Genomic DNA, 72,089 nt, shown 5'->3' on the forward strand with positions numbered 1-72,089 from the left:
CAATTGATTTACACTTATTAGAAAGTAATGATGATAGCATCATAGATAAGCAAGCTATAAATTTAATCAAGGAAAGTAGAGGAATTTGATGCAAATTTCTCCATGAACCACTAAATTATATATAAAGATATCAAATAAGGTTTTCAGGAAGGAAATAAGAAGCTATTATCATATTTAAGAAGAATTTATCTGAAATAGAATGCTTATTCACCCTTTTGCTTCAATGTTTCAAATGGAGTATTTGGAAATTATATGCTAATCAGCAGGTGAACTATTTTAGCCCCACTCTGTGGATGATAAGCAAATCAGAGGAAGTCCATAGCACTAAGATCACTTGGAGAATACGTCAAATAAATAAAGATCCAAGCCTAGGGCATCTCAACCTCTTCCCAATCCCTAGACCTTTTCTCTGTTTCTACAACTTCTCAAAATCAGTTTCTTGAACTGCACCCTGGAGTCAGAGAGACAGAGATCAGAGCCTCACTGAAGATTCAAATTCTACTACTTTTTAAAGAAACAGTATGGCTCAGGTGAGGCCCAAGTTAAAGTGGTAAGGGCTGATGAAGTATTTAGAAACTAATCACTGGATAGTGTAGTCTCAGTGGCTAGAGTGATTGGATTCACAGATCTTTGTTGCAACCCTAAGCTGAAGTTGTCTCTGAGCAGGGTAATAAGGTCATTGTATTAAGATGGTTGTATGACAGTCTGGATGAAATCCTCTGTTTGGGCTTTCTGGCAATTGTGTTCCAAACCCTATGTATGACCAGGGGACTTAGTCTATGTAAAATTAAGCATGGAAAAATGAGGGAAGAGAAGAGAGCTAAAAGTCATTAAAACATCAGACACCAGGTTAGGAAGTGTACATTTATTTCATCTTATCTTTATTTTTCAGCTAAGAAAACATAAGGTCACACGGAGAGAAAAAGCAACAATATTCATACTTAGACATCTCTGACTTCAAAACCTATGCCCTCTTCCCACTGCACTACACTGTATTTCCTTATCTATCTTAGATAATCCTTATCTGTTTCCAAAAATATGTGGTTTTATATCTAGATTCTACCTACTTCTGTAGATTATGGCAGAATTTGCCTGGGAATCTGCTTGGGTGGCGTAGGGGGAACTTGCCTAGGACTGACATTCCCAGTTGGACACAGGGATGGGGGCAGCATTCTTTGCCGGGTTATTTGCCTCTAGGTGGTCTTGCTCATGGCTCTATCTCCAGTTTCTAGAGAATTACCTGATAGAATGTTCAATCTATTCCTTGAAAGGATAGATTACTCTTTTTCTCCCATTTCTTTACAGGTCTCAGAGGTGCCAAGTTTATCTGCTTTCAAGACCGCCAGTGGCATAGTGAATGCTTTAACTGTGGGAAGTGCTCTGTCTCCTTGGTGGGCAAAGGCTTCCTGACCCAGAACAATGAAATCTTCTGCCGCAAATGTGGCTCCGAGGCGGCCACTGACATCTAGAAGGAGACGGTGTTTCTTCACCTGTAATCCACTTGGCCTTTATTGTCACTAAATCTAGAACCCAGTTGATGTCGTATTTTTGACTTAAATTTTAGGAAACATTAATGTAAAGTTTATAGTAGAAGAGTTTTGCACACATTCTGATAGAACTGTATTCTAAGGGCACAAAAAAGCACAGTCCAACAGAAATTAATATATGTTAAATCACAAAGGGACCTCTCCTTGCAAAATACTGCACTCTGCTGTTAGAAACATAGAAAATTATCTCTTCATAATCAAGTATATGACTTATACCTAGGAGTCTGGATGTAATTACTGAAAATGATGTTTTTCAAACCTGCAGAGTAAAAGAAAAACTAGGAGACCAAATTGAGATTTATACATGAGACTAATGTTTGGATTCTTAGCTAGCTAGTTATATATAATGCAATAGATTGGCTAAATGGTAGAAGTGAATTGATCAGGGAAGTGATTAGCAATCATCACATTTAAGAATTGTGTCACCTTTTAATCATTCTTTTGTTGTTCACACATACTGACTTTAGAATTGAAAAACAAAGCTGCAATTTGCCTGCATACACATTGTTTCCACAGCTGGTTGGTTCCTGTGTTTAATCAATGGAATTCGAAAATTGTGGAGCCTATGGCTCTCATACTCTGCATAAGTATAAGGGGATCATTTCTACCTATGGGTAGCCAAAGCATGGGTTTCAACACATTTTGTATTAAATGTATTTTCAAAGCCCACAATGATTTTTCTAAATGCTTACAGATTCCATGAAATAAAAGTTTATTCATTCAAGTGGAGCTAACCAGGATAATCCTTGTCCCCAAAGGCAAACCTTTAAAGTAAATAGATCATTAAATCATCACTTGTGGAAATGAGTTTTAGGGAAGGGATTGAGTATTGGAACATGACTTTCATCCTGATATCTAAAGACATAATAGAATGCATAATTAGCTCTGTGCCTCAAGCATTTTGCCTTCTAAAATTACATAGATGATTAATGGGCAGACATAAAAGTGGGCTTTAAAGAAATCTAATAAGAAGAAGAACTGAAAAAGAATAATTCACTGCTGATAATTCAGGGCCTGCAAAGCAGCACAATAGAGGAATGTGGCCCTCCCCACTGCTCCCCCACACCTGTGCCACCCACCTTACCCCCAGCCAACCATGCCCCCAGCTGCAATCTGCTGCAACACCCATTCAACCAATCCATCAGTGCTTATTGGTCACAAAGGAAGTAACAACCTTAGTGAAAAGTCTGTCACCCTATCTTTATCTAATTTAGACCAGACTTCAACTGGTGATGACCCTACCTAGCTGCCCCTGGACGATATTTTCCACATAATTTGGGACAAATGGAAAGCAACCTCTGGCCTCCATGGTCAGTTATTACACTTGGTTATAACGTCTCTTAGGTGGGGTAGAGGGAGGTCAGGAGAAGAAACCCACATAGATATAACGTAGTTATAAGTGTCTACTCCCAGATTACTGCAAAACGTAAAGGTTTTGATTGAAATTGAATTATAGGCTATGGTTGATTACAATGACGAAAATAGCATCACAGGAGATTCAATTAAAATTTTTATGGAAAAGATTTTTGAAGTAGTTTAAAAGCAAAGGTATTCATGGATGTTAACAATTTAGAGATACTAATAAAAGTTTGGGCTACATAGACTTTTTGAAGACTAAAATTGTATTTTTGGATTAACAATGCCAAGGTATTTTCCCATAGTCACATTGTGAAATGCAAGCAAAACTATCAACATTTTCCCTGCATTATGTGAAATTGCACAGGTAGAACTAAATATACCAACTGTTTTATGATCTAGAAAATAATAGTGCATTACACATATATCAAACCTAGCCACTTGAAGTCTGGATAGATATATAACATGTAACATTTTCTTTATTAACCAATTATAGATAAAAATGCATACAACATGTTTTGTTTTCTTAAACAATTGGTAATGTTTTGGAATTTTGCTGTGTGTGGGGGTGAGTGAGTGTGCACATGATCAGTCTTGTATTCAATCTTTACAATTAAAATTCACAGAATTATTTCCTAGATAGAGATTTTACTATTTTTTGATAGATATAATTAAGTATATACACTTTCACATATAACTAGTTCTGTGTTTAGAAGGCAGCGTAGACATCCAACATGTATTAAGCATGTGCTATGCCCAAAGTTACAGCTCACACTGTTGTGGTACCAGGTGGTGGGAGGGTGTGTCAGACATGAAAATGTAGAAGTGCCAGGTGCAGAGATCTTTCCCTACAACTTAAACAAAGCACCACTGTAGACATAACCACACATATGCAAAACAACTAAGAAAGAAGATCTCCTTAGACTGACATGCAAACAAAGAGAAAAGTAAAAATCACATAGCTGATTTATATAGTAAAGAGAAAAGCTCTCTTAACGAACCTATCCAAAGATGCAACGGGCTGGCTCAGGAAGCAATGGGCTCACAGTAATTCAAAGGTGACATCTGCACAGGCAGGAAAGTAGTTAAAAGCAAATACCATGGGCTAGTAACAACCAGATGGCTTGGAAGTAGCTGAGAGACTGTGCCAAAGAGCAGGAGGAATGAGATTTCTAAAAGGGAAAGGGTTAGAGGAAGGAAGAATATTAACTGTTAGGATAAAAGTTGTATACACAACATGCCATAGAATGTTACCAACTGTTCTTAAATAAAGGAGAAAAAGAATTATGGCAGTGTTTGAGGAAAATTATGCCAATGATTCTGTGTGGAATAGAACCAAGGAAGACAAGGTTCCCAGGGTTAGGTTTCTTACTACAATAATGTTAGTATGTTTGGTTAATAGCTACAGAAGTGAAAAGAAAGAAGCAGCAAAAGACAATGTAGGCCAAGAACTATATTTGCTGATATAGGTAAGTATACACATTAACAAATATTTTATGTTGTTGTGTTGACAATATGCAAAAAAGGGAAAAAATAAAAAAAGGATTTCTGCTCCAATGATAATGGGTATGATTCCCAAGGGTTCAATTTTTACTTAATAAAATCATTAAAATGTTATATTGGGACAAACTAGCTGCATTGGTTAAGTGAAATGTGATCATGCTTCAATCATGGGTTCAAAACTTACATAATTACTATAACTTTAATAAAAGAAACATTTTGTTGTACATTGTAGTGAAAGATTAGCCAGCCTTTGTGAAATATGCATAATACCAATCACAGATGGTTAAAAATCACTGCAAAATTTAATACCACAAACAAAAAAGTAGCCCAAAAACATGTGTGATGCTAGTAACGCCATTTTTGAACTTAAGAGAAAAAGTACCTTTTAATCTACTTGTCATATTATTAATAGTTCTTTTTTAAATAAGAAAATGATTGTCACAATATGTTTTACATATATTTGAGCACATAAATTGTTCTTCAATATACTTATAAATATGTGTTTATTATTACAATAATACAGTTTTTTGCCTGTTTTACGAAGTGTGGTTTTGAGAAGTCTCTTACAGTGGATAATTTTGCATTTTACTTAGTATATATTAATAGTTCTCAAATTGCTTTAGAGATTTATTTTTTACATTAACTGTGCAGTAAACAGAATAGGTGTGGAATAATTTCTGTACTGTTTCTATTTCTATTACATAAAAGAACATGATAACTTTTACCTCCTTATTCCATCCATTTTGATAATACCCAAATTAACTATATATTCAGATATCCTTTCAGGACATTAATAGAAAAAAAATAATTGAATTCTGTCTGACCCAAAGAGAATCCCTCTCCTGTTAAACTAGAAGAACCATGTCTGTACTCTTTCTTACAGTTATTAAATTTTAAAATGTTCTAAACTAAAAAGAATTATTTTATTTCTAATTATTTCTGTGATTCTGAAAATAATTTATGAGAAATAGTCTACTTTAATTGGATTTTTCTGCTTTGCTTCAGATAGTCTTTTGCTCATTTCTTATTTCTGTGCTCTAGGAATTGTTAAAACTGTTGGTGGTTTTAAACTCTTTTTTTTTTTTTTTTTTTTTGAGACAGAGTCTCACTCTGTTGCCCAGGCTAGAGTGAGTGCCGTGGCGTCAGCCTAGCTCACAGCAACCTCAAACTCCTGGGCTCAAGCGATCCTCCTGCCTCAGTCTCCCCAGTAGCTGGGACTACAGGCATGCACCACCATGTCCGGCTAACTTTTTCAATATATTTTTAGTTGTCCAGCTAATTTCTTTCTATTTTTAGTAGAGACGGGGTCTCGCTCTTGCTCAGGCTGGTCTCAAACTCCTGAGCTCAAATGATCTGCCCGCCTCGGCCTCCCAGAATGCTAGGATTACAGGTGTGAGCCACTGTGCCTGGCCTGCTTTTAAACTACTGTTTACTCTATCTAAAGAAAAATTTGTGTCTATAATGCAAATCTTCATGAAATTTTGGCTAATCCACACTGTAAGCATCCGTTGGTTTCTCACCAAAATTACCTTCGATACTGAATTCCTTTAGTGTCAGAACATGTTCCACAAAGAAGCACCGTCTGGGGGATGGACACGCTTGTAGCTCTGACTCGGGCAGAGCAAAGGTAGTATCTATAACCTAAATATTTGTACCCCTGTAATATTCTGAAATAAAAAAAGAAACAAATTATAATAATAAAATTATTTTTATCAAAAAAAGAAGAGAAATATTTGGAAGAACATCTCTCACCAAATATTTTGGTTCATTTTTTAAAATCACATGATTTGGAAAGGTAATGAAATTCTTGTGGACACTCAAAAATAAACTTTATGTCTTGGAGTAATGTTTCTTCAATGAAAGAGTCAGAATATCACTAGGAATTATAGTTGTTGTGATATTACCTTTATTCTGAACCTCTTCTCCCAGGAGCATTAAATCTTTACATCTTCACTATCCTGCCAGAAACATTCCAAGAGTTAGATGGTATCACCATAAAAAATATATGGGAACTTTGAAGGTCCTCTTTTCAGGGAGAAGTAGAGAAAACCTATCAAGACTTAGGGAAATATGTCACCAGGATCGATTTGGCCTTACCACTTATCAGAAATTACTGAATCTATATCATGTTATTTTAACATAACAAAAGGATGCCAAGGAAAAGAGGATATTAAGGGTCTTCATATGAACCATCCAACTCAAGAAAATTTAGAAATAAGTCTATCCACTCAAGTCATCCATGTGGCTTCTTAGGTGTTCCCCAAAATGCATCATCCAAAGAGAATTAGAGAAGTTCTTTATCAGAATTATAATCATTCTGAATTTTTCTGGCTGGTCAGCTTTAGAACTAAACACTCTATTGAATATAGAGGCAAGGAAGTTATTTCTAAAATTGGAAGTCAAAAAAGAGGGAAAAGAAATAAAAGAGATTCAGGCTAAAAGTTGAAGTCTATAAAAGAAATAACTGTTTATGTATATTTGGAATGATTGGATATTTCTGTGGTTGAGAAAGGGAGCAGCTCACTGTGACAGAATTATGACCCATGTCACAGAGGAGCAAAGAGTATTTGGGTCAAATATTTTCCCACGCATGGTAACAAACTTATGGAGTGGATGTCCATAAAGGGTTCTCTAAATAAGGAACATTAATGAGCTCAACAGACATTCATTCAATGACTCAAATAGTGACATTAAACACTATTCCCACTACACACAAAAACAAAAATCAAGTTTGATATTTATGGAAGTCCACAAGATGAATCCCCAGGGCTTATGCTTTCTTTAAACATATGACAGCCTATCCTTGATTTGTCTCTGTACCATTATTGACAAGACTCTTTATCTAAGAGCTCCAACCCAAGCTCTCAAACAGAAAATGAATGAAGAAGTATGGATAGAGGAGAAATGGAGAAAAAAGAGAGTGATGATAAAAAAAATGCTGTGTCCAAAAAAACAAATAGAAACTTGAATCTTTAAAACTTTTGCTTTCCATATATAATAAAACATTTCCAAAACTACAAGGTATACACAAGAAGCAAAATATATGAACAAATAACAAGTCTGATAAAATCTTGGACTTGAGAAATTCAATTTAGTATCTCCTCCTCTCAGTGGAAATTACTCCATCAGTCATCAACAACTGATATGTAGCCACAAAAGGAAACGATCTCTTCTTATTTTTTAACTTTCTGTGCTGCTATGAGGTATTTGCTAATGTTGACTTCCTCTTGTTCCTTCAAAATCTTTCTTCCAATGGCATCCATGACACTAGTCTCTCCTATGTGTCATAAATCTCTGCCTCCCTCACTGGTACACCCTTCTCTATAAATTTTTTAAAAATAAATATTTCTAAATATTCTTGAGCTTCCTGCTCTATTTTTTCTCTGTTGGTGGACTCATCTAATCTTGATTCTTAACTGCTTGCTCTGTTTAGCTGAGTCTCAAACATATGTCTCCTGCCTTGACTTCTCTTCTGAGTTCCAGACCCAGGTTTCTTAACTGCCTTTTGAACATCTCAGACTCAGTGGTATGCAGACAGCCAACAATAACTTTATTATCCTTCCTGTAAATCCACTTATCTTCCTATATTCCTCATATTAGTTAACACATTATCCAAACAGAACTATTAGAATTCAAGTCTTGGGCACATGAAAATTAGTCATTAGGGGAATGCAAATTAAAACCAAAATGAGATACTATTTCATGCAGGCTAGAAGGGTTATAATAAGTAAGGCAGACAATAGCAAATACTGTTAAGAATTTAAAGAAATAGAACCTTCATATATTGCAAACAGGAATTCACAATGGTACAACAACTTTGGAAAATAGCTTGGCAGTTTCTCAAAAAGCTAAACATAAAACTACCATAAATTGCAGAAATTCCACTTTCAGATATCTACCCAAGAGAAATGAAAATGTTGTCCACACAAATGTTCATAGTATTACTCATAATAGCCAGAAACTGGAACAACTCAAGTACTCAATTGTTATTAATAAATAAAGCATGGTATAGTCATATAATGGAATATTATACAGTCATAAAAGGGAATAAAATACATGGCTATCAATACATGCTACAACATAAATGAACCTCGAAAATATTATGCTAAGTAAAAGAAACCAGACAAAGAAGTCACATATCGTATGATTCCATGTATATGACACATGCTCAGAAAGGGAAAATTTATAGAGAAAGAAAGTAGTGGTTTCCTGGGGCTGGAGGTGTGAATGGCAATTAACGGTAAACGGACATGAAGGATATTTGAGGGGGCAGATACTGATTTATGGTGATGGTTGTACCACTTGGTAAAATTACCAAAAATCATTAAGTTGTATACTTAAAATGAGCCTCTGGTAACCATAATTCTATTCTGTCTCCATAAGATCAATTGTTTTAACTTCCACATATAAGTGAGAACATGTGAGATTTGTCTTTCTGTGCTTGGCATATTTCACTTAACATAATGCTCTTCAGCTCCATCCATGTTGTTGCAAATGGCAGGATTTCATTCTTTTATGTGGCTATAATTAGGCCCTTAAGTATGAAATGTCTGATTTCCTTAAGTACTAAGTTTGACAGTTGATATCTCTGACATTTCACTTGACACTTCTATTATTTTTATTGCGAAGGTACAAGATCATTCTTTCAAACGCATGGTTTGGCTTGTGATTATCTTTTGAAGTTTTTTTAGAGCAATTTTTGTGAAACCAAGGATAAGTCAAGCATTCATGTTATTTTTGAATATGTTTTGTCATGGAACCAATGCTGCACAGACAGCACAAAATATCAACTAAGTGTCTGGGAAGGATATGACTAATGAATGCACAGTATGTTGATGGTTTGAGTTCTACTGTGGTGATTTTAATCTTGAAAATGAGCCACATGGGCAACCTGAGACCAATGTAGATAATGATGAAATGAAAGCTGTAGTGGAAGTGAATTAGCAGCAAGCTTTGACGTTACTATTCCAAAAATATTGGACCATTTGAAACAAATTGGCAAGGTAAAGAAGCTGGATAGATGGTTACCGTATGAATGAAACAAGCATCAGAAGAGAAATAGTCTCGGAGCTTGCCTTTCTTTGCTGTCATGACATAAAGGCAAACCATTTTTACACTGTATTGTTACATGTAATGAAAAATGGATTTTTTTTTTAAATCACAAGCATTCAGCACAATGGTTGGGTAAAGATGAAGTGCTGGAATGCAGTCCAGAACCGAATATTCATCAAAAAAAGCTAATGGTGTCTGTTTGGTGGTCGAGTGTTGGTATTATCCACTACAGCTTCATGAAACCCGGTCAGTTGATTAGAGCAGATGCCTACTGCAACCAGTTGAATGAAATGATGAGGATGCTTGTGATTAAGCAGCCAAGATTGGTCAATAGAGACAGGCCAATTCTCTTTCAAGACAACGCTTGACCACATGTTACACAAACAACGTTGCTCAAACTACAGAGGCTGGACTTGGAAACTCTGTGATCCACCATATTCACCAGACCTTGCACCAACTGACTACCACGTGTTCCAGGCTTTCTCAACAAGGTGTGGAAAATGTCTTTTGCAATTTCATCACCACTCGCTCTTCAGGCATCTTCGCTGCTAGTGTAAACAAGCTACCATTAAGATGACAAAACTGTATTGATAGTTTAGGCACATACTTTGATTAATTGTACTGTTTCTTGTTTGTGATATAATAATCTAAACTTTTGATTTGAAATTGGACATTTCATATTTAATTACCTAGTGATATTCCATTGTGTATATGTACCACAATTTCTTTATCCCTTCATCTATTGATGGACACTTAGGTTGATTCCATATCTTGGCTACTGTGAATAGTGTTCCAATAAACATGGGAGTGCAGATATCTTTTCAATATACTGAATTCCCTTCCTTTTGATATAAACCCAACAGTGGGATTGCTGAATCATATGATAGCTCTATTTTCAGCTTTTTGAGGAACCTCCATACTGTTCTCCATAGTGGTTGCACTAATTTACATTTTCACCAACAATGTATGATGGTTCCCCTTTCTCCATATCCTTGCCAGCATTCATTATTGCCTTTTTGATAAAAGTCATTTTTAACTGGGGTGAGAGGATATCTCATTGTAGTTTTGATTAGCATTTCTCTGATGATTCGTGATGCTGAGCATTTTTTCATATATCTGTTGGCCATTTGTTTGTCCTCTTTTGAAAAATGTTTATTCAGATCCTTTGCCCATCTTTTAATTGGATCATTTGATTTTTTCCTATCAAGTTGTTAGAGTTGGCTGGGCGCGGTGGCTCACGCCTGTAATCCTAGCACTCTGGGAGGCCGAGGCGGGTGGATTGCTCAAGATCAGGAGTTCAAGACCAGCCTGAGCAAGAGTGAGACCCCATCTCTACTAAAAATAGAAAGAAATTATCTGGCCAACTAAAATATATATAGAAAAAACTAGCCAGGCATGGTGGTACATGCCTGTAGTCACAGCTACCCGGGAGGCTGAGGCAGGAGGATGGCTTAAGCCCAGGAGTTTGAGGTTGCTGTGAGCTAGGCTGATGCCACAGCACTCATTCAAGCCCAGGCAACAAAGGGAGACTCTGTCTCAAAAAAAAAAAAAAAGTTGTTAGAGTTCCTTATATATTCCAGTTATAAATCTTTTGTCAGATGGGTAGTTTGCAAATATTTTCTCCCATTCTGTGGGTTGTCTCTTCACTTTGTTGATTGTTTCCTTTGCTGTGCAGAAGTTTTTAGCTTGATGTGATCCCATTTGTCCAATTTTGTTTTGGTTGCCTGTGCTTTGACAGTATTACTCAAGAAATCCTTGCCCAGACCAGTCCTGAAATGTTTCCCCAATGTTTTATTTTAGTAGTTTCGTAGTTTCAGCTCTTAGATTTAAGTCTTTAATCCATTTTGATTTGATTTTTTATGGTGAGAGATAAGGGTCTACTTTCATTCTTCTGCATGTGGCTATCCAGTTTTCTCAGCACCATTTATTGAAGAGACTATCCTTTCTCCCACTGTATGTTCTTCACACCTTTGTCAAAGATAAGTTCACTATAGATGTGTGGATTTATTTCTGAGTTCTCTGTTCTGTTCCATTGGTCTACATATCTATTTTTATGCTAGTACCATGCTGTTTTGGTTACTGCAGCTCTGTAGTGTAACTTGAAGTCAGGTAACATGATTCCTTCAGTTTTGTCCTTTTTGCTCAGGATGACTTTGGCTATTCTGGGTCTTTTGTGGTTCCATATAAATTATAAGACTAGTTTTTTTTTTTATTCTTATGAAGAATGTCATTGGTATTTTGATGGGGATTGCACTGAATCTGTATATTGCTTTGGGTGGTATGGGCATTTTAACAATATTGATTTGTCCAATGCTTGTTGATTTTTAAAATTGAATGGAGTACAAGCCACTTCTGAACTTCTTCCTCCTAATTGTAAATATCGATACACATGTAAACAACAACAATGGTAAGAACATTAACAACATTGAATACTAACTGCTTTGCATGAATTTAATCCTTCTACCAGCCCTATGAGGTAGGTACTATCATTAGATAGGGAAATTGAAGCACAGAGAGGTTAATTTCTCCAAGATCCCACAATTGGTACAAGAAAAAGCCAGAGTTTTAAGTAGGGGGGTTGACTTTAGGGCTCATACTCTTTAACTTAGATATTAATATTTCCAAAATTGGAAAAGAGAAATTTTAGAAAGAACCAAATATAAACACATTTATCTATATCACAGGCTGCTTAGTATGAAAACATTTAGAAATTGGGCATATTGGATTTATATTTTGTGTGTCTACAATTTTTAGCAACATTAAGAGAAGGGGACATAATAAATTCTTTATATGAAAGGAATAAATCAATAAAATCATTGGAAGAATAAATTTGAGGCACAGTTTGTGGAAAAGTAGTTGTTTTACTAACACAAAAACATTTCCTTCCAGTGGCAAGATGCTTAGAAGTCATAGCTATGTGATAATACAGATTTTTTAAAAATAAAGGCATGGTTTATTCTTTAAATTATCCACTAGATGGCAGAAAATTGTTACTGTCCAAAGCACTGTTACTGGATTAGTCCAGGCTCCTTTCTAAGCTTCAGCAGTTATGCAAATTGCTTTCACCTCTACCCCAGGCAACGCTGGCCTTTTCACAAGTGGTATTTTAAAACAAACCACTTTTGAAGATGGGAAAGAAAAATCAGAGGTTTTCACAGTTATAAATATTGGGTATGACCTTGCTAATTATATGTATGTATTGCTCTGCTTTAACATAGTGGGAACAGATGCACAGTCAGGTTGGAGAAGGGCTGAGAGGCACACAGAGAATGATCTATCCAGAGGCCAGATATTAGAGTTAAGCTGAAAAGCCTCCAGCAAGTTTTCTATAACTTTTAAGTCACAACTTTCACCCCCGTTAGCACATCAGACTCACCTGGGGGCCCTACCTCAGGCCCAATTTTCTGATGATGCAACCTGGACGTTGGTATTTGTTAAAGCTTCCTCTGCAATAAAATAAGAGAATTAGACTAACTAAATAAATTCTAGTCTTTTTTCTAGCTCTAACATTCTAGGATTGATATCTAACAGCATATCTATTACTATAAGCTTCATGAGTGCAAGAGCTCATTCTGTTCTAGATCCTTTATGAATATTAATTAATACACAACATGATGAAAGACCTGGGGGGGGGGAATGAGACACCAAAAGGTTTCATAATTTGCCCAAGGCTACCCAGTAAGAGAGAAAGTTGAAATTTTACCCAGCAGAGCCTGAGTATATAACACTATGCCAAAATTCCCTCATACATCGCTGATTAATGAACTATATCCATCTCTCTATCTATATCTAAAGTTGTATCAATTGTATCGATGATAACCATAAGGTCCCTACCTTGTTATTTAAGGTGTAGCTGCGGACCTGCCTGGAAAATTGGCCTTTAACATATCTGGAAACAGAGATGTGGCAAAGGCCAATTCTTTAAAAAGTCAGTTCATTTGGGAGTGCTATCGTTTTTCTGGGTGAAATTGTATTCGAACTCAGTAAACCCTGGTATTTTGCAAAAAAAGAAGAGCATGAGAAATGCACTTACTAGAATGTTTTCACCTACATTTGACTCCAAGACTCATAGAGACTAATAAAACTGAATTCTGTCCATAATCTCTCCCCTCTTTTTAGAGCCTCACTTTTTTTTCTGCCATCTGAACATGCAGACCTTTGATCCAACGGGAAGGGTTTCTGTAGAAACAAGGATGGATATAGTAGGGATTCTTCTACACTCAGCTTAACAAGCTGAATTCACTGTGGCTTCTACTGGAAAAGTCATTAATACTTTTTGCCAACATTGCTTGCTAAAGGAAGACCTAGGGGGCAGAAGTAAGTAGTAAGTATAATGTACAGTTGATATGTCCTTTTGGATGATCTGTCTTTGAGGAGAGTAATAATGGTCACAAGAACTGACCAGCTCTAATGGTGACCATCATGTGATATTATTTTTAAACTTTTTATGATGGAAAATTTCAAACATATTCAAAAGTAGAGTGAATGGTATAATAAACACTCAAGTACCCATCATCCAAATTCCATAATTATTAACTCCCAGACAATCTTTTATCTACACCTCCACCTATTCCCTCCTACACACACATGGATTATTTTGAAGCAAATACCATTCATCATATTATTTCCATCTAAAACTATTTTGGCAAATTAAAAGGCTCTTTTAAAGAAGACATAATCATTATATGATATTTAAAGTAATAACTACATTTTTTTAGAACCCATTTTATTCAGGTCCCATTCATTATTGAATGTCCTGACCGCGGGGAGTGTGGGTTAGCATTGAGGAATTAAATTTCATTTCCAGAAAGTAACTTATCAGGGAAATCTCAATCAAGAAGAGTATAAAGTATAAAGGTCCTCAGTAATGCACCAAAGTTTACCTCATTTTCTCCTAGAACTTTTTCCAAACTTTATGTTTTATTCTTGTCAAATAGCTGTAATCTCCGTAGTTACAGTTTACTTTTAGAAAACAATTATTTCCTCTGATGAAATGTCAGTAGGATACACTGTTTGAAATACTGGAATATGGTGATTTAACAAGCTGCAGAAGTTTACTGTATGTAAACTGTAGACTGTAGATGGGGTGGTAACTTTTAACCTGTGGAGAAACTTCCATTGCAACTAGACAATTCAATGGAGGGAGGCTGACTTTGGAGGAAGGGCACTCAGTAAGACTTTCCCTCTTAAAGATAACTGGATTAACATGGAGGCTATCTCTCTAGACAGAATTTTTTTATGTGCAGCCTCTTGGTCCTTGAAGTCCCAGAGGTATGAGCCACAACAAGGAGTATTTCTTCTGCAGTATATGCAGACTCCCTGAAATCAATGAGAGAGGGGTTTTTTTCTAAACCATTGTCCCAGCTAGGTCTGGCAGCCACCCAGCAATTATCTGGGAAAGCCAGGCAGAAATTCTGGCCTCACCAAGTGCAGGGATGCAGGAAGGAAAGGAAACAATTTAAAATTGAAGATGTTCTATCTTTGAGATTCCCCAAAAGCCATAATGGTTAATTTTAGAGTTAGGATGGGGCTAGGAACTTGGTTATAGCTCTGGTCCCTTGAGTGTACTTTCAACAGCAGAAATTCATTGATTTTGTAACCTAAGACTTTACTGAATTTGTTTATCAATTCCAGTAGTCTCATGGCAGAATCTTTGGGGTTTTCTAGATATAAGATCATATTGTCAGCAAAGAGCAATAGCTTGACCTCTTATTTTGACAGGTGTGTAATGATATCTTATTATGATTTTTATTTGCAATTCTCTAATGGCTAATGATGTTGAATAAATTTTCATGTGTTTATTTTACATCTGAATATTCTCTATGGTAAAATGTTTCTCCATGTCTTTTTCCCATTTTCTACTTGGATTGTTTGTTTTATTTTACAGTTCAGTTTTAAGAGTTTTTTATGTATCTCAGATACTAGTCTTTTGTTGGATACATGGTTTGCAAACATTTTCTTTCAGTCTGTAGCTTCTCTTTTCATCCTCTAACAAGGTCTTTCAAAAAATAAATTTTAAAATTTTGACTAAGTTTAATTTTTCCCACAGTGTGGATTCAAGTCCAGACTTCCTACTTGGTGTAAATTCTCTGACACCACTCTGGCACTAGGGGTGGGGGACCCAGAAGTCCAGTTCCCTACTCAGCCTTTGCTCATATGGTTGGGAGTAGGGCCATAGTTTTTTTCAGTGGTGTTTGGCTAGAGTATTTTCTCTACAAGTTTTCTTTCATCTTAACCTGTCCAATTCTTGGTCCTTTAGCCAAAGAGAACAGAGTTTTGCTGAGTGTTTTTTGTCTGCTTTCATTGGTATTTCCAAGTAACCAGCATATTTAGCAACAAATCTGGGATATATGAGGCAGAAAGAAAACCCAGGGCACTCACTACCATGTGTTTCTTGGGTCTTGAAGTTCCTCGCTGGTCTACCGCCTTCTCTCCACTTTTCAGTCTTCTGACTTTTTTTTGTTTTGGTTTGTTTTTGTCTTTTACATACATAGTGTTCAGGATTTTTATTTGTACTTAGAGGAAGTATGGGGAAAATTACATCTACTTTACCTTCCTAGAAAGTGTACCCTGTCTTTCACTTAAATATTAAAAGCTATCTATGCCAGTGTATAGAGACTGTCTCCTTTTTACAACTGCACAATATTCTATCGCATGGTTGTCCTATAATTCACTTAGTCAGTCTCCTATTTTTGGACATTTAAACATTTACATGCAATTATTAACAATTCTACAATTAATAAGATTATGCATATGTCAGTTTGCCTACATGCAGAATATCCATTGGACAAGTTCCCCAAAAGTGGGTTTACTTGATCAAAAGATGTATGCATTTGTAATTTTGTTAACTGGTGCCAAACTACCCTCCATAGGAATGATAACAATTTATACTTCAACAAGTTAAGTATGAGAGTGCCTGTTTTCCTATGCAATGTGTTTGTTATCAATTATTTTCCCCAAATTTATAAATGAAAAAAGTATCTCATGTTATTTTAATTTGCATTTTCTTCATTTTGAGAGAAATCTAGCATCAGAAGATATTGTTCAGGGCCATTTGTATTTTCTGTGAATTGATCGCACATATTCTTTAAACAATAGTCTATCAGTTAGTTGGGTTTACATTCATTTCTAGGTTTGCTTTATAAATTAAACATAAGGTATAATTTAAATATATTAAAATCCATCCATTTAAAATATGTAGTTTGATGTGTTTTGACAAATGTGTTTACTCATGTGGCCACCAGCACAATCAACATATACGACATTTCTATCACCCAAAAATATCCCTTGGGCCTACTTCTAATAAATTGCCCCTCCCCAAAATATTCTCAAATATCATCTACTTAACAAAAAGCTGACTTAATTAAGAATGACTAGGCAAGAAACTCTTTCACTCACAGCCTAATTGCTCCTCTCCTTTGGGTCCAATTTGCAAGTAAGGCAGCAGGTGAATATATGACTATCTTATCATCTTAGGTTATGAGCTGTTCGAGGACAGGAAACATGGCTTTAATATGTTTTATACTGCATTTAGCATTTTCAAGGATTTAATAAGCATTATTGTGAATCAACATTTGCTTCCAACTTGAAACTAAGTCATTCATTGGTCATAAAAATGAAGAAATAATTGACTCATAGTTTATGATATAAAAACAGTCCCTCCTTACCTGATGCTTTATTTCTGACTAACCAATTGTGAGTAAATACCTATATTCTTCTAAAGAAAAAAAAGGATGACAGCAATAGTACATAGGCCTTATCAACAAAATGGCAGTGAGCAATGCATCTGTATATTAAAACGCTGTGCTGCAGAGCTGATGTGTAATCACGGAGCCCAGCCAGCTTTGCAGGATCGAGCAGGAAAGCCATTATGCACCCACAGACCAGAGTGGCAGCTTTCAAATGCTGCAATTTGACTTATTTTTCAGGTTGTTTTTATCAGTGTGAGGAGAATGAAAGCCATAGAATCTGGAGATAGGTGGAAGTCATCTGAATTTATTTTCTCCTTACCATATCGTAGGTAGCATGGAGATATTTAACCTTTTGTATCAGCTATTCTGGCAAACAAATGTGAATTTACTATAGAATGCCAAGTTTCTAGCACCAATAACATTTCAGGTAGGTTGAATGAGGTCATTGCTAAGTGAATAGCATTACTCTAAAATTAAAACAAACAAAAACTCCCTTCCATTACAAGTATCTAAATATTAGTAAGACTAGGTGCTACTTCAGATCACATTTATAATGAAGTTCTACATCAGTATGGCTTTCACCATTTAAAATAGCAACTTGCATATTCAACCTCCTTCTAACAGTCAAGGCTATTTTCTAAAAATACCATAAAACAAAATAAGAACTTAGAGTATTTTAGAGAAAACACTTCCCCAAGCAGCAAAATACTTTACTTGGACTAGCCACAAAACTAACATAAGCCCTAAATAACACAATAAATGGATAGCTTAGTCCCGTTTCAATGACTCTCATGACAGTAGACTCTTTTGAATCCAAATAACCTTTTTTCTTAAGCCCAAGAAGAGGCCTAGAGAAAAAGGTACTTCATACATGTTTTATATATTTATGAACTAAATTTGAAGTCCTTCTGAACTCTAATTTTTCTCCAGATCAGGTAATTTTTTCCTAGGAAGTTCCACAATTATTAAAATCCTTGTTATTCAGCCTCTAAACAACAGTATATACAGTTGTCTGGGTACAATATCAGTGTAACCTTTCCAAGCCATCCTTGTTCAAGGGTGATATGAGAAGCAATAGTAATCAATTGGTTCACACTTCAGTTTATGGCCACAGTTCCACTTTGAGGCACAAGTTTATTGATATGCAAATAAGATCCAATTTAAAAAATATTACAATATGACGTTTTCAAAGAGAGACAGACCATACCAGAAGATACCCCAAAAAAAACACTTATGAAGAACCCAGATGAATAATACCTGCTGAATTAAACTACATACAAAAAATTGAATCAATAATTACTAATTAGAAGGAATTTATTAACATATATTTTAATCCATTCCTGACCCCTCAGGTTCTTCCTTTAGGTCAAGAGGGTGTCTGAACAGAGAAAACAGATAAACCTTACAGAAGGTGAGACTAATGTGACTATACCAGAACCTAGAATCTAAGAGAGAAAACCATCCTGTGGACGGTAGTGAACTTTATATAATACTAACAATCAAAAATAAACATTAGTAGATTGTTTAAGAAATTGTACACTGGTTACAACAAAGATACCACTCCTAAAAATCGTTAATATTTCATGATTTTGTATATATTCAGTAGAGTCAAATACCATGCCAGGAGAATGTATTTATTGTTTTAAGTCAGCCAGAAGTTATCAAATCCAAGTCGTGTGACTAAAGTGGCTGACAAAGCTGGTTAATGCCCTTTTTAAAATTTAAAAAAAAATGCAGTATTCGATTTGGCATCAAAATAAATAATAATAGTGAAATATTACAACCTACTGAATAAAATAAAATCCATGAGTCAACTGATATAAAATACATGCTACCTAACACATACTTATAATACGAGGTCAAAGAGAAAGTTCTTCATTGTGGTGGAATGTTAGTTAATAGCTGCAGAAGGAAAGAGTTAGAAAATAGCAGTTTTGTGACATCATAGTAATAATTGACTTAGGCAAGAGTCCTCAGTGAATGTGCTACAGATTATTTATTGATTACAAAGAGAAAAATGGTAACTTTACAGAGGAGAAACAGTAGACACCACCTTCACTGAGTCGTGAAAGTTGAGATCATCATTACTGGAGCTAATTGAATCTGAAGCAACTGCTATGAAGTGTGAAGAAGGATACAGTATCATTTGTTTGGTATTCCTAAAAATGCACAATCTAATTTCTTTTTTTTTTTTTTTTTTTTTTTGAGATAGAGTCTCACTCTGTTGCCCGGGCTAGAGTGAGTGCCGTGGCGTCAACCTAGCTCACAGCAACCTCAAACTCCTGGGCTCAAGCAATCCTTCTGCCTCAGCCTCCCAAGTAGCTGGGACTACAGGCGTGCGCCACCATGCCTGGCTAATTTTTTCTATATGTTTTTAGTTGTCCAGCTAATTTCTTTCTATTTTTAGTAGAGACGGAGTCTCACTGTTGCTCAGGCTGGTCTCGAACTCCTGAGCTCAAATGATCCGCCCGCCTTGACCTCCCATAGTGCTAGGATTACAGGTGTGAGCCACTGCGCCCGGCCGCACAATCATTAATTTCTAATCATTAGTTAACATCAAATAAACCCTCACTGAGGGACTTTCTACCAAATAAATATCCTGTACCTTTTTAAAATGTCAAGATATGCATGTCATTACCTCAGGCTTCAAATGGTAAAATCTCTGGAGAGCTACATATTTCAAATGCTCTGTTGCAGGCCTGTATCCTATTTTGGGATCTCATAGGCCCATTCCCTTTTCTTAGGTATATGCTTCTCATTTTCATGGTAAAGAGTTATGTAAAAATGCTCATATAAAAAATAGAATGGATATAGGTATAACGTGGTAGAAATGTGAATATAGTTAGCCTTGGTTCTGAGTAATTTAAGTACATGCCCTAAATAAAAGGCTTTGTCATGAAAAAAAAAACAAAATAAAATAAAATGTCAAGATATGAATGACAAAGACAGACCGAGGAAACAGCTCCAGATTAAACAAACATGATAACTAAATGCAATACATAATCCTAAAATGGATCCTAGACTGAGAAAAAAATAACTGTAAAGAACATTGTTGGGACAATGAATAAAATTTGAGTATGGACCATGGATTAGATAATAGTAATGTATCAATGTTAAATTTCCTGATTTTATATTGCATTGTGGTTTTGTAGAATATCCTTATTCCTGGGAAATACACACTGATGTCTTTAGGAAAAATAGACAATATGTCTAAAATTTACTCTCAAGTCTTTCAGAAAAAAATACAAATATATATTTAGAAAGAGTAAGAGAAAAAGATAGAGTAAATGGAGCAAAATGTGAGCAATTGGTGGGTGTGGGTAAGAGTACATATAACAGAAGTTCTGTATACTATTCTTGCCTCTTTTCTGTAAGTTTGAAAGAATACAAAAGTAACAAGTACAAAATATGGGAGAATATAGTAATTAAATTTTCTTAGGAGAGCATAGGAAACTTACAAAAATATTCTTTAAAAGATCTGAAGCCATGGAAACATAGAAGGAATTATACAAATCTATGTTACATAATGCATAGAAAGAAGAGTACATGAAGTTGCATGCCTCTGGGCTGTAAGCGGCTTAGGCACAGTCTGGATCCATCCTCTTGGCCAGAGCGTGATGCCATCCCTAGTGGCCACTATGTGCCATGGTACTCTATTTGGTTGATATCTTAGCCATGTGGTTTGAAGCACTCATGTTCCTATTTGTATAGCTAGTTAAATACAAGTGTGCTTATTTGGGAAATCACCATTTATACTCTTTGTTCATATAAAATTATTCTTTATCCGGTATTTACATCAATGCTCCCTTTCAAATAGCACTGTAGACAGTTAGCAAAAAAAAAATATTGGCCCACAACTTTTGAGGAATACAATTTCATAAAATGAGAGACCCTGCAGAGTAACAATAGGTTTTAGTCAGATGGCATAAATGAACACGTGGACGCAAATACAACCAGAATAGCAGTACTTTGCTGAATTTTTCAGACAAGAGGAAAAATTTTTAGACATAACTCTCTTTTAACAAATCACTAGTGCTCCCAAATACTTTCTTCATATCTTAGGTTTTTTTGTCCAAATATATAACTCAGTTTCAAAGCGGTAGTTAGACTAGGCTCTCCACTAGTAGCTTTTAATCCCACATACAAAATATCAAAACAAAGGAAAATCATTTAACTGAGTCTCAAATTATTCCTCCGCTAGATGGGGTAATAATACTAGTATATATGGCATAGAATTGCAATTATTTGAAATGTTAAATGTTTATTAAAGCACATAGCATAGTGCCTGGCACATAATCAGAATTAAAACAAGGAACATGGAGCATAGTACTTTTGCCTAGATGGACGTATGCTTGGTAATCACGAGGGTCACTGCTGTTTCTTAACTTGATACATAATAGTTATATATATTTATGGAGTATATGAGGCTTTTTGATACATGCATACAATGTATAATGATCAAAGCAGGGTAATTGGTGATATCCATCACCTCAAACATTTATCATTTCATTGTGTTGGGAACATTCCAAATCTTCTCTTCTAGCTATTTTGAAATATACTATAAATTCTTATTAATTATAGTCGCCCTACTTTGCTATCACGCACTAGAATTTAATCCATCTGTGTTTTTATTCCTATTAACCAACCTCTCTTTATCCCTCTGTTGCCACTATCTTTCCCAGCCTCTGGTAACCACCATTCTAATCTCTGTCTCCATGAGATCACATTTTTTAGCTCTCACATATGAGTGAGAACATGAAATACCTGTCTTTCTGTTCTGGCTTATTTCACTTAGCATAACATCCTCCAGTTCCATCCATGTTGCTGCAAATTTCTTATTCAGCTTTTCTTCAGTTCTTTCAAAGTGGCATGTAAGTAACCTTTCCATTACGTGTCAAGCAATATATGCATTCAAAATAATTAAAAAATAATCATTCAGTTCTTACGCTCAGCTTTAATGGCAGATCGTTTCCTGGAGCAGTCGGATGCTGATGTAGGAAAGCACATTGTTTCTCCTATGTGCACGGTTTCTATTTATGGTGGCTGCAAAACAAGGCTGCGGGAGCAGAGGCCACAGCACAGGAACCACCTCCCCGGGCTGTGTGCATTTACTTCTTGCCATAAGAAATGCCTTTTGTCATGCCCTGAGATCAAAAACCACATTTTATTCTGGGTTTTTTTGGTGATTGTTTTTATTGAAAGTTCAAAAAATATCTAAGCATATAAAGAATTTTATTTCAATCTCCAGGAGTCTTTTACACACACACACACACACACACACACACACACACACACACACACATAGCTACCTTCGTAGACAGGTGAAATCACTCAATTACCTTTTTAGAGAAGTTAAAATAAGAAAAAAAAAATCTGACTGTGAAGCATAGCACTTTCCTATTCTTCCTAGAAGTGGCATGTTAGTAGGAAAAGCTATCAAAAAGAGTTATTTCTGTTTGGGCTTAAAGAGTAAGCCCTAGACATGTGATGTCATTTCAGATTGATTCATCTCTCGGTGCTCCTTTACATATGTTGTTATTACTTTTAAGAAAGCTACAGAAAAAGGATATATAATGGGACAAAACACTCTCCCATGAGAGTTTTAAAACAGATCTTACATAAGTAAGTGCCAAGAATAATAATTCATCTTTTGGGATTCACAAACCCTACTTATCTTAGAAGGCAAAAGAGGAAAATCAATTGAGAACAGATCCTCGGGGAGCCTGCTCTCTTATTATGCTATTTGTCTTATGGTGTTTTTTTTCCTTCCTCTCTGAAGTCTTATTTGTTTACATGTATAAACATTCTCAGATCTCTCCCAGTTCTCTCATTCCCAGATAAGCTTCTAGAAAGAGCAGTCCACGTCCAGTGGCTCAGTCTGCTTTCCTCATGTTTGGCAGCCCCTCTGCTTTCTGCCCTCTGGCTCCCAAGTTCCTTGGGCCACCAAGGTTGCCATTGCCCCTTTGATTGCTAAAGCCGATGGACATGTCTACGTGTTTATCATGTTTGGGCATGCTGAAACACTGCCTGAAAGTGTTACTTCTCAACATTCCTCACTAGTCCTTTTCCCAAACTTCTGATTCCTCATTCTTAATTTCCTTGGAAGCCTCTTTTTCCTTTAAAGATTGGTCTTCCTGCTTTTTTCCCCCTCTCTCCTCATTCTACATACACTTCTTAGATGGAGAACTAATTCATTCCCCTAGCTTCAAATTCTACATGGGTCTCAATGACTCCTGTCCGTAGCCCAACTTCCGTGCTGTATATCTTCTTCATTGGCCAAATCCATTTGAATTGCCAGCACCTCAAACTCCTCTTTCCAGAATAGAGTTTAATATCTTCCCACTCCCCAGTCTACACCTGTTCCTGTACTTCTTCTCTATGAATGCAGCAATCTCTAGTAATAAGAGCAGCTAACACATATTCAGTACTTACTCTGCACCAGGCAGTTCATTACTTTTTTCATATGAGCTCTTTCATGTAATGTTCACCACTACTCTAAAAAGGAAGTATTATCATTATTCCCATTTTACAAATGAGGAATGGGAAGCACAGTGTGATTATGGAACCTTGTCAAAGGCACACATGGACAGACTCAGTCCAAGGGACTCCAGAGACAGGGTCTTAACCATGTTGTTGCACTGTCTCTCTTCCCTCTCTTGCTCTCTTCCTCTGGTTGATACCACAGCTCTGTCAGTTCTAGCTCTATAATACTATTTGTTTCTTAACCTGATCTTCTTTGCAATAGCCTTGGTTTAGTCTTCATTATCTGTTGTTTGATTACTATAAAAGCGTCTTTTTTATTATTTAGTAAAGTTAAATACATTCTAAATGTATTCTCCAATTTACTGAAGGAGTTATTTCCAAAACACCAAATCTGATCACATTAAACCACAGACTCCATCGTGACATAAAAGGTCCTCAAGGTTAGGTTCCTGTCTGTTTACCCAGTCTCATCTTTCTTTTTTTGCATTTGCAAATGTTTTAATCATACCAATACATGCACCTGGTTAAAAAAAAAACTATCATATTGAACCATATGAAATCACTGGTATTCAATCAATTTCAGTCTACAAAAGCAGCAATTTCATATACAACTTATTATTGCTGAAGCTTATAATGGAAAGCAGCAGCTCCTTTCTTTGTCCCCACTTGGCGCCAAGTGTAGTCCCCAGAGATAACCACTTTTTATCATTTCAGTTGGGTCCTCTGGATGTTACCCCCCTGTTTCTCATAATATGCAGAAACAGTTTAGATTTGGCTCTGACGACCTCAAAGCCATGCCTCAAATAAGAGAAAGAGGGCTTTGGTTTATTTTCTCTTACATAAAAATTTACAGTATAAGGAGCCAGACTTCTCCCAGTTCACAGTACGCTGTTACTAGAACGTGGCCCCTGTCCTCATGGTCTGAAGCAAAATCCATGTTTTGATGTAAAGATGGAGAAAAAGCCAAAAAAGAAGGAGCAAAGGGCACATGAGCACGTTGTCCCTTAAGAGAGATTCTGGGTGCTGTCACTAGAAATGTGTGCACTTATCTCATTAGCCAAAACTTCGACCCAGGCTTAAAGGTGGAGAAATGTTGCTTGTACCGGCCAGTCATGTGCCAAGGCCTCCCTGTTGGACAAGGGGAGACAGCTACAGAGTGACCACTAGAAGTCTCTGCTGCATAGGTTTATACTTCTCTATCTAGATTTATCAATACTTCAGACATTATCTATTGATTTCTATTGATGACACACACACTGTTAGACTCCCACCTCACCTCTCCTATTCTTTGAATATAGTTAAAAGCTACTTTTAGTTGAATCCATATATATTAATATGATTCAGGAAATATAATTCACTGCACAGAAAAAGTTATCAAGACAATATTTCCTATTTGTAGAGTTTTTTACTATTGTGTCAATAGAAACCCTTTTTTGCATATATAATTTCCACGTAAGTATTTTGAGTACTGCCCTTCATCTCTAAGTTACCACCTGGGATCTCATGCATTCCATCAAGTCTGCTTTTTTCCTGGAGCTCTCCATCACAGGACCTTCGTTCTCCTGCTCCAAACAGGATGGTTGCTCCTGAGGCCTGATGAACAGTTTTCAGCTGGGCACTTCTCTTTGCCACTCTCCTCTGTTGGAGACATGGTTGCCTAGATTCTATATTTTCCTTTTCAATGATTTACTCCCTTATTTGGCTGGAAGACATCTTCCGTTAATTGCTTAAGAAAAGTGATATGGAAGGTAAATCTTAGTAGGTCTTCATCTGTTCTTACTCTTCATTGGCAGTTTGAGTATAAAGTTCACAGTAAGATACATAGAGATAGATGATAGATAATAGATAGATGGAGAGAGATAGACAGATGACAGATAGATAGATGATGGGTGGATAGACAGATATGCTTTCCTTCAGAATTTTGAAAACCATCTTCTGCTGTATCAATGTTCCTAGACTTACTTTGAAATGTCTGATGTTATTCTGATTCCTAGTCCTTTCCATGTGGCCTTGTCTAACACTAAGAAGGAATTAATATCTGTGTTCTGAAATTTTCTTTGGGTCTGTGAGCTAAAATTCACTATGAGGTGCCGGAGTGTGGGTCACTTTCATTTTGGGCACTGGCAACTTGATAAGTCTTCCACATCTGGATATTTATATACTTCAATTCTAAAATATTGTATTTTATTTCATCTCATCATTTACTTTCTTCCATTTTCAATTTTCTTTTTTGCTATCTTTCTGAAGCTTAGTCAGATGTAGAATTTCCTATATTTATCTACTAAGTATCTTTGCTAATATTTTCCACCTCTGTTTTTATTGTATTTTGGGAAATTTCCTTGACTCTAGTTCCAAACCTTCATTTTTTTAATCTGGCTACAAAACTTTTAACTTACAAGATCGCTTGCCTGTTTGTTGATTTTTAAAGTAGTTTTATGGGTTTTTTTAATAGTTAAAACATGTTCTCACTCATCTTAAAATATTAACTGGAGCTGTAAAATTTTTATTTGGAAAGGGTTAATTCTATTTTATGCATTATTTTTGTTTCCTCTGGGTATGTCTCGGTATGTTTATTTTGCTTCTCTTTTTAACTTAGGGAGCTTTACTATTATGCCTAAAGATACTTAATTGTTAATACATATTAAAAATGAAAACTTAAAAAGCTAACAGGCAGCTTTCTATGTATGGATGAGGTGTTTCAACTGGCATGTTTTATTTTGGGGTGACTGAGTGGGAGCTATATTTTCACTGGGGGATTCCTAAACATCAATACATGAAGGACTTTTCCCTGAAGCCATTCTATTTTCCAGAGAAGAATTCTCCAGTCTCCTGCCTGGAATATGTGCAATGAAGGCTGGATAAGGATAAGGGAACAGAGATCAACCATCCTTGAATGTAGCTTTTCAATCAATAGCCCGGCATTTGACCTTAATCTCAACTATTTCCTGTTCAATTCTTGCAAAGAAATAACCTACACTCTCTTATCTGAAGGCTACACATCTAGTTATTGATTCAATGTACATAGCGATAGAAATAAGAGTTGAGATTCCAGTTCCATATACAAACAGCCAATCAATTCCTTTATTTGTACCATTTCCTGTTCTGGATTTTACTTTTTACACTCTGAAATATATACCATCCTGATGCTTTGTGTTTTGAGGGGGCAAAATCTCTTTCCTCTCCTGTATCTTTGTTCTGATAAATACTATAGGTAATCTTGTTCCTATCCAGTACTGATACTTTAACGTTCACCAGTTTAGCCACAGCAGCTCTTGAGATAGAAATACTCTTGTACTTGTTTGGTTGTCTGGTTGCCAAATTCCTTATGTATCCGCTTGACACCATATCCTCTCCCTGGGACCTCCCTTCCCACATGTGCGCACATACACACACACAACTCTCACAGGAAACACAGGGTACACAGAAAACAAGATCATTGAAGAGTTTAATGAAGAGACTATTTACAGAGCTATGAAGAGGGTTAAGAGAAACCAACAAGGGATGGCACAGGACCCCAGAATCATCAAGATTAGAAAGAAAGCTGCTACCTGCTCTAGGCCTGAAGAGGCAAGAAAGTGAACTGTTTTTGCAAACAAGCAGAGCTATAGCAATAGAAGAGGATCACCCTACGGAAGCGGTGGTCTTAGGGAGAAGACAGCAGACACTGCCAAATCTCAGCTCAGCAGGGAAGGAATCAGCAGAATAACGATCCTGACACCTCCTGATGCCTCCATTTAGCTGAACCAACAGTAAGTTAAAGAGCAAGGGAGTCCTCTAGCCCTGGTGTGGGGCCTCTAGAGGGGCCAGCAGGTGACAGGGACTATGCAGCACACAATCGGTTCAGCAAAGTGTTCCCAGAAATCTGCTCCCATGTCACAGCTGGCAGCTCTTTTTGATTGCTTGGACCCTGTGTCATACTTATTTTTAACTATCATCCCTGCTCCTATTAACTTCTTAAATTCACAGACTGTAATGAACTTTCATTCCTTAATATCCCCTCTCTCACTGTCCTCTGTGGGTTTATACATGTTGTGCCTGGAAGCTGGGGAGAGGGGAATGTTTTATTCCATTTTAATAGAGTCTCAGAAGAAAGGAGCAATAAATGCCTATGGACAAACTGGCATCTTATCCAATCAAAATACTACTGTTTCCCTTAATCAAACCTCCTGATCCATTTGTAGAACTTTATAAGTGCTATGCCAGCTGAGACCTCCAAGACTTTATTCATCTACCTGGAATGACCTCCATTCACCTGGATTATTCCAAATCTTTCTTCAAATCAACTCAAAAACCTCCCTCCCTTAGGAAGCCCTGCCTTGCCCTTTCCTAGCCTGTCTTAAGTGCCCTTCCTGTGCTATAAATATTATAAATCAGCATTCTGTGTTAAAAAAATATTCAACAAAATGTCCTCAGTATAGTATAAGGGAACAATAAAAGGAAATTATTTATAATAAATAAGACTAACTCCTTGAACAAGACAAAACTTGAATTAGTCAGATATTTGCAACTATGTAAAGAATGACATTGAATGTAGTAGCTCCTAATGCTATTATAGGTATATGGTGTGAGACTCAAATATTGTAGCACAAATAGCTTTTCCATCAATGACTTGACTTTCCAGAATGATAAAATAAGTTCTGAAGAAAATAAAGGATAATTTCATTGTGGTTTACTCAGTATTTGCATTCTTAGAAAAGTCAAAGTATATGGATAAATCTTTCACCTATTGTCTCGACACATTTTGTCCCATATTTTAACCTCTTTGAAATTAGGAAATCCATCTTATAGTCAATGGCTTCTTTCAGTCTCTTTCAGCCAGATGGCAGTCAAGGTGAGCAAACTTGGTCATCTGTTCACATTATCAGAACTTCACTGAGTTATCTGCTTTAAGTATTACATGTGTTGAGTTTAATTGCTATATAAAATGTTGTTTAAAGAGATTATGCTATGATTCAGCATTGAATCAAATAGTTATTCACCGGCATGAAAGCAGGGAAGTGGAACATCATTTTGAAATTAAAAAATATTTATCATTGGAAGAATGACCATCATGCAATATTTTTTCCAAAGAAACACCTAATTGCTTTTTAGAGCACATTCCTTCATTAAAACAAAGAAGACACCATAAATAAATGTTGTCTTATGTTTTCTTAACAAAATATATGCAAGGATTGACTATCACATGCCACTCTATGCAACGGAAGGCAGAATTTGTAGATCCCTCAGAGTAGATGAAAGAAATTTCAAAGGAACAAGAGCTGTTAAGACTGATTTGTGTGTTGCGCAGAACTATATTTAAAGCATTATGTCCTAACTTAATTTGCAGCATTTCTTCCTTGTCAGTTATAAATACATCTTAAAATCAATGATATATTGAATGAAATGTGATACATGGATGTCTTATAAAATATTCCAAAACCATGTAGAACCTGGAACAATTCTTCACTGCAAAGGACTGCCCTACAAATCACAAGATATCTAGAATGTTTGTCTCCTGATCACCAAATATCATAATTATGACAACAAAAAATATCCAATAAGCTGCAGAACACCTCTGGGAAAGGGAGTGCAGCTTGGGTACAGCTTCTGTTGGGAATTATTGTCCTAGAGCTTATCCCAGGAACTAGTTCATAACATGTGTTCAATAAGTGCTTTCTAAAGGATGATTGATCAGTGACTAAATTTTAAAATTTCCCAACAGGTTGAACACTGCTTGCTCAGCCATTGACCCTCCGTTGAGGATGGATTATTTGATTATTCTTACTGTGGGCTTTAGTTCCCTATCGTAATATTTTTGCCCTCCATTTAATAGTGCATTATTTTAGCAACTGAGATCAAAGTATGACTCATTTCCTTATTCACTCACACACATGTCCAATAAATACTTATTAACAATTTATCACGAACCAAACATTGTAGTAAGTACTGTGAAAAGAATGTAAAAAAAAAGCATATACAGATTGTGCCCTTAGTTTACAATGTCATAGGCAGAAAATTAAAAAGCAATAATGATTACATGAGATAAGTACTCCAAAGGCAAGGAGGGAGTAGAAATAAGATTCGTTTGAGTTTTAGTCACACTAATTCATTTTGTCAGTGATAAATGCATTCTTATTTTGGAATGCAGATATCATTATCACTCCAGTATCTCTGGAGGCTACTATGAAAATCCTATTTCTCTGAGATTGGCTGAGTGAAGAAAATGATTAGGAAAATAAGTGTCAGTATGGTATTTTTACTTTACATGGGTAAGAATGACTGATACTTTAAGTGACAAATATTGAAATAAGGAACTCTGTCCCAAGTTTTTAGCCCCCATTTATTTTCCCAAGAGTTCTACAATTTCAGTCTCAAAACAGACCCAGCAGAAATGCTTAGCCTTGAAGGGCTGTTCTGCAAAACAAGTCCTGAACACTCTTCAAATTGAACACAGAAGGCCGGGCGCGGTGGCTCACGCCTGTAATCCTAGCACTCTGGGAGGCCGAGGCGGGCGGATCGTTTGAGCTCAGGAGTTCAAGACCTGAGCAAGAGCGAGACCCCGTCTCTACTAAAAATAGAAAGAAATTATCTGGCCAACTAAAAATATATATACATAAAAATTAGCCGGGCATGGTGGCACATGTCTGTAGTCCCAGCTACTCGGGAGGCTGAGGCAGTAGGATCGCTTAAGCCCAGGAGTGTGAGGTTGCTGTGAGCTAGGCTGACGCCACGGCACTCACTCTAGCCCGGGCAATAAAGTGAGACTCTGTCTCAAAAAAAAAAAAAAACAAAAAAAAAACAAATTGAACACAGAAAGACAATTTACATGTGCCATCCATTCCGTCGAGCGTAATATAAAGTGGAATGATGATCCAAACTTTCATTTCATCAATTTAATGAACAAGGGATTTAATGATATAATCTCTAATTGACATTTTTATTATTAGACATAATTGAATTTACTTTTTGAAAAGTGTATTACTAATATTATTGAATTGCAAACAGAAACTAATAGTTTTACAGATTATAATTACTTTTAAAAAATAAATTTTCTCTTTCTCCTCTTTCTTACACATACATACACATCTACTCCAGACTCTAGTATTTTCAAAGGAAAAAAAATGAAAGATGACTATATATCAGAAATAAAAATAATTAAATTAATAAATGGAGTAGGCTTGCCTCAAGCTCTCTTGTTAAGTTATAGTTGGGGCCAAAGAGATTATCCGAAAAGTCAACAAAATCTAGTTTTCATGTTATACTTTCAACATTATATTAAAATGTTTCTTTTTTCAAAAATGGCGGAAAATAACATAATCAAAACTAAAGTCTTAGATCAAAAGGCATAATTACTTATCCCTCAGTGATCTCAGATATATCTCTCTTTGAATAAAGAGGCAGCACAGGTTTAAGGTACAATCTTTAAGAAATATATTTCTAATATGTCTAATATTTTTGGAAATATTCTTCTACTCTAAAATAACTAGATTATTTATTTATGTATTTATTTTAGAGATAGGGTCTGGCTCTGTATCCAGGCTGGAGTGCAGTGGCACGATCATAGCTCACTCTAACCTCCAATTCTTGGGTTCAAGTGACTCTCCCACTTCAGCCTCCAGAGTAGCTCTGACTACAGGCATGCACCACCAAGACCAGCTATTGTTTTTTTTTTTTTTTTTTTTTTTTTTAGATAAAGGATCTTGCTATGCTGCTCAAGCTGGTCTGGAGCTCCTGGCCTCAAGCGATCCTCCCACCTGGGCCTCCCAAAATGCTTGCTTGGGATTACAGGCATGAGCCACTGCACCCAGCTTAGATAATTTAATATAGTGAATTAAATATCCTGTGCTCCAATCACTAGGGTATTTTTGTTCCTCCAAGTTTCTGATTCGTTTTTGACCACTGAAATCTTTTTCTGTTGATATTTAAGCATTAATATCTGACCTTCTTTTCCACTGTATCTTCTTTCTTTTTCTCATCATCCCTTCACCACCACACATACACCCCAAATGTCTTGTTCCACATTTCTGAGTTGTAAAGATGAGAAATTCACTGCTTGTCAGGGTGTTAACAAGATCATCTAAAATAAACCTAGCGGGTAGCATTTACAGATAAACTACAGCATCATGAATATGGATGTGAAAATAGTCAAGTTTGAAACCTTAGAAAATTGTAAGTGCTACAGTTAAATCTTAAATCTAAAAAAAATAAATTTAGTATTTTACTGCTTCTATCTTTTAATGAGCTAAATACACTTCGATTCTGCTATAGTGATGTGACATTTCTCATACATTTAAAAAATGACAGTTTAAAACACAGAATAACCTGCCCATTACCATAAAGCCCACAAACACCTGTGCATCTGTATATTCTCAGAATTAAAAGCTGTGACAAGGGTTGTCTAAAAGACAATTTTGTTCTTTTCCTCCTCTTTACCACTTTAGTGGTAAAACAGGTAACTGAAAATGTGGTTCTGATCATATTATTCTTATAAATACCTCTTCTATTCCCAGTGTGGGGTAAGGACACTCCTACGAGGTACTTTTATAGGTGTGGAGTTATAAAAGTACTAGACCTTGAAACTTTCATTTCACAGATGAGGAATCCAAGAGCTCAAGGAGTCAATATACTTGCCCAATAAAAAACAGCAAGCTCATGAACAAATATTAATAAAAATTGACTTGACTTAATTAATATCTCATTAAATCTTCATTCTAATGTGAGCATATCATCTCAAAATAAACAATCTGGGCTTGAATCCAGTGTACTAAGCAATACTCTATTGAGATATGCCAAAGATAAAATAGACTAGAAGACCAAAACATTTTCCATCTCTGAAATTCTGTAAATTGGTGATCTACATAGATAATTATTTTAAGGGTAAAATTTTTATACATAGAAAAATGATTACAAAAGTTAGTGGTTAAGGCCGGGCGCGGTGGCTCACGCCTGTAATCCTAGCCCTCTGGGAGGCTGAGGCGGGTGGATCACTCCAGGTCAGAAGTTCGAGACCAGCCTGAGCGAGCCCCCGTCTCTACTAAAAATAAAAATAAATTATCTGGACAACTAAAAATATATATAGAAAAAACTAGCTTGGCATGATGGCGCATGCCTGTAGTCCCAGCTACTCGGGAGGCTGAGACAGGAGGATCGCTTAAGCCCAGGAGTTTGAGGTTGCTGTGAGCTAGGCTGACGCCACGGCACTCTAGCCCAGGCAACAAAGTGAGACTCTGTCTCAAAAAAAAAAAAAAAAAAAAAAAAAGTTAGTGGTTAAATCATGAATTTCCTCTACCCCTTTCCAAACAAATGTCAAAGTTCTTATAATAAATCACAGAGCAATCACAGAGCAATATGATTTTGTTTTTTCCATTAGAATTGGGTTTACTTCTTTCAATTTCAAGCTAGTTATCTGTGCCAGCTATAGGTTTGCCTCAAGCCCATATTTTATTGCCTCTCAAAGCCAAACCCACCTGTCTTTTTCTTACTTTGTGATGCTAGATCTGAACTCTGCAAACTACTTTTCTTCTTTGCCTTCTGACTCAACGTTAGACTCTACCAACAGTAGGTATTAGAGGGAAAAGATAAGATTAGAGGAGAAAGAGACTTAATTTCAGCAATATCTACCCTGTAACTTGAAGAAATTAGGAATATTAAACTGGGCATGGTGACTCGCCTATAATTCCAGCTACTCGGGAAGCTGAGGTGGGAAGATGGCTTGAACCCAGGAGTTGTAGATTACAGTGAGCTATGATCCTGCCACTGCACTCCAGCCTGGGCAACAGAGCAAGATCTTGTCTCTTAAAAAACAAAACAAAAAAAAAAAAGAAATTAGGAATCTCATAAGAATACTGTGGAATTTTCTGAGCTCTCAGACTGTGAATTATCACAAACTTAATCAGGTGGTGCCTCCAATTGTAGCTGCTTTCCAAGTTATAATTTTTTATTGGAGCAAATCAACATAATTCTTCACATTTGAGTATGTAGCTATTGAACTAGCTAATGCTTTTTTCCCCTCCATAAACAGTTTCAAGAAATTCTAGAAGTTTGCTTTCATCTGATTGGGCTGAGAGTATACTTTTTGCAGTTATTTCTGTGCAGTCAACTCTCCTGATCTCTGCCCTAATGTAGTCTCCTGAGGTTTTGATCATCTTGACACTCCATCTGGTCTACATCACAGTGGTCTAAATATTAATGAAATTATGCTGATTGTATTTGATTAGCAGAAAGTGTTAAGTACTTTAGATGCCTTGGAAGGATATATATGAATGAAAGTTTAGGAAATAAAACTCATAAAAATTCAAAGACACTCTATATTAGTAAAGTGTCTTGGGATCCAAAGATCTGGAGCATGTCAAGCTATTTCCCCAAAGATGAAATACAAGTTGATGTACATCGTACCACCTACCATAAAAAAAAATACACAATGTCTTTTTGGATTTTGGAAGCAACAGTTGACTGTGCTATTTCAACCTATCTGCCAAGTCACCAGTAAGGCTTTCAGTTTCAAGTAAGATTCACAGCAAGAGAAGTCTATGCAGTAAGTGAAACCTGCAGTGTGAGTTGCTCTTCTGCTTGGCCTTGATGATGCAGCAGATCCAATAATACTCAAAGTGTTTGTGGCAAAAAGAAATACTATATGAACTTCTGGCAAGCACCAGTAGAAGAACTGCAGAGTGGACCTCTAAGGTTTTAGAACAAATCAATTTTCCCTTCTGAAAATAATGACTTCTCTTTAGAAAAACAGATTCTGGGTTGTTATTGAGTTTTGGAAGAGATTAAATACCTAACTATTGGACATCAGGAGATCATATGATCTGAGCTTCCCATCATGAACTGGCCATTCATGAGTTTGTCATCATGAACCGTAGAGTTGGGAACATGAAGCAGTAGTCTATCATCAAATGGGAATTATATAAAAGGACTGGGTTCAGGCAGATCTGGAATGAATGGTGGTGGATCAGTCTCCTTTGACACTGACTCCTGTGTCATTGCCTACTATCCTTCAATCTACTCCTATAGCCTCATGTGTAGTTCCTTATTACCAATTGACTAAGAAAGAAAAAGCTCAACCCTGGTTTACAAATGGGTAACTGCAGAATTGGACCTAAGGGGCAGAGGCAAAGGAAATTCCACAGAACTTCAAGAGGTACACTTGATTGTCCACTATACTGAATTGAGAGAAAGTCAGAAGCAGAGATCTACACTGGTACATAGATGATTGCTAATTATTTGGGTGGATTATCAGAGACTTGAAAAAAAAAACAGGGCTAAAATATTAGTAAGAAGAATGTCTGGAAAAGTGTTATGTGGAGATCATTCAGAATGGGCACAAGAGAAAAGATGTCTATGTTGCATATATATACATGTTCATCAAACGGCATCCACTGCAAAGGAAGTAATAAATAATTAAGTGAACAAAATTACACATTCTCTGAATGTCAGTAGCTCCTTTCCTCCTTTCCCCAGATACCCGCATGCATGCTTAATGGGCCCATGATAAGTTGGCCATGCTGGCAGGAATAGATGCTATATAAGGTCTTAACAACATAGGCTTATTTTTACCAAAAGTGACCTGACTACCACTGCTGTTGAGTGCCTAATCCAACAACAACAGAGATCAACACTGAGCACCTAATATGTTACCTTTTCCTGGAAGGAATATCCAGCCATCTGATGGTGTGTTGACATTGATTATACTGGACCCCTTCTCTCATGAAGGGGTAGAAATTCATCCTTACTGGAATGGACAAATATACTAGAGATGGATTTTCTTTCCCTGTCCATATTGTTTCTACCAACACCAACACCTGTCAATTCAGAGAATGCCTTATTCACCATCATTGTATTATGTCAACCATTGCTTCAAATTATTTTACAGTAAAGGAACTACAGTAACAGGTTTATGCCCAAGGAATTAATTGGTCATACAGCATACTCCATATTTCAGAAGTGGTCAGACTAAGAGAAAAATTTATTGCTCATTAAAGATAACTCCGAGTGAAAGACCACACCCTATTTGTCTTACAGGAGACCATTATATGGTTATTTTCTCACCCATATCCAGAATACGTAATCCAAGAATCAAGGAGTGAAAGTGGAGTGACTCTTCTCACTATTATGTCTCATAAACCACTTCTAGAATTTTTGTTCCCCATCCTCACAACAGCATTCCTGGTTTGGGGGGAATGGTTCTCCTGGGAACATAAAAATGGATCTACTGATGTTAAAGTTGAGATTTTCACCTGGCCACTTGGCATGTTTTATGCCACTAAAGCAACAGATAAAAGGGTGAATTAATTGAATGGCTGAAGTGATTCAACTCAACTACTAAGGGGAAATTGGGTTTCTCCTGAACTTCACCCCTTTTACCTTTTACCTTTGCTAATTTTAATCTGTATCTTTTCTCTGTAATACACTGTAACCATAATCGCCACAGTTTCTTTGACTCCTGAGTCCTTCTAGTGAATCATCAAGCTAAAGTGTGGTCTTGGGGACCATTGACTCAGTCCTCTAGTTCAATCTTGATTATATATAGTGTAGTGAGCATCTATCCCTGTAGTATCTATAGCCATATAAGAGATTCTTTTAATTTTTCTCCTTTAAGTATCTTATGTGCTGTAGTTTTTGTTTTCTGATTGTTTTGTAGATACCTTTTGTATCCCTTATGGAATTATAGAAAGTTCCCTTCTCTTCTGAGTTTTCTAAGAATTATATCAAAATTGAGTATTGAATTTTCTATTTTTTCTTCCTCTGCTTTCTCTCTCCTTAATCTGAGAATGTAGCTTTGAGGATGGTTTCAATTAGCTATTTCAAAAATGATGCTTCAAAAATATTGCCCCCAACTCAGTTCTTCAAAAACAGTTCTTTCTTACAGCTCATACATTTGTAGGGTTGCTTGAATGGCTCTTCCAAATTCAGCTGTGCTTGGCTCCTCACTGTGAGATTGGTTTATGTATGCTCTATGTGTCTCTCATTTTTTCTGGGACCAGCAGAGTACACAGGGCATAATCTTCTCTTGCCAATTAGAGAAGCATAAAAGAATAAGTGGAAACACATGATGCCTTTTAAGATTTGGCATAGGAACTAGAAATATCTTCACTCATGTCCATATTCTATTGGCCAAAGTCACACAGCCAATAGAGTATGGAAATATATTCCACCTCTGTTTTGAGAAAAAGCAAAATCCCATGCCAAAGGGCATGAATATAGGGGAGGGTAAAAAAATTAGAAACAATACTTTTATGAACCACAAGATTCTTAGCTGTATGTGGGGTCACATTCCAATTCACTCGCATGTTTCGTGTCTTATTCTGGTAATCCATTAAACTCAAGCTCATTAATAAACACTTCCAGGACAGCCAAAGCATCTGTGATCACTTACTACCATCATATCTTTGACCCCTGAAATGTGTAGTTAGTAAATATGTTTGAATTATTATGATGCATTTTTGGAATTTCTGTGTTCTATTGTAGGAGATTCTTCAGGATATGCAGTCAAACACAAATTTGTCAATTTTCTCCTCACAGAATCCAGAATTCCTTCTGGATTAATTTTTTTCTTACTAAACTATATCCTTTAGTAGCTCTTTTTAAAGGTGTTAGGATTGATAGAGCCTCTCAATCTTTCTCTGAAAAATATTTTTCTTGTGGCCTCACCTTCAAATTACAGTTTAGCTGGGTACAGAATTTTAATGAAAAGTTTTTTCTATTACATATATCATTTCATTATATTCAAATACCTATTTTTAATAAGAAAATTTGCTGTCTAGTTGTTATTCTTTGTACATAAGTTTTCTTTCCTGTCTTGTTGGTTTTAAGATATTTTCTCATCTTTGAAATTCTCTAGTTTAAGAATAGCTGAAAATTTTCCAAAATCAATGACAGACACAAAACTAAAGATCCAGAAAACTCTGAGAACACTAAATATGATAAATACAAAAATATCTACACTTAATCATATCACATTAAAACTTCAGAAAACTAAACACAAAGAAAAAAATTTGAAATAATCCAGAGGGAAAAATTACCTAACCTATGGAGGAACAAGTATAAGAATTATATCAGCCTTTTCTGTAGAAACTATGCAAACAAGAAAAGAATGGAATGAAATTGAAAGAAAAAATGATCAACCTAGAATACTGAATTCTGCAAAATTACCCTCCAAAAGTGAAGCATAAATAAAGACTTTCACAGAGAAGTAAAAATAGAGAAAATTTGTCAACAGTAGACCTGCCTTGTAAGAAATGTTAAAACATCTTCAGAGAGAAGGAAAATGATATAGGTCAAAACTTGTATCTACATAAAGAAAGGAAGAGTATCAGCTAAGAAATCAATGAAAGTAAAATAAAATATTTTTATTCCGAATTGATCTAACAGATAAAACGTTGCTCAAAATAATGACATTTAGTGATTATAGTTTGTGGATAAATAAAATGAATGACAGCTATATTATAAGAGATGAGAGGGAGGTATATGCACTACTCATAAAGCACTATTATGTTATTTGAAAGTGGGGACTTAGATTTATTCTAAATTTATAACATATGCTAAGAGACGAGAAAAAAATAGAGCCATATGAAAGCCTCAATTAAAACCACAGATTGAAGAGAAAGAGTGGAATATTAAAAAACAAACAAATAAAAAGCAAGGGCAGCTAATAGAAAACAGTTGCAAATATGGTAGATACTAAACCAACTATATAAATAATCACTGAAAGTATGAATGGACTAAATAAACCAATTAAAAGACAGAGACAAGAGTGAATTAAAAAACAAGATCCAATTATATGTTTTCTATAAGAAACCACTTTAAATATGAAGACACAGATTAAAAAGTAAAGGGTGAAGAAAGATATACCATCCTACACACTAATGAAATGAAAGCTGGAGTATTTATATTAATTTCAGACAAAGCAAACTTCAGAGAGAGGAAATTTATGAAGGATAAAAAAAGACATTACATAATGATAAAGAATCAATTTTTCTAGAACATATAATATCCTTAACACACCTAACAACAGAGCATCAAAATATATGATGCAAAAGGTGATAGAACTGTAAGGAGAAACAGATTCATCTGCTATTATAGTTGTATTTCGACATCTTTCTATCAGTAATTGACGAATATAGCAGGAATAAAATCAGTAAAGTGTAGTTGAACTAAACAGCACCATCAATCAACTAGATTTAATTAACATTCATAGAATACTTCATCCAACAACAGAATACACATTCTTCTCAAACTCACATGGAACATTCACCAAGATAAACCACATTCTGGGCCATAAAACACACTTTAACAAACTTAAAAGAATAAAACTAAATTTACATATTTTTGTGTGCATCTTATGACATACATATTTTTAGTTTCAAGCATTTACGAACTAGGAGAAATGAGTATTTAAATGAGTAATTAGTTATACTGAATTTAAAGAGGGAAGAAAATGAATTGGTGCATATAGCTGCAATATTTCAGAAAATAAAGTTGTTTACAAATGGAATAGGGAATTTAATTTGATAAGAAACACTATACTTGAGAATGGAGAAAATCTTTTATTTTTATGTTTTAACCAGTAATTGCCATTTAGCAACTAAAAAATGTGGGAGAAGGCACCAAAAAGACAAGTACACATCATAGCTTTTAAAATGAAAGTTAGGTATTTTGTATTAAAAGTCCCAACTAAGCAGTGTTAAATTGACCTTTTTGTTGCTTTTTGATCATACGATTTTGTGGTATTACAAATCTACTGGAATTTGGCTTCATTTTCCCTGAAACTTTAAAAATACAGAAAGAATACAAATAAGCATTTCTTCTATCTTCATCACAGCACCTGAATTATCAAATTCTCCACAATAATTTGGTGAAATTCATATCCATCTTTAACCAACTGAAAGGCTTTCTATATAAATTCCAAATCTTTCTCGTGGAAATGTTTTATGACTACTTCTGATCTGAATATGAAAGATATTCCTCATCATTTTCACCCTAGACCCAGACATCTTTCCACGGACACTTCACAAAATACCCCCAAAAAGAGTCTGATCTGGTACATAAGCTGGTTTTACAGTTTGATGAATCTGCTTCATATAGTTTTTAAAATTCAATAATTAAAAACCTCATGATATTAGAAATTTCTCATCTGTGATATCTACACTTACTTTGGAAGTTTTTCATAGTTGAATATTGTATCTTCTTTTACATTCTTCATAAAATTCATAAATTCTACTAATATTCATAATTTCCTTTCAGAAGAAAAAACTATTAAATAGTTGGTTTTGTAGGTAAACAGTAAAACGGTGGTCTCTAGGGAAGTAAATGTGTATTTCTCCATCTTATCATCTCCAAAAAACAGTAGTTGTTTTTGGAGGCAAACCACCATACTCAAAAAAGCAGAAAATATCATAGATAGACCATGGGTATCACCACATAATTTGAGTGGCATTCAAGTTCTAGCATGATAGACTGACTGAATGATTTTCCAAGACTTCAAGCATAGGCCTCTGATTTTTTTTTTTTTTTTTTTTTTTGATTCTCATCAGCCTCTGCTCTGCTCACTTCCAGCAGCCAAGGGGTGCTGCTGCTCACATTGCTGAGTTTATCCTTATCTGCCATCACCTACTTACCATCCCACCCAAGGTGCTGCCACTCTCTTCCAAGACTCAAACCTCCATCCCACCCCATTTCAACTCAGAGCATCGGGGCAGCAGCAGTGACACAGCTGTCAGGCACCCCCACTCCCTGCTTTCTCCTTCTCTCCTTCTTCTCTGCTGGAGTCACAGGAAGTCCCTTATTCCTATAATCAGCTTAAATATGCTTATGTCACAGTGTCCAACTATTCAATAATATCAAATATCTGTGGAGGGGCGCTTCATTTCCTCATGTGACTTTTCTCTCTCTGGTTAATTTCCTCATGTGATTTGTTATTGTTTATTGAGAGTTCATATTTCATGGAGCCAAAGCATTCCCTGGGTCTTTTTCACACATGTAAGGCACATAGGATGGACAACATAAACACAGATATGAAGACCTGAACCTTCATGACTGTGGGAAAGACAAAAAGTTGGGTGTAGCTAGGAAGAAGTATGGATAAATTCAAAGACAAACAAAACAAAAATGGTTGTCTTAGTTGCTCTGGGCTGCTATAACAAAATACCTTAGACCGGATGATTTATAAACAACAGAATTTATTGCTCACAGTTCTGGAGACTGCGAGGTCCATGATTAAGGTGCCAGGAGATTCAGTCTCCAGTGAGGGTCCGTTCCTCATCCATGGCATCTTTTATTATCTTCACTTGGTGGAAGCAGCAAACAGTCTCCCTTGAGCTTCTTTTATGAGAGCACTATTCTCATTCACGAGGGTTCTGTCCTCATGACCTAATCACTTCTTACTATCATCACATTAAGTTCCAACACATGAATTTCAGGGGCAGAGGGGACACATACATTCAGACCATCGCTATAGTACAAAGAACTTTTATAGGAAAATGAGATTTCAAAGGAAGATGAGGAGCAACCGGTGTAAAATGTAAAAGTCCTTGTTTACAAGTTAATAAATAGATGTAATTTGAAAGCAATTTGAAGACAGAAAGATTATGGCCTGAGTACAGCTTGGCGAAAATTATTTTGGCAGCTGTGTCCAATACCAATTATAGTGGGGCAAGGGGTGGGGAACCTGCGGCCTTCTGATTTAAAGATTGTTCTTTTTTAAGCATCAAAGGAAGCAAGAAAAGCTTCATCTTTCTCTGCTGCACCCCTTTTAATAAAAGGATTTGTTTTGTAAAATTTGGATTCAGTCAAAAGGCCGCACTCAAAGATCCAGAAGGCCACATGTGGCCCCAAGGCCAAAGCTGACAAACAAGATAAATGACATGGAAGAAGGTTTCCCCAAGAAACTCATTTATCTGAAGGATAAATTGGAGTTAGCCAAGAGCAGTGTGGAAGTGCAGAGAACATATGGGAAAAATACTAATTCTCATCAGATGAACTCTGTAAATTTTTGGCTACATTACTATTATCTGTGTCCCACTACCTAATCCTTCACGAATCCAACAAATATTTATTGAAGAGCTACTCTGTACCAGTCATAATCCCAGGTGCTGGGAATACAATGAAAAAAATCTTAAAGTATGGTGAAGGAAAGAGAAAAGTAGATTGACCATTTCAACACATTGCGGTAAGTGCTGTGGAGATCCAGCAAAGAAATAGCATTAATGGTCGTAACAGTATCTCTAATTACAAAATTAATGCTATTCCTACTAAGTTCTTGAGAATCATCTTAACAGTGGATTTTTAAATTACATTAAACACCGAGTACAAGAAAAGGCAGTCGGGGGGATGCAAAAGACGATGAGAACGTTTTGTGCTCATTGCTTATAAGGAGCCACGGCGGGGGTGTGGGCATTATCGTCTCAGGCAGGAAGAGGCCTGGGCAGGGCTAGAAGTGTCAGCTCTTTGTTTCAGCTTTGTGACTAACTACTGCTGCCTTCGTTTCAAATACAGAAGAAAATCACATGAGAAGCCCTGTCGTAAACAGCAGGATAAAAGGTAAGGGGGGCATTAAAAACTAATGTAAATCTAATGCTCCCCGAGGCACTAGATTAAGCTGCTTATCCTCTGAGAGAGGCAGTTGTTTTGCCAGCGATACCCCTTGTCCTGGTGAGTGGCTGTGCTGACCCACCACAGGCCTTGTAAATGATTGGGGGCGGGAGCCTGCAGAATATTTCCTAAATCCATCTTCCTGTGCATCCCCAGAGCTCAGCACAGGATTTTTGTGTCTTTACAACACTTATTTTGATATCTTCCGTCACCAAAATTGGATATGTAATGTCTTGCATTCTATTTATTCAGCACTAACACATTTAAGGTGCCAACTGCAGGCTTCTCAAGAAACTGTAGTGCTCGTGGAATTCTGCCAACAGCCTAAGAAGGTTCTAAAGGGCTTGGCTGAGAAAAGGATTCATCCAAGTGTAATTGCATCCAGCATGAAAGGTCACACAAGTCAAGGTCTGTTGCCAAAATGCTGCTACTGAGGATTAATTAATATCAATTGAGCATCCAAGAGTGTCTGGCGTTTTACCAAGACTGCCTTTCTCAGTCTTCCCCCACTAACAACAATGGATTAACGGTAGCAAGGCCAATGGATGCTCACCTCTCTGGCCATAATAGAATGGGAGAGGGCCGATGTGTACAGGGGTAAAGCCTTCTCTATTCTCAGGCAGACAAAACCAGGTTTTGTCATCATTTATGTAGGACCAGTTTTACTTTTCCATCCATCAATAAATAACCAAAATGACTAAAATTTATTGAATTCTAGCTATGCCAGACCTTGAGTTGGGCACATTTTATGTTTAATCATGTCGCCTTCACAATAACCCTGCCAAGTATTATTACCCTCATTTTACACACAGGGGAACTGATGCTTTAAGCACTGGCCAAAGTCACATAACACACGGATTCTCTTCCTCCACTGCCAATGCTCCTTCCCATGCTGCATGTGTCTTGCTGAGTCTAAGCAACTCGCTTCTTGCTGTGGAAACTTGACAAAATACATAGCATATTGCCTGTCACTGGAGGCCACCTGGATCTCCTATAGACTAGCTTGGGGTGGGCCATATGCTTTCCACATATAAAACCTTAAGACTCATTAATTAGCACTGAGTATTAATTTAACCCTGATCAGTATACCCAGAATCAGCTGAATTCCTACCAGTACAGTTCCACTTAGAGCATAAAATGGAGCATAAATCCCACACCTTTGGGGATTATACTACGGTTTACTGAAAACAGACAAGTGCTGAACTTAGTTTTTTGGTGGGCAATGACAGAATTTTAAGCACTTTTCTTTTTCTGTATCTCTCTTGCTCTAAGATTGGTGACACATCCTGTAGGACATGAAGGGCTTTTGTTTTTATTTTCTATTTCTGCAAAGACACAATTTCAAAGACCAGGGTTATGATTACAGACATATTGGAAGGTGTAATAGGTATTCTGTGAATTGCATTGAATTCCTTGCATACAAATTTTTTTAAATGTAGAAATATTATAACCTTCTTTGAAGAAGCATGAAATTCTCAAATAGAAAGGAAAGGCTAAGATGTTAATTATGATGGGATCATGTCTCTGCCATAACACTAACCAGTGTCAGATCCTAACTTGTGGTTAGTTATGCCTGTGTTAACCTACCCCAGGGACTATGTTTTATTTTGTTGTCATTTTAAAATTTTTTCTGCTTTCCTTCAGCACACAGACCAACGCTTTGGATTGTACAGAGATTGGGCATTCAATAAAACAAACGTGTATTGAGAGCCCATTTTTATCCTCTTAATTTTGCAACCAACCCCTGGTGATTTCATATCCAGTCTATCAAACCTAGCTGTTTTCCGCATTGGATACAACAATGCCAACTCAGCCTAATGTTTTCCAAAATTTGAATTTCCTTTATTATTGTAACAAACAAATCAAAAGACTCTCAAATCTATCCATGATCCTGAGAATGTAAGACAGCATTGTGCATTAATCAAGTGTGCAGATACAAAATACTATGCCTACTTTATAAATATTACATAATATTTACAGCTGGCCATGGCTCTGTGAACTAGGTCATTAGTTCACCTCATTTAGAGAATAAACAATAGATTAAGGACACTTAGAGAGTCGTGGCTACACAGGGACTCTAAAAAATACGAGAACCTGATTGATGGGAGAGGAAACCTAGGAAAGAGATTGACCCAGGGAAGGAAACAGCTCAGCTTCCAGAGGGCATGGACATAGATGTATCCCAGGTATTTATAGTAACCCCAATTACGTGTTCAAACCATCTTTAGGCAATAGAACATTTAAATGCCTATTCTATGATACACACTATGTTGGGCACATTGTACATAATATGTAATTTAATTGATATAAAACTCATGAATTTTTTGGCTAAGGTAGAATGGATTTAGGTAGGATAAATAACTTTTCCTGACACACATGGCTTGAGAATCATGACTCAAACCCTGGGTTGTTCAGATCCAAGGTTCAAGTTCTTGAGTTCTTGCCATGATCTGTCCATGGCACCTAGTGTCCACCTGGAGAAATTCTACTGATGCTTTCACATGCCCTCTTTCCTATTTTTCAAGTTTAGTCCATGTGGTTCTTATGTTCAATCACGTATTTTATTTTACATTGTTTTTTTCCCTTTCTTATCCTTTAACAATCCGATTCACTCTCCCAGCTTCAATAATCACCTTTAGTCAAATAACTTGTCAATCTCTTTCATCCTGAGTTCCCTCACAAGTTTCAGAAGTATTAATGTATTTCTAACTACTTGTCCTATTCATCCCCCTGAATGTTCCCCTGGAAACTCAAATGCAGTATGTCCTCATGTGTGTTTATAAAAACAAAAACAAAACTTGGATGTAGGATGGACATTAGTTTACCTATAATAAAAATAGCAAATGCATGCACAGTACTTTCTGTGCTAAGTGCTTCATGTATTGACTCATTGAATTCTCCCAACAACATATGATGTGATACTATTATTCCCACTTTGCAGGTGAAGAAACTGAGGCACACAAAAGTTAGATGAGTGACCCAAATCATATACAAGGCTATTAACTGGGGCAGGAGCACAGTGTTTGCTAGTATTTGATCCTGAGCACGCTGGTTTCAGAGTCTTGGCTCTTCACCACTGTGCTCTCCTGCCTCTCCTGCCATGCAGGTGAGGGCACTGCAAGACACGGAGGTGAGGTGGGCAGCTCCAGGCCATGTGGACAAAGTGGTAGCACCAGGACCGGATCTTTACACTCTGAGCTGTTATATTTCTACTGTATTCCATTGTCTTCCTTCATCTGCCTCCACTGTAACCCATGTCTTCTCTGGATTTCCTCATTCCTGTTAGTGGCTTCCTTTGCACTCTCAGACACTCTGGCGGAAACCCCTGTCATCCTTTTCGCGGTCTTTCTTTATCCAATCAATTGCCCAGTCATATAGACGTAATTTTATCACATTTCTCTCATCTAGTCCTACATATCCGTTTTTCACTGCTCTGCCTTATCTCTCTCACTCTTGTCTAATTTTAGACTCCCTCCTACTTCCATTTCCGGATCCACAGAGCCAACCACTTTCTGCTCTTTTAAATGATTCTTGTGGCATATGTCCTTACTTCTAAATAGCATGTGTATGTTGCTACTTCTTGAGTTTTTAATTTTAGGCATTAACTATTGATTTCTCACAATAGATGATGAAGATTCAGCTCTCTTTCTCCCTAGCTCCCACAAGACATTTCACAATTTTCATCTTTCAGATATAAATATACTGTAATTTTGGTGGGATCAGTGTTTGCATTGTCATGACTAAGCACTTTCCCTTATTGCTTCATGTAGCACAATATGATGTCTTTCCTTTCTCTACTGAACAGTTTGTTTCCCCTGAAGTTTTCATTTGATTAATTTTCTATCATGAATTCAACAACACATTCAAATTCTCCCAGTTATGCCAGGATCTTCTCAATACATCCAAGCACTGCTCAATCTCATCTTACTGATACATCTCACAGGAACTTCAAACCTGCTCTGTGAAGATTTCCCACACCCCACCCCAGGCCAGTTGTACCACCACCATAGTGAGATCCCATGTACCCATCATCCCGGTGAGTCCCTTTTCCTCATCTTGGGTTGGATATCTGTTTTCCCGACCCCATGTTATAGCTTCTTTCTAGCTATAATTTCTCCTTTTGCTGAAGTAGTATCCTGAGAAAAGGTGTGTGAAGGTAGTTGTGAAAGGTGTGAAAGGAGGGTACATTCTTTGAGACTTTCTTTTCAACCCTCATATTTGATTGACAGTATTTATGGATATAGAATTCAAGGTCAGAAAGCAATATCTTCTAGTCTCCAGAATTGCTATTGTCTGTGACATTTTTATTCTTGATCCTTTTTATGAATCTACTTCTCCTCCTCCTCTTATTTATTTTTCTAGGTCTCTGGAAGCTTGTAGGATCTTTTCTTTGTCTCCAATGTTCTGAAATTCACAATGATGTGCTTTAGTGTGGGTCTATTTTCATTCATTTTTCTGAGCACTCAGAGAGCCCTTTCCATGTGGAAACTTATGCCCTTTAATAGAGGGATTTAAATATATATATACACACACATGTGTATGCATATGCATTTAAAAATTGTTCCCCTTCACTTTCTCTGTTTTCTCTTTTTGAATTTCCAAATATTTGATATCGAACTGTTTGGACTGTCCCTTTTATCCTTGGTATTCTGGGAGACTTTCTTAATTTTACTTCCAACTATTCTTAGAGGTTTTTTTTAAATTTCTGCTATATTGTTAGTTTTCAAGTTTTTGTTGTTGTTGTTGTTATTGTTGTTATTGTTCTCTGATCCACTCCATAGTTTCTATTTGGTAGATGCAATCTCTTCTTTTATCTCTCAGAGGATATTAATGTATGATTTTTCTAAGGCTTTCTTCATCCTGCAAAATCTGTTTCTCCAAGGTTTTGTTTTGATCTCTATTTTCAATATCAGAGGTTTTATTCAAATTTGCTATGAGCCCAGTGTGTCAGCTAATATTTATGAATGGTCTACTAATGTCTGGAGGCCTTGAATGAATAGGTGGGACTGTCAGTGAGGAGCTTGACTAAAGGGTAATTATGGAGGGCCAGAGTGGATTTGGGAGGAAACCACTGATGATATTATTTCTTTAAAACTTTTCTTCTTGGCTGGTCACATTCCCCAGGGAAGAATCTCTAATTTTTGCCGAGATGGTATAATCCTCCCTACCAGCATTACAGTAAACAGAGGAGAAAGAATGCCGAGGATCTCAGACTCAGAGTAAATTTTCACTTAATGTCCCTGTTTTCAACCAATAACCTTGCCTTCCAATCTACTTGCTGTTCCTCATTCCAAAGACCCTCTGTTTTAGTAGTCTCAAAGAATAAACCTCTAATCATCTGACTGGTAAAAAGAGGAGCATTGTCTTGACTTTATGCAATACAGGAAAGAATAGAGGGGACTATCTTCTTCCTCAACAAACTTTCAATTAATTCTTTTGGTTAGAGCCCCAAATTCACCTACTCACCTGGCATAAAAAATTCCTCAGCCATTGAGAATTCTGTGACATAGCTCAGGTTACTTTTCACTCTTCATATTTCTCTGGTTTGCTCACTAAGTTTTTGTTCATCCACCTACTTTGACAGTTCCCAAATTTTTATTATTAACTTGTTTCCATTCTCCTTGTCCTTCAGGTTTATACTTTAAAAACTAAAATCTCTTTACTGTCATTTTAGTGTGACTTGGGGAGGGGACAGAGGGTCAATTCATGGGTTCAATTTATATATTTTACTAGATGTTGAACTTCATTTCCGCTTGTCTGGTAAATTACAATAGTCTCCTAACAGCCTGGTCATGTCAGTGCTCTGCTCAGGAGCAGTTTTTCTGTGGAATAAAGTTACCATTTTCCATTGACTAGAGCTGTTGTTCTCAACCTATTTACTGTTCTCACCACTATTCACATAAACAATTTTTCCAGCAGGATCACCTCTCAGCACAGTGATTCACTTGCTTACAACTCCTAAGGTGATGATGTTTTACACATGGCCTTAATTTACCATTTTAACTTGTTACATATGATTTCCTGTGCCCCTCGCTTTAGCCAAAATTGTTTTTGTTCCCTTAATCTGCCATGTGTTTTCTTCTCTCTATGACTTCCCTTATACCTTCTTTGACAAATGGAATACCCATTTCTAGCATACAAATTTTAGTGAGTCTCCAAGTCCCAGATCAAAAATACTTCCTCAAGGAGCATTTCCTCACCCATAATGCTTTGCGCTTCACCTGTAATGCTTTGTGCTTCACTTATAATGCTTCATGCGTCTCATTTGGCTTTTTACAGAAGACATTATTTATATCACTATTTCATTCCTGTACTATAAGCTCTTTGATAGTGGGAATTATGTCTTGTTCTTATATGTTAGCCAATGCAATAAATACATGGGCTCATGTAATGAATTAAAAATCCTTAAATCATAATATACAAGAGTATATAATAATGTCTAAAAACTTAAAATGTTTTCCCTAGTTCTTATATTTAATAATTTGCAAAGACAACAACATTTAAAATAAACAAAGAAATAACACCCCAGTCATTTCTTCATCTCTGCTGGCTTAATTGATTCACAGCAATTGTATAACTCACAGCACGGTCTGAAATTCTGTTAGAAATTGTATACCTATGAGGAAAAACTTCATTATCCAAAAGTGAAATTTTTCCCATAAAGTGTATTGATCAAATTTTCAGTGTAGCTTACTGTTGAGAATTTGCACATGATTCACTAAAGCAATTTCCTCAGATAAAAGAACATTGCTGGCCCGAGGGGTTTATGGGTATTATTACAGTAACTTCAGAAAGATGACCAAGTATCCACAGATTTCTCTGAACCATTTTAAAAATCTTCTGCATCATTTAAAATATTGTGTGTCAGCGGGAAGAGAGGGTAATAGGCTGCAGTAGAAGTACCTACAGTGTTGTCAAAATAAATCCAGTCTTAGACTCGACTTCCCTCCCCCACCAAATTCTTATTTTCAGGACTATATTTTATCCATATAAGTTTTGATCAGCTCATCCCTTGCTTTCTACCAGATGCATTTTAAAAACATGTATTATAATGGGAATCATTTTTTTCCTTAAAACTAAATCTAAAGGAACCCAAACTTGATTTTTCATTGATTATGCACCCAGCACTGTGCTACATGGTTTTAAAAGCTACCTGGTTTCATATAAATCACATTCCTCTATCTACGAAGTTTAAACCCCTCTGTTATACACCATCTTTTCAGCAACATAATTGGAGGCTATATTCACGATCAACTACTCAACATTAAATAAATGACAAACATAAACAGCAATAGATCACTAGATTATGTACTGAACATCTAATGTTCACATGGCATAAGTACTGAACTGAGACGTAAGTGAATAAAATGAGTATTAATGTACGGTATATATGCAGATAATCGTGATATTCCCTAGAGTACACACAACACATGTAATCAATCAGCTGTATTCTAAATTTGGTCTGAAAACAAATATAATTCTTTTATAAATGCCAGATAAATCACCCTAGGCAGTTTTGTCAGGCACAGGTATTTGAGAAACATTGCTCAGGCAAAGGTATAAAGCTGCCCTCTTTACTCTCTCAGATTGCGTTGCAGTGAATTCTCTCTCCATCAGAGCTGCCCTTGACGGTGTGTGTGAGGGTGTATGAGGGTGAAGGAACAGGCAGAGGCAGGTGGCAGGGGAGGAGCAAGAAAGCTTGATGAAAAAGGACAAAATTCAAGGTTTCTGCTTTATCATATCCTCCTGTGATATGGTTAATTTTATGTGTCAACTGGAGGATGTTTTTGATGACATTAACGTTTAAACCGGTGGACTTTGAGTAAAGCAGATTGTTCTTCATAATGTGGGTGGGCCTCGTTCAGTTAGCTGAAGGGTTGAGAATACATTGAAGGAGGGGCACTCACCAAATGCTCATGTCTCTCCAGTAAATGAGAACCTACAAACTGAAGGAAAAAAAATTAAATTTAGACTCAGATTGAAAATAGCAATGAAGAACCTTATATTTGAGATATCCTGAGCCATTCTGTCAAGCAAGATTATTATTTTGTATACCTAGTATGCACATAGCTATGGCTTGGCTTTGCACGTATCACTGCAGAGTGGCACAAGAATAAAAACAAAAATGTCTGAGCTGCCTACCTGTGAGCCTGGATCTCACAGGACATTGGGCTAAGTGCCTAAGCACTCCTCTGGGGATGGGCCTGCCCAGCTCTGCATCCTCACTCTGCGTGGCTTGCAACTCTCCCCCAGCCCCGGCTGGCGGTACCGCACTAGGAAGGCATCAGGTAAGCAGCTTCTGGCTTATATGAGGAAAAATATGTATCAGGCAAGGGGGAAAGAAAGGAGAGCCCTAATTTTGATTGTTTTTTCAAATAAATTCTCAGGAGTATGAAGTTTGGGAGGTTTTAGGTAGGAAATAACATGAAAAATGGATGAACTCTAACATGCAAGGCTGTTTTAAGGAAATAGTCCAATTGGTGTTTTCCTGTTCTGTTTTTTCAAAGTGCCCATATGCAGTGAGTCATTGATAGGATAGCCTAGAATGAGTCTTCTGAGGCCATTAGCACAAGAATGCCCTCAGATTGCAGAGGTGCACTTGGGTGGAACCGAGTTGCAGCAGCTTCCCTGATTATTTTTTGGGAGTTCGAACCCCCGATTTCAATTATGGTCTTTCTGCGCCCAAGCTGTGTACTTTACTGTGGGGCAAAGTGCCTCTCCATCCAGTCTTCAGGGATGCATCTCTTTTCTCCCATGCCTAAGTGTTCTGCTCCAAGTCCTTCGGGACCGGCACTCTAGTTGACGAACAAGCAATATCCTTTCAAGCTGCCACTGTTCTATTCCTTGGACTAATTTTCATCTTACTTCTGCATCTGTTGAAATATCTCAAAGTCTGTGTCAATCACCTTTTCCAAGGCCTTTCTATAGATCTGCTCCTATAAATCCCCTCTGCTGTGCCCCTATGGAACTTGGCTTGAATAGTTATACTTGGCCTGTATGTAAATGTCTGGCTTTCCCACCAGAGTGTGGATGGGGGTTATTTTTGTTCTTGTTCTTTTCCAGTGATGTTATAATACCTGGCACCATACCATGCACATGATAGGAATATAATAAATACTTTGTTGAATGAATATCTGCTGAGAATATATTTTCAAAATATTTTTAGTTTGAAATCCATGAATTGTTATTAAAGTATTTTATAGTTTTTTTATTATACAAGAAATATGTATCTTTGTAATGAAAGTTTAAATATACAAATAGCATAGAGAAAGTTAAAGCAACTCATAATTCCAGTTCTCAGAGATAACCATTATTAATATATTGGGGAGTGTCCTTCTGAGAAGTTTTTATGCCTATATGTACACATGGCATTAATATTTTGAATGTGCTCTAATTAGCCAATCATGGCTAGGAATGGTTCTGTCAACCATGATTAAATCTAGTCTTCTTAGAATGTTCTTTCCTAACCTATTCTCCCACAGCAACAAATGGTCTGTGGACCACTCAACGGGGAGTCCACGAGTGCACAAGTGGGATCGTTGAAGGTGCCCAGTTCCTTCTTTGGTCATCATAAGGCAGTGGCAAGTCACTACCTACCCAAAACTGTGTTAAATGAATTGTAGAGAGTAAATAGAAATTTGTCTAGGGCCCTGAGGAGTGTGCTGATATGTATTTCTTGTTTGTTTAGTCATGCATTCATTCATACATTAGAACTTACTTTTCTAGGCAATTATTTCTAGGATAACTGATAAGGGAATTCTGATAATATGGGAGTTTTACTGGCCTGCTTAATGAAGCAATATAGCGCTGCCAGGCTGCTCATGAAACCTGTCAATTAAACCCTGAGCTGAGTGTCCAGGCCACTGTTTAGGTATCTCCTGTTTCCTTTGTTGTTAACCAGCCCAAACCCCTCCATCCTGGGCAGCCCTCTTCCCTGGCTGCAGTCACTTTTGACGTGATGTCTAATTAATTTTAAAAATCAACATTACATTTGCAGATAGTATATATGTGAACCAGGTTTTCTAAGTTGCAGAACTTCCCTCCTCAATGACCATTCTTCCCTCCAAAGTTCCCCTTAATTATTTTCAAGAAACTCTGTGGAAGGCCTTGGCTAAGGGTATAGCTAATTCCTTTCACCTGCCATCTGCCACCCGTGTTTTCCGCTCCTCTCCTGCTCTGCCTCCCTCCACTGGGCACCGCACTGTCCGTGGGCTCCGCTGGTTCTGCTGCCCTGCCACTGCCCAGACCCCGGACGTCCTGATGGGGTCCGGCTCCAACAGTGCCTGGGAAGCCCTGAGAGAGAAATCTCTCTCCCCAGTCTAGGTTATAATCTGCTGGAGCTGAAAACAAACGTTTCCTTCATTTTACTTTTATCCCCCTGCCTGCCTTTAGAACCCACATAATTCTGAGAAGCAGGCACCACTGTGCTCAGAATCCTGCTGCCTCTCTGACCTCCACAGCTTCTTACCAGGCTGACCTCGCTGACTCCTTCTCCTCTCACTCAGTGACATCCCCTCCATGTTAAACCCACTAGCTTTTGGACATCTGTAGGTGTGTTTTCTCTTGGAAACCGCTTGAGCTCAGACTGGAATCTTCCTTCTTTACGAACAGAAACTGAAAATACCGTCACGTCAACCCAACTTCTTCACTCGAGATAGCTGGTTGCCAGGAGCCCTCCTGAGGAACCTCCACCCCAGTGTGGTGCCATTCAGTCTCCCAGCTCGCCAGCCCCTCTACTCACACAGGTCAGAAGTCCAACGTGAGTCTCACTGGGCTAAAAATGTGTCCGCAGGACTCCATTCCTCTTTGGAGGCTCTGAGGGGTAATAAATCTCCCTGCCTTTTCTAGTTCCTGGAGCCTGTACACATTTTTGACTTATGGCCATCATTCTCTATCTTCAAAGCCAGCAAAATATCAAAGCTCTCTCTCACCCTTCTTACACAATCACATCTCTCTGACCACAGCCAGGAAAGTTTCTTCACTTTTAAAGACTCATATATTTAAATTGGGCACACCTGGATAGTGCAGGCTACTCTCTTTATCTCAAGGTGTTTGTTCTTAGTTACATTTCAACAATTTCCTTTTGGTCAGGGTCCATTGCTGTAGATCCATTGTGATCCTTTGGAAGGTCAAACTGTTTTGTTTTTTCATGCTGCCAGCATTCTTTTGCTGGTTTTTCCCTCATCTGAATCCTCTTCTCTGAGCTCAGGGCTGATAGGTTTGCAGCACACATGTTCTCCTTTGCTGGGAACTCCCCTACTTAGTGAGAAGAAGGAGAGGTCCCTCGATGGTGCTTTTGTGTCCTACTCTGGAATGTTGACCCAGCAGGGGAGGGGTGGACCCACTGAGAGCCTGTCATACAGCTGTTCTGTTTCGTTCTGTTCCCCTGTGATTGTCACAGTTCAAGCCAGTGCTGGGTGATCTTTATGCAGAGTGGTGGGCTGTTCCCCAGGCTGCTGTTGGAAGCTCGGGTTAGGGGCTGGGCAAGACCCTCTCCACAGAGACTGGCACTGCAGGGGATTGCTCTGCCTGGGTCTCCCCATAGAGGTGAAAGTGGCTATCTAGGCAGTGGTCATGGGTTTCCAGGCTGTGGGCATCTGTGTTCTTAATTACAAGTGCAAATTCTCTTTTGCCATGTAAGATAACATATTCACAAGCTCTGGGGATTAGGAGGTGGGGAGACATTTTTCTGCCTCTCACACCAGATCTTGAGGAGGACGTTCCTGGAGGACCTTCCTCTGAATAATGAAACCAGTAAATATTTGCTTGAACTCTAACTGTGTGCCTGAAACTGTGCTAAATGTCCTACCGACGTCATCTAATTCAACCTTCAAACATGAAATAGATAATAGTATGTCATAGAAAGGAAGCTAGTAGGTTAATTAATTGCCCCAAATCATACAGTTAAAACTAAGAGTCACACACTGACACTGTCTGGCTGTTGCCACAGCATTCTGACTCCTCAACTATGCTAAAATTGACTACATAACATAACCCTAGTGTGAGCAGAGAAAGTAGGAAAGCTTGCATTTTCACTCATGTGGTATGATGGTTAATTAATGTGTCAACTTTACTGGCCCACGGGATGCCCAGATATCTGGTTAAACATTATTTCTGGGCATGTCTGTGAAGGTGTTTCCAGAAGATATTAGTATTTGAACTGGTGAACTGAGTAAAGCAGATGGCTTTCCTCACTATGGGTGGGCATTTTCCAATCCAATGAGGACCTGAGTAGAACAAAAAAACAGAGGAAGGTTGAATTTGCTCTTGGCCTGACTGCTTGGGCTAGAATATCAATTTTCTCATGCCCTCAGTGATCCTGATTCTCAGGCCTTTAGACTTGGAGTATAATCTACACCATTGGCTCTCTGGCTCTCAGGCCTTCAAATTATACCAGTGACTTTACCATATCTCCAGCTTTCAGACATCAGATCATGGGACTTCTCAGCTTCCATAATTATTTGAGCCAATACTTGGTAATAAATATCTCACTTGAGATATATATACATCCTATTGGTTCTGTTTCTCTGGAGAATCCTGACTACTGCAGATTTTGGTACTGAGAATGGTTCTAAAGGAACAGAATTTTAAGGATTAGCTATCTAATTGGTTATGAATTTGGCTTTCTAATCTTATTAGGTTGAAAACACTAATGACTCTATTTCCAACAGTAAAGAGAGCACGGATACTCCATGGCATGAACTGGTAATAGAGATATGCAAAATATCTCCACTGAATACTCCTAAGCAAGCATTTATGAGAAGCAAGTAACGAGGTGACTGTGTCTATGGTACTCTAGAACATTTTTAGAAAACTAGCACATATAATGACATTGGCTGGCTACCCCTCAAGGTCACTAGACAAAGTGGTGAAAGGACGGGATGAGCTCAGGGATTTGATTTCCCAGCTGAAGTGTTCCATAAGTGACCTAAAGGTTTCTATGCGTGGCCTGAAGAAGAACCTTATCTCCTGTAGCTGAAGGGCTCAGGTTACTGAAAATAATATGCAGAATCTCATCCAGGAACTGGCTGAATTGCAATGCAAGTTGAACTCCCAGCCTCACAGGGTACCTACTGTTAAAGTGAAGGCATTGGTTGGGAAAGAATAGGATTCTGGAAGTTGCAACGGAGATGTGCAGGAAGAACTTGATGAAGCTGTAGACATTGAGCTTCTAAATTCTGATGAGTCTCCTTTGCCAGTGGTAGCAATCTCCCCAGCCCCGGCGGAAATGGCTTCCCCACCCCTAGTGGTGCCCTTTGTCTGAGGGGATTAACTGTGCATTGCTCAAGAAAACTGTAATGGCATCTCCTGAGGCAGTTGCCATACAAGACAATGCTGATTCTCCTCAGAACCCACCCATAAGACCCCCTTTACTTCCAGACCTGTAACTAGACTCGAGTTCCAGCAAGTCTCTAAAGACCAGGTACGAAGTATAACCCATAAGAAGGTACACTACACTGCAAAAGAACTACTTGATTTTTCTAATTTCAGCAAACAGAAACCTGGAGAACATGTATGGGAATGGATACTAAGAGTGTGGAATTACGGTGATAGAAAGAAAAAGTTGAATCAGGCTGAATTTATTGATATGAGCACACTAAACAGAGATTTCTGCATGTTACATTGCATCCCAGAAAGTTAGAAAAGGGCTGTAACTGTTTGGTTTGTTGTTTAAAACATGGACCAAAAGGTGAGAAAATTGGATATGTCAGACATTTAATACAGAGGAAAGGATTTGAAAGCCTGGGGAGATTAGAATGTTAGAGTAGATTTGTCTTTAAAGACCTGCTCACCCACCCTGGGAGGATCCAGAAGACATACCTTTCACCAATACTAAGAGAAATAAATTTTTGAGACAAGCCCCAACATCCTTGAAGAGCTCTGTGATCGCTCTTCTCTGTAGGCCAGACCTTACAATGAGAATTGCAGCCACTGAATCGGGAAACTGAAATGCTACAGTATAATTGGATTCTGGTGTGGCTGGGCTAAGTGGCAGCACTCAACCGCAAAGGTAAGATGGGCATGGTTACATGTCCGTGTCATGGACAGCAGAGTCAAAGCAGCAATAGGAATAGTCTGACTTGTGCAGACCTATGGCACTGGCTAGTTGATAACAGTGTTTCTAAAAATAAAATTGACATGAAGTTTACTGAATTCTTACTTGAAGTGAACATAAGTCTAACCTGAATCATAAAAGCAGAGATGAACAGTTCCTCAATCAATACTCAGACTTGAGCCAGTTCAAACCCGGAACCTCTTGAATGAAGGGGAGGCTGGGTCCCTTCAAAGAAGGCCTCAATTACACTAACAAAAATTTATACTGTCAATCTTTCTCCCAGACTTCTCCAAGGGACCCTTGGGTAACTGTACATTGGGAAAAAGGAAATAATCAGAGCTTGGGAGATTATTGGACACTGGCTCTGAACTGACACTAATTCTGGGAGAACCAAACGTCGCCGTGGCCCACTTATTCAGAGCAGGGGCTTATGGAGGTCAGGTGATCAATGGAGTTTTAGCTCAGGTCCATATCACAGTGGGCCTAGTGGGTCCCTGAACTTATCCCAGAACTGGTTATTTCCCCAGTTCTGTAATGCATAATTGAAATAGATATATTCGGCAGCTAACAAAATCCTCACACTAGTTCCCTGACCTATTGTAGAGTGAGAACTATTATGTTGGGAAAAGCCAAGTGAAAGCCAATAGAACTGCCTCTACCTAGCAAAATCGTAACCCAAAAGATAGTACCACTGTCAAGGACTTGAAGAATGCAGGGGTGGTGATTCCTACCACATCCCCAATCCAATTTGCCCATTTTTCTGTGCAGGAGACAGATGGATCTTGGAGAATGACAGTGGAGTATCATAAGCTTAACCAAGTGGTGACTCCAATTGCAGCTGCTGTGCCAGATGTGGTTTGACTATTTGAGCAAAGAACACATCTGGGAGCTGTTATGTAGCTGGTGATATGGCAAATGCCTTTTTCTCCACAGCTGTCCATAAGGCCCACCGTAAGCAGTTTGCTTTCAGCTGGCAAGGCCAACAGCACACCTTCACTACCCTACCTCAGCCCTCTCCAGCCCTGTGTCATAATTTGGTTCACAGGGATCTTGATCGCCTCGTCCTTCCACAAGACATCACACTAGGCCATTGCATTGGTGACATGCTGATTGGACCAGCGAGTGAGAAGTAGCGACTGCTCCAGGCTTATTGATAAGACATTTATGTGCCAGAGGGTAGAAAATAAATCCAACAAAAACTTAGGGGCCTTCCACCTCAGGGAAATTTCTAGGAGTCCAGTGGTATGGGGTATATCAAGATATCTTTTTTAAGGTAAAGGATAAATTATTGCAATCTGGCCCCTTCTACAACCCAAAGGGAGGCACAAGGCCTAGTGTGCCTGCTTGGGTTTGGAGGCAGCATGTTCCTCATTTCCATTTACTGAGAAAGCTGCTTGTTTCAAATAGTTTACAAAACAATAAAAGGCTCTGCAACAGGTCCAAGATGCCGTGGATGCCATTCTGCCACTTGGACTATGGTGCCTGAGGTGTCCGTGGCAGATAGTCTATTCGGGGCTTTTGGGAGACCCCTACAGGTGAATCGCAGCATAGGCCACCAGGATTTTGCAGCAAAGCCTGGATCCTCCACAGATGACTCCTCCTCTTTTGAGAAACAGCTCTGGCTGTTGGTAGAGACTGAATACTCAACCACAGGCTACCAAGTTACCATGAGACCTGAGCTGCCCATCACGAACTGAGTGCTGTCTGGCCCACCAAGCCACAAAGCCAGCACACACAGCAGCATTCCATTGTCACATGCAAGTGGTATAAATGTGATCAAGCCTCAGCAGGCACTAGAGACACAAGCAAGTTACATGAAAAGTGGCCCAAATCCTCCTTGTTTGGTAGCCCATTCTCTCTGGTTAGCACATCTCTTCTGGGCCATGTTGCCTCTACTCTGGGGTCACTGAGCAGAATTTTAATAGTTCTTTCAACCAAGGCCATAGAGTCTTCATTATGACTTCTTTCAGGTACCAAAGGATTATTTTATATTTGTTAATAAAGAGATTTTAAGTTTCACTGAGGAAAATTTTTGTCAGTGAGAAAAAAATATGCACTTTTATTGTTCCCCATGCTATACTACACAAGCAATCACTCATCTGAAATATGCTTATATTCCTCTGTCTTTGTAGTATTCTGGAGTGTCCTACGATATAACATCCTTGCACAAGGGGACTTCTTAAAACTAGCTGTCTTCTGAGATTGATGAATGAATAAAGGTTGGTGAGAGGCTGAGGGAAAGAGATCAGGCAGCTGGTAGCCACTGGAGTGCTACAATTTAACCCAACACACTGGCTGTCTTTCTATGGAGAATATGAAGTGGTCAGAACATTGTGTGTGCTTATTTATTGAATGATAAAAACCATAATTTGTGAACATTATTTTTAACTTGGCTAGAACAGACTATAATTTAATCTGAAAAGACCTAGAGGAGGACAATGAAAATAGTTAATGTTTGGAAAGATATATGCTTTGTAACTAAACTACCAAATAAGATTAATTAGCCATTACAAAAAAAAAAGCAACATAAATAAATTTATGGGAGTCAGAAAAATATATCCATTTTCTCGTTCAGCCACTCCATAAATTCCCAAAGACCTCATTAAGCTTCCATAATTAAAAGTGAAAACAGTATAAAAAATAATTTTAAAAAGTAAAAAGCAATAAAGTACGTTTAAAGTAAAAGGAGCTAGAGAACAAAATAAATGATTTTTTGGTCAACAACATCATTAGATCACTTAGATACTGATGACAACGAGTCTTGTCAGCTTGTAACACAGACAGCTGTTAATATCATTAAATTATTAATTTTACTGGTATTCACATTATAGTTCTAATACAAACAGTTCTTTGATTTATCAGTATGTTCAAAAAGAGATTTTACCATGTCAAAATTATTTATTCAGTCTTAAGAGTCTTATAAAGTAATAAAAATAATCATCTTTTATTATTTAATTTTTTAGGATTTTTTTAGAAAAGTATGTTACCAAAAATTTTGAAAATAAACAAAATTAACACTGAGAGTACTTTCTGCTCCAATAAAACCACTATTAATATTTTGATGTATTTCCTTTTACTCTTTTTTCCTATGTAATTGTACACAGATGCAGTCCAATATATAAATATAAATATGTATAACCTGAATTTTCTATTTCTAACAAAAGCAGTTCCCTACATTTCTTATCTTCATAATCAGGCTTTTTAACTTACAAAAATTTCAAAAAAAGATTATATAACACTCTACTTAATCATGAACTTGTTTTCGGACTTTTGTTATCATAAGGCATTAAAATGGTTAAGAGTACATGGTAATGTTTAAGAGCGATATCTAACAAACTTGTTTCTACCACTAATTAGCTCCATGATATTAAATATACTACTCAATCTTTCTCCAGCACTTCACACGGGGAGACCCAGGGTAGGTACTCGGTCACTATTTGTTGAATAAACGAATGAGCCTTTGCTATGGGCTGAATTGTATGTCCCCCCCCACCCCACCGCCCCGCTCACACACAAAATAATTCATATGCTGAAGTCTTAACCCTCAGTAGCTCAGAATGTGCTTGTATTTGGAGATAAAATGTTTAAAGAAGCAATACATGTTAAATAAGGTCATTGGGGTAGATACTAAGCCAATGTGGCTCGTGTCCTCATAAGAAGAGATTAGTACTCAAGCATGCACAGAGGGAATTCTGCCAGCAAACTGTCTTCAGACTTGAGCTGCAACTCTTCCCTGGGTTCCTAGCCTGCTGGCCTACCTTATCCTACAGATGTATGATCTGATTTTTTTTCTGAAATATACATAAATAAACATATATATGTGTATATGTGTATATATACACACATATGTATGTATATATGTTTATTTATTTATACCATCCTATTGGTACTGTTTCTCTGTAGAACCATGACTAATACAACCTTTCTAACCCTTAGTTTCCTTACCTACAAAGTGAGAATAATACAGTGCTGACCTTGCAGCACACAGTAGAACTTACAAAGTTCTTCGCACAGTGCCTGAATCTTGGTAGATACTGCTCATTATTATAAATATTACTGCAATGGACAAATTGATCTATTTAAATTTTTCTAAAATTTCTACTAATTTTTGATAGATTCCTGGCCAAGATTATTTTAGTTATTGGTACATAGAAAAGATTTGTTTCAAAGGATGGTGCTTTTGGATACCTGCCAAAACAGGATCACTGTTGAAGCCAGGCCTAATGTCTGCTTTTTGGAAAATACACAATGATGCACATATTTTAAAACTGCAAGTATTTCAAAAAACAATCAAAGAGTTATTTAGTTGTCCCTTTGTTCTCTACGCAAAACAATATTACACAGCATGCAAGTATTGCCACATTGACTTAAGCTCTGTGGTTACGAAATTTCTTTCTTTTTTGTATGTCCAACATAACTGGACCCTCAAAATCGAGGTTCAATGTATAACCTGGAAGATTTTTTCCCATCCCTTAAAATTCTCCTAGGAATGTGATTGACAGAAAAGACACCATGTCACTTGAGGCATCATTAAACCACAAACTGCCAAATAGTTTGAGTAATGCTTCCACAATGGCAGTTTGCAAGTATTACAAAGTTTGAGAATGCTTATTGTTATAATGATGCAAAATTTCTTTCTGAGACAGATGCATTGAAGTTTTTGTGGTAGCTAGTTAAGAATAACAAAGGTCATAAATTTTCTTCTCCCAAGAAAGAGAGAAAATAAATATACTGTGGGTGTTAAGAAGGCTTCAAACCTGAAAAAGAAATTTAACCAAGGTCTCCTGGAACAACACTAAACTTTGAACATACTGCTTCTAGTATTAGATATTGTTAATTTCAGAGAAAAAATAATTTAATACTAAGACATTATATCTTTTTATTTTTGACTTGCATTTATTTGATTCTAATAAGATTCATCCTTATCTATGAATTTACGAACTACAGTCAGCCCTCTATATCCAACAGTCCTGCAGCCAAAGACTCAACCAACAGCAGATGAAAAATATTTGGAAAAAAATAAAAAATAACACTACAACAATAAAAAATAATACAAATAAAAAATTAAGAATAACAACTATTTACATAGCATTTACATTCTATTAGGTATTATAAATAATGTGGAGATGACTTAAATCTGCGGTCCCCAATCCTCCAGCCTCAGAATGGTACCGGTCCATGGCCTGTTAGGAACTCGGCCGCACAGCAGGTGAGTGGCAGGGGAGCAAGCCAGTGAGGCTTCATCTGTATTTACAGCGGCTCCCCAGCTCCCATCACTGCATAAGCTCCACCTCCCATTAGATCAGCTGCAGCATTAGATCTCATAGGAGTGTTAACCCTGCTGTAAACTGCACATACTGGGTATCTAGGTTGCACACTCCTTATGAGAATCTAATGCCTGATGATCTGAGGTGGAGCTGAGGTGGTGATGCTAGTGCTGGGGAGTGGCTGCAAATACAGATTCTCATTAGCAGAGAGGTTTGACTGCACAATAAACGTAATGCACTTGAGTCATCCCAAAACTTTCCCTACACACCACCCCCTCCGCCCCCCGCCCCGGGTCCATGGGAAAATTGTCTTCCGTGAAACCAGTCCGTGGTGCCAAAAACGTTGGGGACTGCTGATTTAAAATATATGTGAGGATGTGCACAGGTTATATGTAAATACCACACTGTTTTATATCAGCATCTACAGGTTTTGGTATCCACAGGAATCCTGGAACCAATATTCCGTGGATACTGAGGAATTACTTTGTACATATTTTTTAACTTAATTACCTATGGATCTGGGGCATTTTTATCTTGTAAAGCGCTAGTATCTTTCTTATGGTGTATAATCTGTTTTTAAATAGCATTTTGTTTGTGAACAATTATCACTAACAAGGCACTCTTTGTAAAGCAAGCTCTGAAAGTCCAGGGAGATGTAGAAAGGCCCTGCATTTGTGCTTAGGCGGCCACAAGTCATAATAATGAGTGTCATGGAGAAGTCACTTCGCTGCTCTGAGCCTTAACTTTCCTGTCTGTGGAAGGAAAAAATTGACTTAAATGACCACAGAGTGTGTCTCATTAAGGACAATTTATTTGCAAAGAACAGAGGTTGCCTCAAAGCAGCTCGAGTAGAAGGGTGAGATTCTGTCGATGTGTGTTGAATTTCAGAACTCCAACGGTGTTGTCAGGGCTCTCTGTCTCTCTCTCCACTACTCAGCTTTGCTGGTCTATGCTTCTGTTTGTGTTTGGCCTCTTCCTTCTACCATAGGCAGCCTCTCAACACACGGAAGAAAAGAGATCATTTGGAAACCTACATCCTTCATAGCTCATGGTTTAAAAGGAAGAAAAGCCATTTTTTCCCTAGTGTTCATGTCCCAAATCTGGGGAGAATTCTCACTGGGCCATAAGCCCATCCTTGGACCAAAGGGCCATGGGGACACTGTAATTAACAGCCCCACCAGAGTTCCTAAGTTGGGGAAGAGATAAATAAGTGCTGAGCAGACAAAAATGGGGAAGGGGGAATCCACCACATACTTAATGGGGTGTAAAGAGCAAGAACACAAAAACTGGGAAATTTTCAGGCAACTACTTTCTCTGTGGGTCAGTCTCTGAGTCAACACGTGCTTTCATTTCTACTTCTCTTTGAGCAGCTGCTGCTTTGTCCTCTCTGAAACAAACAAACAAAAAAAAGCCTTTTCTTGAAAACTTCCGTTTCTAGGCCCAGTGACCTTGGCTCACTGACTCTCCTGATGCTGACACTGGCCACACAATGGGATAGTGCCACGCAGCTCCCCACTGTCCCTGACTGCCTCAGATTCTGTGTCACAATCCTAAATTTCCAAGAGAAAGAATCTGATTGACTTAAGTTGTGTCAGGGGTCTGGTTAAGTTACATTTACCTCTCCGGTGCTGTAGATGGGTAGGATATTCTGGGAAAGGAAACGTATTTCCTATCTACCTATTCTACTTGCAGAGCTCACATTCTCTTTCATTATGATGCAGGCAAACACACTCACACAGGTGCCTGGCAGATTCCCCCACGCACAAGCTCTCTTCTACCTCAGGTCTTTCCCTGTGCTGTACTTTCTGTGTAGAATGCTCTTTCCTCCAACATTTTTATGACATACAGTCATGTACTACACAATGATGTTTTGGTCAATGACAGATTGCATATACAACAGTGGTCCCATGAGATTATAATACTGTATTTTACTGTACCTTTTTTATGTTTAGATATATTTAGACACACAAATACTTACCTTTGCATGACAATTGCCTACAGTGTTCAGTACAGTAACATGCTGAACAGGTTTGTAGCCTAGGAGCAATAGGTTATACCATATAGCCTAGGTGTGTAGTAGGCTATAGCATCTAGGTTTGTGTAAGCACACTCTGGGATGTTCACACGACAACAAAACCACCTAAGGATGTAGTTCTCAGAACTTACCCTCATCATCAAGTGATGCATGACTGTATTTCAATGCATCCTTCAATTTTGATCTTAAATATCACTTTCTCAGACAGGCCTTTCTTGCTTACATAATTCAAAGGTATCTCCTGAAATTCTGTAGCATTATACCCTTGTGTGTGTGTGTGTGTGTGTGTGTGTGTGTGTGTGCGCACACATGTGTGTAAAATCTGTTTATTGTCTTTCTATTCCTCTTTCCCTCAGTGGTCTGTAAACTTTATTCTTTCTGAAACTTTATTCTTTTTTGCCTCTATTCCTCCATGGAGCAGAAACTTAACCTCAATTTCCCTAGAGTTGCATCCATGCATTGACGGGATGTGGGGCGAGAAGGAGGCATTGGGTGGCATTAGCTGGCCCTTGATATTGTCACCTATACACATTGGGGTCTGGTAGAAAGGATTTATTCGAGTCTGATCTTTAATCATCTATTCATTGCACTGCTCTGCCCAGCCTAATTTCCATTTTCAAGTTGTCTAAGATGGTATTTTTCAAAATTAAAATTTTTCATGAAAATGTTTATTTAGTAACAGGCTACTTTTCTAGATTGAGAATAAAGAAAATCATTTAGTGCATCAAGAAAATTATTTTCTTTCTTTGAATGGCTGGTAACTGACACCATTAAAAAGGATGTGGGGGGACCTCATGTAGCACAAGAGTTGGTCCATGGATTGCATTTAAACTGTATAATTTTTACAAAAGCAAAAATTTTGAAAAAAGGATGAAGTACTATGAGAACACAGTATGAAGCTGTCAATCGTAACAAAGATTTTAAGCATCTAGTGCTCCCTAATGAAGTTTCATACGATCTAAATTTCTTTTGCAATCAATGAACTATTTAAATAGATTATATTTGCCTGCCTTGTACAACAGTATTTCTGTCAGCAAGTTGCTGTAATTAATTTGTTTTAATTAGGGAGAGTAATGGGCTGTCATTTATTTTGCTTTTCATATTATTCTGAACTCATTCTGTATTGACAGTGTTTTTAGGGCTTCCTAAAGTTGGTTCCTAGCATGACACAAAGAAAGGACCTTCCTTTATTTTCAGACTACATTTGAATGGCATATTTAGGTACCTTTAGCAAAGGATATATGAAAGCTCAGAGTATTGAAAGAGTTAATATTTTTTTCATTGTTATTTTTCTCATTTTTTTTAGCTTACTGATGAGCAGAATCATGATATTATTTTAATCTATAGATATTATTTACAAAATTTGATGACTAGGGTTTTTTAGGTTATGAGGTAGGTGGGGATATATGCTCCTTCAAATTTGGAAGTTGATTTTTTTTATCCAATTCTCTCTAAACAATGTTCACAATCCAAGTAAATAATAATATTTAAAATAATGCCTTTGGTCTTCTATAGGTTACGTCATTATTTCTTAACCCACTTTGAAAATAAAACACAAATGGTTAATCAATGATGATTAACAATGATGAATCAATATATTAAGTCTTTCATAATCAACAAGAAGCTACACCAGACAGAGAGCAAAGCTGGCCTCTTGTTTTAACTATCCTTCTTATGAGAGAGCTCATTCTTTTAATAACAATAAAAAGTATTGTTATTCTGGCATTCTGCAAGGTGAGTTAGTAAAAACATGGAATTTAGGTTCAAATATCCTGGAGTTGACTCTTATCAAACTTCTGGGGACCACACAGTTAATAAGGTGATCAAGTGGTGGTTGTATTGAAAGTACCTACAAGAGCACCCTGTGTATTAAAAGTCCCTTCCTGGACCATAACACGGGGGAACAAATGCCAGCACAAAGGCAGTGGAACATCAGGATTCAAAGCACAGACTCTGAGGATCTGATTGCCCTGAATCAGACCCTGCCTCTGCACTCCGTGGCTGTCAAAACTCAGACAGCTTAACTAATGTCTCTCTGCCTTAGTAGTTTTATCAACTATAAAATGAAAATAATAAAATAGTACCTCCCACATAGAGTGGTTGTGAGGATTTAATGAGTAAATTCACCTAAGGGTCTGAAGATTTTGCATGGGATACAGAAAGAATTAAATGAATATTCACTACAATTACAATGATGCTGATGGACAAATGGTACCATTTGGTGCTGAATCATCCTTCATTTCACTTCACTTCTGCTCTATGGTCCTCCCGATTGCTGCTCCCCAAAAGCCTCCCACTCCTGTGGTTCCTGCTTTATGGAGTGTGATTGATGACTGTGGACTAACCTGTGTTAAAATTTATGACATTTTAAATGCTTATGTTTTTCTAATTGTAAAGGGGTAATATATACTTGCAGAAAATTACTTATATAAAATTAATTTGTATAAAATTAGTAATTTATATATAATTAACAAACTATGGTTTATGCTTTATATATTTCTTTATATATATTTTTCTAGGCATATAGATGGTGTTTAAATTTGTTTTGTATATACACATACATAGATTTGTATCTTGATTTTTTAATTTAAACTTTAATGATGAGCACTGTTCCAAGTTGTTAAATTTTATTCAAGATTAATGTTAATATCTATATACTTACTATCCCATCACTAGAATTAATTCACCAGTATCCCACAGTTGCATATTGAGGGTATTATCACATTTTTGGCTGGGATAGATTACACACTAAGAAATATCTTTGTGCTTAAATATTTCCCCACATTATTACCATTTACTTTGACTATATTTCCAGAACTGAACTTAATGCATTAAAACACATTAAAGACCTTGATTGAAATACTTCCTAGAAACTTTATAACCTTTTTTTACTACTCTAGTGGAAAAAACAGTATTGTTATTTTGATTTTCAATTATTTGATTACACGTGGAAGTTGGACAGTTTTTCAGCTATTTATTTATACTTTGGGTTTCTTCTGTTAATTGTCTATATCTTTTGCCTTGTTTTCTATTATCCTTTGCCTAATCAGCACTATGGTTAGTGTCTTCATTACTGAACTGTAAGTGTGGGCAGGTTCCTTCCCACGCTTGCTGGTTCCCTCCGTGTGGATGCAGCTCCACCACCTGACACCCTGGCTCTCTCACCCCATGGTCCCTCTCTCCGCTCAGGAACAGGAACAGCTGACTGGTAAGTTTGGGATAAAGAACTAGGCAAGTACAGCTTGACATGTCCCCCAGTGTCCCTGTCCCTCCATTATAGATACTGTAAGCAATTGCCTCATCTGTCCTTCTTTGCTGCAGGTTTTAAAGAGACAGCTTGATTTGGGAGGCTGAGAATTCCAGGGCTGCCTGGCACTCAGTATACAGGTCTGCCTAATTCTAGCGTGAATTGTAGCATTCAAAGTTAGAAAGCCTCTTGTTGCCACTCACAGAGGTCGCCCCAAACCCTTCATCTGCAACAGAGGTAACATTTTGCTTTCTACTTGCCACTTCTTTGTCTCTCCCAATTAGTTCAAATCTTGGGTAGAGAAAGCAAGAGTATCTTTCACTTGGGCCTCCTTAAACTCCAAGATCTGTTTGAAACTTGAGAAAAAGATACAAAGTTGAATTTGAGGGACAAAGTAATAATAAAAGATTTGGGACATTTGAGCAGGGGGTGGGGAGATTAAAGCCACATGGATTTGTTTTTCCTTGACATGTCACTAAAGCTTATGACAACTTTGTACACAGGCAAGTAACTGTTTTGCACATTTTCACTGGGTTTCGGAAAATGCAAGCAGGAGTCAGCAAAAAGCACAGGGTCCCTTGGTCTTTGCATACCTCAGATTCCTGAGCTTCTAGGCATCAGCAAGGGCATGGGCCTCAGAGTGCATACTGCTATTGCTTAACAGGGAAACTACACAGGCACCAGCCTTGGCACATAATGCAGTTTGCATGGTGGGGGAATCTCAGCAGATGCAGGGGGGACCGTGGGCCCATAGTAAGCAAATGATTTGATTATAGAGAAAAGTCTTTCCATGTCAGGTTTTTTAGATATTTGGGGGTCATGTAAACATTTGGTGCTTTCACTTGGGTTTTTTGTTGTGTTTTCTTTTGTTTGTATTGTTTTGCCAATTAGATCAAATCTTAAATTATTAATACAACTATGTTCTGTAGGAACTATAGAAAAATAGGGTGTGGATTTTTACCTTTAACTTGTTAATGTGAGACCTAGGTAGAGAGTGGGATACAGTTCTCCAAATTCTGCAACGTTTTATGTCATTTTGAACTTTACTTATGAAAACTAGGAAGTAGTGGAGAACCTTAGCTTGGATACAGTGGCTTGTACAAAAGCTCTTAAAAATCTACCCCCAACATAATCTCAAGTTGGCTCTGGATTTGTTAATTGCTTCAGTTCTGAAATGGCTTAAAAGTTTTTGCAAGGCCTAAATTGTGGCTGTACTCATAGAAGGGTGGTTTATTTCATTAATAAATAAATAAAAGGAATAGGGCCTATAATACAGAGACAAACGCTGCCTTCTTGGGGTCAATGAAATATTGCAGAGCCAAGAAAGAAGGTGATTTAGAAGCCCTGTGCTTGGAACACTCTGCCTCTAGGAATCAAGTTTGCTCAGGAATCAAAGAGGAATTGAGAGCTGTTTTTTTTTTTTTTTCTTTTAAATCAGTTCAGTCTTACTTTCAGAACAGGAGTACTGGAAGCATAACAATAAATCAAGAATGGCAGGCTGATTAAACTGGGGGATCCACAAGATTTCCTCAGGAGGAAGCTTAAGATCTGAGGAAATGAATTTTGTGGATATTAAAGGAAACATAAGACCTTGAAGGCCAGAATAGATCAATAACAAGGAGACTATAATAATAAACAATATTATATGTAATAAAGTAATAATAAAAGATCATTATGCCCAGGTGTTGTGTGGATAAAATGAGTTAATATATGGAAAGCCCTTGAAGCCAGTCTCTGGGGAAGAAAACACCAGGGAGGAATCACAGCTGTGCAGCTAAGCTGAGTAATAGAGGAGAAGGACAGCATGTGCTATCATGTCCCCAGGTTAGATCAATGCAGCATTTATAACACTGTATCAATGCTATAGTGCAACTTCATTGCAAGACTTCCTCTAATCTTGCTAAGGATACTTGTCATCAGTTAAACACAGAGGAAACAATGTTTAATGTTATTTCATAGATATTTGCTAAAGCTCAAGAATGGAAAGAGAATCACAGGAAAAATTAATAGACATTCTCAGGATTCCAAAATATGGGGGTTCAGGGCTTGGGGGAGAGACAAAAAAGTTAATATCGAAATACTTGATCTTTACAATACTGAAAACCTGTATCAATAATTTTTTGGATTTTAGATGTCATCTTCATCTAATTCTCCTATGACAGTTTTTAAACTTGGCCATAAATTCTTTGATCCTTCTCTCATCAAGAGGTGGGGATAGATGTCCTCTCCCCTTGAATCTGGCTAGGGTGGCTTCTTTGACAAATGGAATATGTAGAAAGTGACACAATGTGACTTTTGAGGATGAATCATAAAAGACCAGGCCATTTCTGCCTGGTGTTCTGGAAACCTCACTTGGGGGCCCTAACCTGCCAGAAAAGAAGTTCAACTGCCATGAGGCCACTGTGGAGAAGCTACCTACAAGGCTCAGGTAAACAGACCCAGCCTTTGAGTCCTTCCAGAGGAGGCCCCAACATCAGGAAGGGAAGACAAGCCTTTCCTGTAATGCCGTGTTTGAATTCCTGACTCACAGAAAGCGTGAGTATAATAAAATTGTTGTTTTATGCCACTAAGTTTGGGGGTGGAGCTGTGATTTGTTATGCAGAAAGAAATAATTGGAATATTACCAATACTCTTGAGTAGTAAAATAATATTTATTTTTATGTCCTCTACACCCAAGCTGCACACACACTCAGGCATGCATTCATTATCTGCCTCTTTCCTTCTGAAGAGAAAACAAAAGAAAATATGTTTTTGTTGCTGAGTTTTCTCTACAACACTTTTGTTGTTGTGGTGTTGTTGTTGTTGTTGTTGTTGGGAAAAAATATTCAGGGCCTTGAGAACAATCATTCCCGAGGAAGATAAATAACCTATTCTTAAGGAATACATTTTATTCAAGGACATGTTTTGGCCTTGCAATGGCACTCAAAGGTTAAATTAAAAGATTATATCATTCAAACCCCTACAAGATGGGAATCCAACACTCACACACTCTTATTTCCATCTGTCTGCCTTTGCCCTACTCCTCTCTGCCTCTCACAGTCTTGTTCGAAGATCATCTGTCATCCCCAGTTCTGCATGAGGTAGACATTCGCTATGTCTGATGCTCAGATTTGGAGCTGCAAATCTTTTTTACTATGAACCAAGCAGATGGTATCTGCAAATCCAAAAACTAGACAAGAAATGGTTTTTATATAGAAAAATCACTTTTAAATTATACTATATGTCATGTTCCTGTGGTTCAGTTGCTTTCTTCCAAAAATTCTCAGCAATACCTTCATAGATCAATTTTTAAGAAAGAAATGAAAGCATAATTTCTTTTTAAATTTAAGCCCAAGATAGGTGATTCAAGACCCAGATGAGTCTATGACTTTGCCTTCCTATTTTATATTTCTTGAAGAAATATTTTTAAAGTAAAACAAAGATCTTTTGGCTACTTAAAAATTTATACGTAGGAATATATATTCCTAAGGTTTATTCAGAACTATCAGATGTCAAAAAAAAATTATATATTCTAAATTAAAAGTTGTTGATTGCTTTCCTTCTTGAGTATTAAGTATATCATTAAAGGAAGTTATATAAAAATAATCCATGTTTCACAAAGGATTTATCATATCTCTGTACCACATAAAGAGAAAAGTAAATCCAGGGATTAAACATTCATAAATAAGAAAAGAAATGAAGTTATTTTACTGGCATCATATTTACTAGTAAAAAGACAATGCTAATGGGTTTTAAGTAGCAGCTTAACTTAATTAATTAATTTGAAACATGTAATGGTGTTGACAATCCACCTCAACCAAGTTCAACTCTATGTCAGGCACTCAAGGCAGGGCACGTGGTGTGTCCATTACGGTTTGGGGATGGGCACTTCCAAAGCACAAATGAAGAGTCAGGGATGGGCAGGACCCCCACACCCCTGCGATGCTTCCCCGGACAAAGAAGAAAGTGATGAGTTCCTGTGAACATATTCTGATGCAGGTGCCAGCATCACTTCCTGAGCCTGAGCCACCAGAAGAATGCGGGGTTTTCTTGCCTTTCAAAGTTCTCTAATCATACTGAGCAGACTGATCCCTGAAACAAACAGCCCCTAAATCTCAGCAGCTTAATACAGTATTTCTTGCTCATGTAACAGTGCAGTAAGGGTGAGTAGTGAGCTCTGCTCTATGCAATGTGTCAGGGACCTCAGATCCTTGTATCTAGTGACTGAACCATCTTCCAACACCTTGGAGTCTTGTGTTAAATCCTCTCCATTTGCATACCTGACAAGGGATAAGAGAAAGAGGGAGACACTTGCTTTGACCGTCTCGGCCTGGATGTGGACACTCATCACTGCTCACATTCCTCAGGCAAGAACTAGTATCATGGCTCCACCTAGATGCAAGCTCTGCCACATACATCAAAAATGAGTTTCCATTTTTTTCCAATTTCCACAATGGGAAGAGTCTGACTAGAGCAGAGAGTGATAGAGTGGAAGATCGCCTAGAATCATTCGTAGATACAGTAGACAGATTACCCTCTCCCCAGACATCCACGTCCAATCCTGGAACCTGTGAATGTTACCTTATATGACAAAAGAGACTTTGCAGAAGTAATTAAGTAAAGAATTTTGAGACCTGTTTATCATTTCTTTTTCACTTCTTGAATAGCTGCTTCCCTAATCCTGACTAGGAAAAATCTTGACGAAAAATAATATGTGTTCCTTTAAGATGTAGCCTGATTTGGTTGAAATATACCAAGTAACACTTGATGTAGATATCATTGACACCTCAATAACTTATTCCCATTATCTGTGAGAAAATGTAAAATTTTGGCTGAACAATTATAATGTGGCATTTAAACCTTCTCATTTGCCAACCTCCAGTCTTAGAAATCATATTTAAAGTAAAACTTTCAACATGTTATGCTATTCTTAGCTCAGTTAGAAAATGATGCTGGTTATAGCAGCATAACTATGATGTTGCCATGGTTATCTACCTATTAATGATTAAAATTGCTTCCTTATACTCATTAGAATGTACATTTTGAAAATGGAATAGAAGTTTCAGTTTATAAGAAGATTATAAGATTCAGAGTTCTCAAACAAAAGTTTGTATTTTAGAAACCAGTTCAGGCTCTGATGTTCAGCTGATTGTTCTTGCGTGTCCCTAGTATGGGTTTTATTTAGTTTTCCTCATCCACTACAGCCATACGTCCTCAAAGGGGTAAGCATTTTATGAATCATAGATTCATTATAATTTATGGGAAGAGATAGTATGAATTATGCAAGTATTCATTTGTTTAAA

General features: G+C 37.3%; 1 protein-coding gene and 1 long non-coding RNA gene across 2 annotated transcripts in view; one reads left to right on the forward strand and one right to left on the reverse strand.

Annotated features, from left to right (window-relative positions):
• FHL5 (four and a half LIM domains 5) overlaps window positions 1–1,530 on the forward strand; it is an 11,395-nt gene extending 9,865 nt beyond the window's left edge. The window contains exon 5 of the mRNA XM_045544044.1: window positions 1,306–1,530. Within this exon, the coding sequence (XP_045400000.1) occupies window positions 1,306–1,469 (164 nt within the window). The 3' untranslated portion in view covers window positions 1,470–1,530. The remainder of the gene's footprint in view (window positions 1–1,305) is intronic.
• Window positions 1,531–6,310: 4,780 nt separating this feature from the next.
• LOC123632199 lies at window positions 6,311–50,141 on the reverse strand. Its single transcript, XR_006733293.1, has 3 exons — window positions 50,110–50,141; window positions 12,835–12,904; window positions 6,311–6,364 (listed from the first exon to the last, which is right to left on the reverse strand). It is a non-coding gene; the product is annotated as an uncharacterized LOC123632199 (long non-coding RNA).
• Window positions 50,142–72,089: the final 21,948 nt, after the last annotated feature.

The sequence above is a fragment of the Lemur catta genome, chromosome 2, assembly GCF_020740605.2.
Source record: "Lemur catta isolate mLemCat1 chromosome 2, mLemCat1.pri, whole genome shotgun sequence".
Classification (NCBI taxonomy): Eukaryota; Metazoa; Chordata; class Mammalia; order Primates; family Lemuridae; genus Lemur; species Lemur catta.